At 48.6% G+C, this 59471-nt stretch overlaps 1 protein-coding gene across 4 annotated transcripts; it reads right to left on the reverse strand.

The window, feature by feature from the left end:
- Positions 1–294: 294 nt before the first annotated feature.
- Positions 295–42524, reverse strand: LOC308065908 (galactosylgalactosylxylosylprotein 3-beta-glucuronosyltransferase 1-like). 4 transcript variants are annotated; one of them, XM_080392553.1, is made up of 7 exons: positions 27036–42523; positions 25018–25140; positions 7084–7232; positions 6212–6750; positions 4675–4971; positions 4064–4171; positions 295–428 (listed from the first exon to the last, which is right to left on the reverse strand). In XM_080392553.1, exons 3-6 carry the CDS (start codon positions 7193–7195, stop codon positions 4085–4087), a joined length of 1035 nt encoding a protein of 344 aa, XP_080248679.1. In that variant the 5' UTR covers positions 7196–7232; positions 25018–25140; positions 27036–42523; the 3' UTR covers positions 295–428; positions 4064–4084. The 4 variants fall into 4 exon arrangements, with proteins under 4 accessions (XP_080248679.1, XP_080248681.1, XP_080248680.1 ...); XM_080392555.1 differs by lacking the exon at positions 25018–25140 and having other exon boundaries at positions 6212–6747; positions 27036–42524; XM_080392554.1 differs by lacking the exon at positions 25018–25140 and having other exon boundaries at positions 7084–7228.
- Positions 42525–59471: the final 16947 nt, after the last annotated feature.

The raw sequence follows: 59471 nt of genomic DNA on the forward strand, positions 1-59471 counted from the left end.
AGCTCGCAGCTGCTGTACTGAAGCTCAGGTTTTACAGTATGCCAGGAGAGACCTTCAGAGGCACCCGCACCCATCCTGGATTTCAGCCTGTATGCTGACACAGCCGAGAACGGAGGTCGCGTCTAATAAATTTTAACGAATGGTTAAAAACACAGAGCCTGCAGGGGAAGGGAAGCACTCCTCTCCCAGGTGGGGAACGGGAGCCAGCGCACAAAGTCAAAGGTGAAGAGCTGTAGGATTGCAGGGCACCACATCAGCTCTGTCCCTGCTGGTTACCACCACTGGGGCAGTGGGAGCTGATCGGCGTGGTGACGTTTGGGGGTGTTTATCATCCTCCAGCAGTGGAGCAGAGCGCTGGGCAGAACAGGCAGGGTGCACAGCTGCTCTGCTTGCTGACAGACTTTGGGAACAATCACTGCCCACTGCCTCTGTCAAAAGAAACACAAGACAGGGTAAGAAGGAGATAGAGGTGTTGATACGACATCCAGTGCAACAGGGCAGGAGACGCTTTTCCAACAAGGCTGTCCCCTGGCTCAGGTAGATGCCAGGCAGGCATCAGTAAACAGGTTCCTCAACCACACTATGCACAGCTTTGGGCTGGGACGTGGCTGAAGAGCTGCTTGTTCTATCCGCACTACAAAGTCCTAGCTGGGAGATTTTATTTATAAATTAGAAAAAGGTTTTGAAGGATTATTTTCCCCCTCCCCATAAAAATCATTATTTTAACCTTTCTGATAATTTTGTAGAGAAAGAATAGGAGGATGAGGTCTGAGGATTCTTGTTCAGTCTGTTTGGAAGCTCTGAAATGCAGATGAACTTCTTTCCCCCTTTCCAAATATCAGAAGGCAGGAGGAATTCTATGCTAACCTAAGCAAACTCTTCTCTCAGTTGCCTGTAAATAGATGTTAGCAATAAGAATGGGAGGGTTTTATAACATCAGTCTTAAAGTGATAGTTTTCAGGGCTTTAAAAAAGTAAAATATGAAGAGAAATTAATGTCTGTCTCCTGCTCTCAGAAGACAAACCTGTGTTTCGAGGGGGTTTCAATACAGTCAGCAGGGACGTGTCTGTCACAGCTTTCGGTTGCTCTGTGGCCCCTGTTGCAATCCAGACAATCCCAAGGATTTTCCTCATCCGCCACATCCCCCTTCATACTCTACATGACCCCAGTGTTTCTCAGAGGCCAGGCTTTCGACCAGCTTCCACATCTCCACAGTGAAAGCCTTTGTCCAGCCGAAGATGGGCTCAGAGACCCCCTTTTTGTCCCTCCTGCTTCTCCACTTTGCATAAAGAGGTTGGGGAAGTAGCTGAGGCTCTCAGCCCTGATCCGCAATCCCAGCATATCTCAGATCCTGCCTGATGGTTCTCAGGGCACCAAAAAAAGCAGAATTTCTAGTGCAGAAAAGAAAAATGCTTTCCTTTTTCTAAATGTTGAGTTATTCTTTTTTTTTTCTCTTGTGAAAAACAAAACCCTGATGTGTTTTATTGCTCCCCCTGTGCAGATCTGCCCTGATCTGGCGCAAAGAGTTTTTTTCCCCCCAGACTCAGCTGGGCGGTGGGAATGTGGAGAAGGGTGGACTCCAGTTGGGACAAAATATCTGCTATTTATTCAGCACCTGTTGGAGCCCGATCTTCACATAATCAGCAGGTCCCTTGACACTGTGTCTGTGGCAACCCACCAACTAGGCACACGTGCCAAGCAGCCATGCAAGCGGTCAAAGCAGAGGTTAACAGAGCACCAGACAGTGTCTGCCTGGCTCATATCTGCAGGTGTGAAAGGGGAAGGAGGCCTCTGGGAGGTCTGGGACTCATCTGATCCTCCACGAGGACTAACTGCCATGAGGGAAAGACAGAAATAGTCTCCCTATTCTGTCTAAGAACAAAATATCCTCAGGGGAGCAATTTTACCTCTTTTTTTTTTTTTTTTTTTTTTTTTTTTCCCTCAGGGATGGCTTATCTAGATCATGTCTGTCAGGGTTCCGAAGCTCAGTGGCCTTGATAGTAAGGACCCGGTCAAGCAATTTACCTTGCAGGTGTCTCCTGAAGTGGTGTCACCTGCCCACTCAGGTCAGAGCAGCTGCCCCACATAGCAGACCATGGTGTGGAAGGGACTGTGGTCGAATTTGCTGTTAACGCATGTGAAAGCTCCTTCAAAAGCTACAGAGCTGGCCCAGCCAGCACTCTGGCCTGAATGCACCGGGGGGGGCGGCGCTAGGTAAGGGTGCTGGTGCATGAGTGGCAGTGGCTTGATCTCTCAGACTGATTGCTCCCCTTTCCCACAACAAATGACATATGAGGAACCATTCCTATGAAAATCCATAGTGGGTGTGTGGCATTGCTCATAGAGGATGGCAGAGTGTTTGGCCAGGGAGAGAGGGTGAGGATGAAAGCACCGATACATACACGGCACATTTATGAAAACGTCACATCCACACTCTGCCTCTGTAGGGGTGCAGTCAGCCCCTCCTCTGACAAGTAGGCAAGGCAGGTCTAATCTGTCTGAGGTTTTATAAGCCTGCTCATCCTTTACAAATTAAGTGGTACCTCCAGATCAGTTAACTGGATTCTAAGTCATTATGAGCTGAGTTTAGGCAGTCATAGCTTTAGCTACTGCAAACCCAGCGTGGATGGGTATGTGAAACGAGCCTGGTACTGCTAGTGGATTTCACAGAAGCACAGGTTAAAAGAAGGGCTGCTGCCTAAGCCTAGGTGTCTAGCATCATCTACGGGTTGCGAGGATATCTGATGTATTAATGAAAAGCTGGCAGAGGCAGTAAAGAGTCTCTGCCCCACAGGAGGGCCAGGTAGGCCACCCCAGGGTCCCTGCGGCAGCACCACGTGCCTGGTTTCGGCAGCTGACTCCTGTCCCGCCTGTCTGCTGCTGGGTGTGCAGGCGCTGGGATTGCTTTGCACTCTTTGTACAGCTGCCATTCAGAGATGATGAGATGACGTGGAAATGCTGTATGCAGCTACTAGTAATGCACACAGCAGGTCAGTGCAGAAGTTAAAATACTCATGACTGCCTATACAAAAGCTATCAGTTTTATTTCCACTGGTAGAGCTGAGATGAGATGTACGTTGGGGTCAGGACTGAAAGCAGCCCTGGAATATCTTCCAAAGTAGGAGTAAATCATTCAGCGTCCTGTAGTCTGCCACAGATTCCGGGAAGAGCTGGGCACTCCTAAACTGGATACCTTTATTCTTTTGGGACATTTGGGCTAGGAATCTGCCAAGGGCAAATATTGGGATCAGATGGCACGGCAGCTGGCAGAGGAGGTCACAGCTCCTCTGAAGCCTGTTCTTCATCAGTCTCTAAGAACATATCATCATTATGTTCTAAGAACATATCACTGATCACCTCTAATATGTTCTTGCCCTCAGCTATGGTGGTTGCCATAGTTCCCCATCCTGCCACTAAACCTGGCTCTGTGGACTACAGAGGCACTCCTAGTGCCTTCATTATTTCTCCTCAACAACAGATGTATTCCTGGCTGTGGTAATGTTGGTAGCAAGCCCCTCAAACTCTGAAAGTCTGTATAGGTTGTGCTTTGCTGGTTCCTGTTTTGAAGTGGTGTAAGTGTCCCATCAGCCTTTCCCTGCTGCGCTCCCACCACGGCTGTTCATGCAGGATGAAAACTGAAGGTGGATGCCACCTACAGAGGTGGTAGGGCTGCTGGGGGAAAAGCTCGTCTGCAGGAGTGTGATGTCTTGCCACACGCTGTAGGACAACTCCCACACTAAAGGGAGTTTGGACCTGGCAGAAATAGGAGAGCAAGGAATTTGGCTTGTCATTATTAGTCAGTGAAACCATGGGATTCTGCCACTTTTCTCTCTGTCTGTATGCAGGCAAAGCTTCCATGTGGACTGCAGGGAGGCTTGAATGAGTATGAAATGCAGACCACAAGTAGGTAAAGATGAGGATCTACTTCTTATGCAAAGGGTGGCATGGTAAGGGAGTTACTGGGACAATTATATATGGAGCCTTTAAGGAAATAATAGCATAAATAAGGAAACCGCTACAGATCATTTGCCTTGCCAAAACCAATAAGGACAACAGTACTCACACCCTGGAGCTGGCTCTCTGCTTACACCTCTACTCTGGGGTCTGTAAATCCACGCTTGCCTTCGTTAACCAGAGTGGGCCTCTCAGTTCTTGTGTGCCAGACCAACACCTAGAAGGAATCATGGAGAGTTCAGGGGCTCTGGATGCCATGGAAATGCTGAGAGCAGCACACATCCCTCGGGTGGGATCCTCAGCAACCTGGGGCTCACAGCTGTTTGAAGCATGCGATGATTCAACCGGATTGAGCCTGGGAGAGACTTTACATGCGCATGAAACAGTGTCAAGGAGGAGGGGTTGTTCTGGAGCAAAAACCCAGACTCAACCTTCTGCCAACCCTGCTCTTCAAATAAAGTAGCCTGGGCACGAATTTTATGCCTGAGGCTCTTTATTAACACAGAGTGCATAGCACTGACTGTTCCTCAGCACTCCCCGAGCTCCACATCTGTGAAGAATTTGGCAGGCTCTGCCCATCTGTCCCAGCACCATTTGGCACTGGCACGTGCCAGCACAGGGCAGGCATAGTGGAAGGTGGAGGAGCACGGCAGGAGGCTGTAAAAGCAGCCAGGACACGGCAAGGAGAATGTATCTTTCAAAGTCCCTTGTCCTACTCACCTTCGTGCAGTTGGCTGCTTTGGGCTCCAGCCCATCCATAGTCACTAGATCCTTCAGCAAACTAGTTTCCTGGTAGCCTCCTTTAACACCCTCCAGCTTGAAACTGGCCTGAGGCTTCTCCAGGATCAGCTTGATGCTGATAGCAAATCCAGCCATGTCAATAGCAAAGGGTCGGTTAGGATCAAAGACGGTTTTCCAGCCCACCACCTTCCCTGCTGGGCTCACTTTTGGGGATTCGTACCGCAGCCCCCCAACGAAAGCCACCGGCCAGACGGACACCCGCCTCGTGTAGCGCATCTGTGTGCCAGAAAGAAACAGTGCTGTGAGAATTCAGCCCCGCATTGTCTGTCCCAACCCATTCGTGTACCATCTTCTGCACCTGTCCTCCCCCGCTGAGCTCCCACACAATCACACAGCTCCAGGCAGCACAAGCTCCTGTTCGCCTGTGCTACTGCCTGAAGCTACAGCTTGCAGAGACACGAGGCTGTTACAGCACGGACTTCTCTGACCACCAAACTCACTGCTTTTCTGTGCTCGCGTTCAGTCCCTCAGAAGAAGGAAAACCTTTGGTTTTCTGCTCTCATCTGAACTTCTATCATCTTTTTAAAATGTTATCATTTTGGTAAATGCCAAACACAACTTCTACCAAGCCTCTAGCTCTGTATTATCAACTCCACTCACACCAGCTTCACCCTCATGCAAGTAATCTCCCTCCCTGACTGATGCTTCTTTGTCCTCATTTATTGCGAATTCCCTCCACCCTTGTTCTTCCATCCATGGCTACTACCTAAAAGAGTGGGGGTTTACTGAAATGATCAGAAAGGATCAGGAAAGAAGTAAGAAAAGATGAGCGTAACAGAGATTTCAAAAATTCTGAAAACTGGAAACGTATTCTGATGCATAACTCTGTATTTCAAGTGGCATAGTACAGTTTGGCTTAAATTGGCAACGAGGGACTTTACTGGATTTTTGCAAGCCAGGTTTCCAGCAGAAGTCTGGGCAAGGTTCTGTGATTCCAGGGGCACAGCCCTGTTGTGGTGGCTGGAACTCACAGTACAGAAGGGCAGCCAGGGAGAACAGGTGGATTAAAAAGTCAGTCAACATTTCTAACATCTCCTACCCATCGCACCCCTTCAACAGTGCAGATTTGTGCTTTGCCAGGAGTTTGTCTTTGATGCTTATTTAAATCAGGTCAGTGCTCCCTGAGGAGAGGTATAAATTCTGGAGTATATATCCTCTGGTCCCTGGCAAAAGGGGCTCTGGCTAGTGCAGTGCTGTGTGAGCCACATCTGCAGCCTATACCATGGCAGATGTGCTCTTTGCTCTTTCAGCCCTTGGCAGCACGGCTGCTGGGTTTGCATAACTATAGGTTTGCAGGTGAGGAAGGCTCTAGGCAGCATGCCAGAGCCCTTGCCTCCCGGCTGATGCTGAGTCCGATGGTAGCCCTTTCTTAAAGGTCTTTGCAAGTGCGCCTGGCCTTAAGAGGCTTTGTAGCTGTGTGCTGCTTTTCTGTCCCAAGTAATTTTACAGTTCTTACCTCTTCAAAGAGCTCCAGGCTGTAGGTGTTATCATCATCAGCAAAATACACTACCCCTTCTGGAGGCGCTGTGTTGCTGAAGCTGTCCCTCAGCCAGTGCAGCCCCAGGTTCCTCTGTAGTGTCCCCCTTGGGGTGTGGGATGGGATCCAGGACAGCCCCAGCTTCAGACTCTTGGGTGTTTCCACATTGAGGTGGGTGAAGTTGAGCCCTGCCTTCTCCAGCAGGTTGGATACCAGGTTGGTCCTCCGGGGCGAGTCCTCCACCACCACCCAGTGGAGGTTCTGTACGTGTAGGAAGGTGTTGGCCAGACGGGTCAGCTCAGCTTTTTGCACTGGCCGGGTGTAGGTAGGGGTGATAACGAAGATGGTTGGCAGGGTGTCTGACCATGGTGGAGGCCTGGAGTACACATAATTCTGGATGACTTTAGGCGTTGCCCTTATGCTTTGCTGCTGCCGAATGCATGACGGGAGGCCTTCTTCTCTCAGTGCAGATGTACCATTGAGGAGAGCTTTAGAGGTCACGTTCTCATCTGTTTCTTCTGGGGCAGAAGGAAGGAAGGAAGGAAGAAGAAGAAAGATGTTAGAGAACTAATTGCTGCTGGGCTGCCTCCTCTCCAGGGAGTGCTGGGGACACATCTGCTTGGAGCCAGTGCTCAGCACATCAGCATCCTCTCCCCAAAGCCAGCCTAAGGTGCATGTTTAACGCACTCTTAAAAACAGTTTGTGTGCCTGCTATAGGCAAACCCTGAGGGGGCCTGCAGGCAAGTTTGTCTTTGTTTAACCCATCCCTCAAGAGAGCATCTCCTGTAGAGGGTTCGCACCAGCAATCATCACAACCACCAGCACACTGACAGCAGAACTCTTGCACTTACTTCTCAGCAGGCTGAGGTAGTGGGTGGTTGGGTACTGGTGCCACAAGGTTAGGAGAAGAGCCCATGGCAAGGCAATCAGGAGCGTGGTAAGAAGGTTACGTCTCCTCAGCATGCTGCAGAGAGCTTCCAATGCCCAGGCATCTCTCTAACTTTCAGAGCAGAAAAAAAAGTGTAAGGGCCCTGAAATATCAGTCACCGCAAACATTAGGGCAGTAAGTCTAGAGGCCAAATTAATGGATTGTGTTTGACTTGCTTGGAGGGAAGGCACGATAAATGTTGGGCCCCGATCCAGCGGAGCATTTGTCTAAGTATAAGTTTACAAGGAGCCCCATTAATGTGGCAGGCCTGAACCATTATCCAGCTGCCCTGGCCAATTCCTGTGCTATTGAACAGAAGTTTTTATCTATTTATGTTGCTATAAAGAACCTCCTGCTGCCCCGTGATGAACCCACTGTCCTTGACTTAGGGTTGATCATGTTGCTGATTCTGAAGCCAGAGAGGACTGTTACTTGCCCCCTCTCTGGAGCTGGTATTCAATCCCGAGCTTTGTGATGACCACTTAATTTGCTTCCTTTGTCGAATTTTTTAAAACTGTGTGCAAGATTTGTGTTCCTGCATATGCAAGTGGACAAACCAGAAAATGTCAGGTATCTTCAAGACAGCAAGCATCTCATTGACTCCTGCAGTTTTAATTCATTCTCCTTATGCATATACATTGAGGCAATCAGGGATGTACACTATCACCTACTGAGTTTTCCACAAAATCCCTGCCTCGGTCATTCCACAGTGCTGGTGATGCCTGCTGAAAATGTAATTATTCTATGTCCCTTTCTACTCCTGGCTTGCAGTATTAGTTTAAATCACAGACTTCAGAATACTTTAATGCCTTTCTTAGCATTTCTGTAATGTACATAGTCGTGAGATCTGAGGAATCGCAATATTTGTTTTCGAAACTCTTTCTGTAAGATGAGAGGAACTAAAAGAAAATAAAGAGAAATAAAGGACAGAAGTATCAGGAACAGTCAGCTACAGGGGGTGGCTTATTTACAGATGGTCCAAGATACAGTGATCCTAATCCTGTGCTTGATTTTTCGCAATTGTTGAGCACCTTCAGCTCCCACTAGTTAATATGATTAGTTAGCGGTCCGCCTGCCTGGAGGTCAGATCCTTGGCTTCTCAAGGTAGCCATGCCTTCAACAAAATATCCAACATTAATGATCCATTTGGAAAGTACAGACTGAAGTATTAGGATGTCTACTGCAGACCACTTACTTGTTCAGGGACATAACTCAGCCCTGTGTAAAGCCATAGCGGGATGAGATCCCAGCCCTGGCTCACCTGTCTGAAAGACCCTTGTGTACAGTAAATCGTAGACGCATGAGAACCCAGAGATGACTTCTGGAAATCCAACATCAGATGGGCTTGCCTAGTGCATGTGCTGCCTTCTGTAGGCTCTGGCCATACGGTCAGGAACATTTTCTTCTAGCTTCTGCTTTAGTCCCTCTCAGGGTATAAAATCTCCCAGTGCTGTTATTACACACCAGCAACAAAAGCAGTGCTCCAGAAAGAGGGATCCGCTTCTGCTGCTGCACAACAGCAGCCTGTGGAAAACATAGAAGGATGCAGAGCAGAGTGACTTGTTACCACCTGAGGCCTTTCTGCTATCACTCCAAGCAGGCTGCCTGACGTTTGATAGTCGGGTTTTATTCCCCCCTCTCTCCTTCCCCTCTCTTTCCTGGTAACGTCTGTAATCTGTTTCTTCTGGGATTACCTTTCTGATGCCAAATACTTCTCCTGGTGGACTTCCTCACTACCACAGTGATGCTCACTAGGAGGCAAAGGGAGCATAAAACTTTCATTAGCCTCCTGCAGAGAGATTTCTGTTGGGAAACTACAGTCACATGCCCTGGGAACTGGAGAGCTGCTGAACAGCACAGCCCCACCGAGCCCTCTTGCTCTCCTAGGCTGAAGGCAGTTTGAGGGAAGACAGCGACAGCATCACACTGGTACAAAGGATGGAAAGGAGGTTCAAACCAGTTGGCTCTAAATTCCTGCTCTGACAGGGGTTTCCTACGTGTACAGAAGGCCAGGCATCTAAAACCAGGGTCCTCAAAGGGATGTGGGCACATTTTGTGCAAAGGAAACTCCTTGCTGGGATCGGGGCTCAGCAGCTCCTCATCTGTCCGAAGGGGAAGGGTTGCCTTGCTTCAGCCTCAGAGAACCGTGTGAGACTGGTCCAACAGGGCTCTGCTTTGCAGTGACAGCAGCCACATGGCGCACCTGGAAGATGTCAGGGGATGCTATTCTAAATTAATCCTCTGGGACCTTCTTAGGGCCTGTCTTTGTTTTTTTCCCTGACATTTTACATTGGTATCCTAAAAACCAAAGGATTATGCAATTGCAGGGCTCATCAGTGCCCAACTCCCAGTAACCATCAAACCCATTTCAGCCAAATCTGACAGAAGACTAGCATGTCTCAGCAAGTCTTCTGGTGGGCAAGTAGATATTCACTAGCCCTCTCAAGGAAATTGCTGTAACATGAGCTTGTTCCTTGTCAGACACCAACGGTACAACGTTGGAACAAACCCTCAAGGAAACCTGTCTTCACTGTTACCCAAACCAACTGTTTGTGGTGATAATCTCTAATGCTTCTTACTCCTCACTCAGGAAACACCTTGGTGCCCATTCCTCTACTGTCAAGTGATGGAAAACTGATGAAGAAGTGGGCCAAGGAACCTGTGTGGCCAGGGGCACATAGGAGTGCTTTGGTGATGCCAGCAGCAGCCTTGTGCAGCAAACATGCTGGCTCGCATAACTCCATTGCTTTCTGGCAGCTGGGTCCAGGGCAAGTACAAATGTCTCCTTCAAGCTTTAGTGCCAAAGGTGTACGTGTTTGGTAAGGTAGAGATCTAGGCTGGATGCGGGGGGTGGGGGTGGTGTTACCCACACCAGGGGTTGCCTTCCTTCCAGGAAATCCCTTCCCTTACCAGTGTACCAGTACAGAGCAAAGCTTCCCATCACTCAGGGCCATGAGAACAGACAAAGCCACCAAAGAAATACAAGGAGGGTTCTGCACTGCCTCGTAACGGCAGCAGACACCTAGGTCCACCCTGGGCCCTGGCTTGGGGTCATTGTAGCTCTTTGCTTCCTCTAGTATGCTTACAATTACAAATGTCCCTGCACTAAAGTTAGGCAGCCAGGGTTTTTTCCCTTTGATAAAATGCCTTGATAATACAGGCACAGTTTCTATGCAGCAGGCCTGCCACTGCTGCAAACTCAGGTCGCTTCTGGAGTGAGGAGAGGAGGAGGTGGTGGTGGCAGCTGTGTTACCAAGAGAGCAGAGAGGAGAGTGGATCAGAGTTAGAAGAGCTTTAACAAATTCCCTTTCTAGTTCTTTCTCCTCCTCACAGCCAGCCCTGTTCATGCTTCCCAGACACTGCAAACAAGTGGAGATGCTGTCTGTGTGTGCAAGTCCCCTGGTGCTCCTGGCTCATTTATTTCTACATGCATCTTCTCTCTATTGCTTTTCCAAAGCATGCAATGCTGAACAAGTTAAACCCCACACAAAGCACCAGGTTGCTTGCGAACCTCACAGAGGAGCTGACTTTAACCCCATTTTCAGACAATCTGTCTTGGAATATTTTATTTTCTCGTTAAAACATTACATTCTCTCTCCCACTGCCATCCCCTGCATCCATCATGCTTGTGCTCTTTTTGGTTCCTTTACATCTTTCACCTGCTTTTTCTCAGTCGCTGAGAGTGTCTCTTTCCCCCTGTTTCCAGGACTAGAGGAATCCCCTGGCCTACTAATAATTTTAGCCTTTGTCTTTTCTCCTTCCTTCCCCACACAAAGACCCTTTGCATTTTCTTCATGTCCATCCCACATGGAATATTTCCCACTAAGTGGTCCATTAAAGCATCAGCCCATCCTTTTGTAAACACAGCATCAAAACCCAGTCACACATCAATGCCTCTGGGTAGCCTGCTGATGGCCCCAGTGGGGCTTGCAGAGGTTTACAGCACGTATTTTTACCTACTTTTTATAATTAAAACCCAAGTCTCCTAAGTGGCTCAGATGAATTGCGTGCCTGGCTGGCAGGCATTGCTGTGTGTATTCTTGGCACAACCAGCTACCTCCCCTCTGCCTTTAAACCCATTCAGAGCAGGTCCTATTAAATGAGATTCAAGATCCGAAGAAAATTTTGTGGTGATCTAGGCCCACCTCCAGCGATCATCCCGTAATTCCTGGGTTTAAACTGTAGAGGGCAGGGACTGTCTCTTAATGTGCTTGTACGGTCCCGCACTGATCCCAACAGGAGCCTTTGGATGCGTTTGCAATACAAATATTATTGATTGCACTCTCTTGCTGGCTCTTTTCCTCCCTTGCTGTTTCCCCTGTCCTGCCTATTCCCCTTTCTCTTCCCTTCCGTTTTCTTTTCTTTTTTTCCCCCTAGTGTCTCCTGCAGCCCTTGTTTGTGTTACACACACCCTTAACAACATTAGCTGGATGTTTGATGGATGCCTTCAATATGCTGCCTGTAGCCTTCTTGAGCTGTTTTCCAATTACACATCCCTCTTCTTAATTTCATCCATCAATCTTCCGTTCTCCATTAAAAAATAAACAAACACACATTCACAGAGTACAAAGCTGAGTATGATAGGGACAAAATGTTTCTCGTACTACTCTCGCTTCACACTGCTTTGACAGCCTTCTCAATTCCCAGGACACAACACCAACCAGTCTCTTTTTAAGCTCATGTGCTGATGCAGGGGGCATTAAGCTGAAAGGATTCAGGAGAAGAGAATGAAAGAAGCACGTGCAGGGGAGAAAAGCCCAGTCCCAGCCTGGATGCCCCAGATTGGTGCTGAAGAGAAGCAAGATCTGGCTGAGGTTCAGAGCATCGCATGTGACTGATCTCTTCAACTGCTGTTGACTAATTACCAACAGGGTACAATTTGTTACAGGCAGGGCAGCTCAGATGTTGGGAGAGGGATAAGGATTCCCAGGCTGGAGAACAACCCAGGCAGCTTCACTGTTCAGATACAACTTTAAGAGTTCACATATGTGACTTTTTCCCTGAGTTGCAGAGTAGTTTGGAAGGACGTGTTGGGTGAATGGTAGAGAAAGGTGGAAGTCAGGGAGAGGCCCCGCTAACCGGGAATTGTAAAGCTGACATGGGAGTTCAGGTTCCTGCGATTCTCCCAGAACCCTGCCAAAAAGCTGCTCTTTTTACATCCTCTTTGATAACTCAGAAATGGTGAGGATCGTACGGCCTTTGGTAGTTCTGCTCTGAGGTTTCAGTTCTGCCCTCCACCTGCCTGATCCGCATGAGAGCCATACCTTTCAAAAAGTTTGCTCTGCAAGAAAGGTGCTTTTGCAGCCTCTGGTTCAGGGCAGCCAGCCTGTCTGAGCTGGGCTTAGAAGACCCTGAGCACTGGACCGACCCCAGCCCCAGGGCTGTCTGTCTGTAGCCTGAGATGCAGATTCTAAAGATCATTATCTTCCCAGAGGGACAAATTTCACAGTTCAAACTGTCCCCCGGGAACACCCTGCCATCCAGTGTAGAGATTTTCTAGGCAATCACCCAAAACAAACTAGTCTCAGCTAATGGAGCCAAAAGCTTCCAGAAACACCCCGTAATCTTGGTTTGTACCATGTCTGCAAAGCTACTGTTCTGTGTGTACCCTGGGAGGAGAGATGTGCGGGGAGGGGAGAGGGGCAGGAGGGGCAGAACTGGAGCAGAGCTGCTGGCAGGTGCAGATGACTCAATTTCACCCACTGAAACTGTCAGCAGGGTTTTGGGTTTGTTTTGCCTGCGTTGTGCTGCCTCTCCCCACAGCCACCTTGAGGAAGTCCATGCAGATTTCATGAGTTCCCTAACTCCCGGTGTGGGAGATGCGATGTTGAAGGCAGAGCAGGGAGCTTTCAATTATTGATGAGAGCGACCTCTCTTTAAACAAGGAATGCATAATTCATGGCGGTGCCGGTATTTGTGGTGATCAGCAACGGCTCCGTCTCTGCTTTGCTGAGATCCACAGGAAGCTGCTGTCCCTTCTCCCCCCATTCCCTCGGGCCCGTCAGAGCCTTCAGCCGAAACTTCAATACTGTTTAAAATTGAGACACGCCAAGATGCTGCAGCGCTTCCCCTCGCCGGGCAGCCTCCTGCCTGTTCGAGATGTGCACAATCAAGTGGGAGGACGGATTCAAGGAACCACAGAAGTGGGTGGAACGGGTTATTGCTCTGGGATAAGCAGGGGTAATTACTGTGCAAACACAGCCGCAACAGGACATTTCTCAGCAGCAGGACTCCTCTGACCCTCAGACAGGTCCGCGGGAACGACAGCGATGTAGGACAGAAAGGGCAGGCTAGACCTAAAGGACAGAGCCTGAGGGTTCAAGTCCAGCTGTACTTCTCGTGGGGGTAGGAAGCAGAAAGGGGAAAGGAAGATTAGGTTTTCTGCTCAAGAAGCAGGAATTTCTCCCTTAAACTCTGCTGGAACCGGGGGGTGGAAAAGCGGAGGGGGAAAAAAAGAAGGAAAAGTATTTTTTTCTAAGAAAGGAAATGTTAATGATGGAATAGGGAAGGGAAAGGCTCCTTGCTAAACCCGCCACTGGGATCTTATCCTCCCAGTAGCACAGACAATGAGGACCACTGTGGTCCTGGTGGAAGGTAGAAGGGTGCTCTTCTGCTGGGGGTTTTAATCGCCCCTCTGCTGCCGACCTTGGGAATGGCTCGGGGCGAGCAATGCTGCCATCTGAACGGGGTGAGCACCTCCTTACCGCTTGTGGGGACAGAGGGCAAGGCAAAATTAACTGAGCCCCCTGGAAAGACAAACCCCAGAGAACTTCAAATAATAAAACAATACGGGGAAGGATGGCCAGGTCCTTCCCCAGGGCAGGAAGAGCAGAACTACCAGCAGCTGTGGGGTTTCAAGGCTCAGCCCCATCTACACTCTGTCACTCAGTGCACAGGCTCCTGCAGGGACAACTTCCCGGGGATGTGAGTCACTCCCAGCCGAACAGCCGCCCTTCCCAAGCCCCCGCGCTTCTTCCTCAGATGCAAAGAAAAGCTTCATCCTCTCCCTGCCAGCTCCAATCTCTTCGCCATATGGGAGTGCGGTTACTTCAGCCCAGAAACCAGGCTTGTCCTTGGGGAATGTGCCATGCACCCCCCATCCCGCCACCACCTGTGCAAGCCCAAGTCAAGCATCTTCCTCCAAGCTTGGTCCATAAACAGCTCAGCACGGCACCTTTCCCAAGAGCATCCTTATCCCAGACGTGTGGCTAGTGCCTGAGCAGCACGGAGTGGGGGAGGGTGATGCTTTTTACAGGGCTTTGTTCTGAAGTTGTTTTTTTTTTTTAAAAAAAAAAAAAGGCAAAAAAAACACCCAACAGAAAACAAAAAAGAAATGTTGAGGAAGCTAATTAAATCTGCTGGCTAGGTCCCGCGGGAGCCAATACTTTCGAGACAGCACGTGGCTCAGCCTGCTATCCCCAGGTAGATCAAGGGTATCCAGGTCCTATCTGGGCTATCAGCAGGGACAGAGATAACCCATTTCAGATACAGGCTAGACCTTGAACTTGGCTGCAAAGCCCAGCTATGCAGGGAGCCTTCCAGAGCCTGCAAAGGAGGTCTAAACCAGGCTATTTTTAATTAGCCCAGACCCAAACGTCCTTCATGATTGACCCATGTGCCCTGCCATTGCCTTCCTGTCCCCCTGAGCTTTTGTGAGGGTGGGCTGTGACTCAGAGGGACGCAGCCCTCTGCCCTGTCCCAATTTCCCTGTGCTGCAAAGTCATAATCCAGCGATGCCAGAAATACCTGGGAAATGATTGGCAGCTCCGGCCCAAACAGAAGCAGGAGGTACCAGATGTCTCCTGAGAAAGCCAGCTCTCTCCTGACAGAGCTCTCTGCCTGCAGTTATCCTCTCCTGACAGGGAAGTTTGGGGCTTATTCAAACATCGGCTTCTCTCTCCTGCTGCCGAGCTCTGGCAGAACTGAGATCCTTTTTAGACACTGATGACTATTACAGAATAATCATTCCAAATGTATCAGCATGAATCAGCCCAATAGCTGCATTATCAGAAAAAAAAAAAGGAGGGGGAAAAAAAAAAAGGGGGCTTGCTTTTTTCTGAGAAAGCAAAATAATTCTAAGGAAGCAAAAACAATACTGGATTGTTCCGAAGTATCTGTACATTTTATCCAGAGCTTTCCCTACTGAGTTAACAGCTGATGCCTGTTCAGCAGGAGTGGGAGCTGTCATTTTACAGGTTTCTTACAAAAGCAGAAAGGAAAAACCCATAGTATTTGCTTCCAGAACATTTTCAAAGACGGAGAGGAATTACTTTTTCCAAGAAAAAAGGTATTATTTGATGGATAATTACATTTCACAGGTGCTCGTTTGAGGGAAAAAAATAAAATATCACGTTGATCACAAGCTCTTTGTAAAGATATGGGGCCCAAAGGCCAGTGCTGTTCCTCTGGTAGCAGCCAGGATGCAGAGATGGGCTTTGATCTTAGCTATGTGTCAATATGACATCAAATGCAGACCTCCAGAGGAACACACTATCACTAATGCACACTCTTGATTGATTTAGACAGCTTGTTTTCCTCCTGCTTTCAAAGGCAATGTTAAAATGCTCTTCCCTGCTGGACTTCCCGGTTACTCCTAGGGAGGGCAAAAGAAACTGAAGGAGAAGCTGCTGTGGCTGAAATCACACTGCAAATGAGCGGAACAGTAATTATGTCATTTAAAACACAGATGTACCTAAAGATGTCTACCGTCTTCCCGAAACCTGTGGAAATACTGACATTTTAAAGCGTACACATGTGTGCTCGCACCCTGAAGAATCAGGGTCCAGACCCCTTATTTCACGGAAACAGCTGTGGGCAGAGGATGCGTGCAGGGTATGGGCAACAATCCCCCGGAGTTTTTATTTAGGAATGCTGACTGAATTAAGTGATCAATAAAAGCATCACGCAAAGAGCAAATTTGGGAGAATGTTTTCGTGGGTGGATGCTCCATAGATTAGCAGAGAGCAGACACTGGCCATCACCAATGTGTTGCCACCGCATCACGCAGGCGCTGGTTAAGTGAGAAGTGGAAAGAGGAGAAACACCACTTTGGTCTCCTTGATGGACATTTTTGCTGTTGCAGCTCTCTGAGCTGTGTGAAATACGCTCGCTTTGTAACTAGCTGAGATGGTCCAAAATGCTAATTTTTATTTCTTTCTCTGAATAAATCATCAGCACTCATTAGATTTGCCATTTGCTGTGTGGCATCCAAGTGTCGTGCAGACACTTTTAAAAACGAACATAGAACGGAGAAATAAAGTGTCACCTAGAGAATTGTCTTTTGCAATAGATATATGTTATGGTCCGCTGCTTGATTTGTACCTTAAATGCCACAGCTGATCAGTATAGCTTGAGCTCGATTAAAAGAAACACCAGAATGAAAATGAGAGAGTCAGAAGATGACAATGTTTATTCTCCTGCCCTCTGTGTGTGAAATGAAGAGGGAGGAAGGGAGCACAGGAAAAAAGGGGCAGGAAGGCGACAGCTAGTGTCCTGCCGGGGCTGTCCTGCTGTCCTCCCCTGTCCTAACAGGGAAGCTGTTCCCTCTGGACCACAGGCAGGCCACAGCCAAATTAGATGCCAGGGCATCTGAGATCAAGAGACCCGTACTCAATTCCCACCTTCTGGGAATGCCAGGAGAGCAGTCAGTGCAATAGTAGAAATATCTAACTTAGGCACCAGCAGCGGCTGCCAGAAGATAAGCCTACCTCATGAACATTGAGTTTTTCTTTGTAGAAAAAGTACACAGTGGATGCATTTGGGCAAAGAAAGATAGAGCTGAGAAGCAGCAAGCGCTAAATGCCCCTTTCTGAGAGCAATCCAGCCCTACCAGAAAGAAAAGGTGTAGGTTTTGGTTTCTGGTTTTCCATGTCTTGCACTGTTAAAATGGAAGAGTCTGTTGGGAAGGCAAGGAAAGCTGCGAGGGAACTGAGGGCAGACACGCTCACAGCATGAGAACCAGCCTCTGCTTTCTCTCTTAGAGCGCACAGGGCTTGCTTGTGTGGGGCTTGCTCTCTGCTGTGCTCCATAACTGCACGTGGGCTGAAAGTGGTCTTTGCAGGTGGTGTGTACAAACCTGCCCTCGGGAGGGAGGCTGTCCTACGCTGTACTGTACTTGTGGGCTTACCTGTGAATTTGTGTGCTTCGGGGCAGCTTGAGATCTGGACGCAAGGAGGGGTTGGATGCTACCCTCCAAGCTGGTAAGTTGTCTGGTCCATCTGTCCCTTGAGCTTGGAGTGTTGTCTTTGCACAAATAAGAGCAAGAAAATAGCTCCTCTGCCCAACTCTGCACTCGGGTCTGCTGGGGAGTGCTGTCCTCCTTGCCTCCCTTCCACACGCCCGGGCTGCCAGTTAGCCTTGGACAGAGCAACTGAGAAGCAGATACAACTGCTTGGAGGGTAAAGATGGACTGGGCTTTGCTTTTTGAACCCTTCTCGGCACTTTAAGAGCCCTTTGAGCTCACTTCAAAGGCAGATCAGGTTGGCCTGAAACATCAAGGCAGACAAAAAGCAGGCTCTCGTTGAAACAAGAGATGGGCTGCTGCTGTAAATCTTAGAGGTGGATATGATTCTCCTGATTCTAGGGGTGAATCTGGCTCTTCCCTTGTGCTGGGGGGAGGAAAGCACCCTTCAATTATTTAAAAGTTTTCTGAGCACTGGGGTAGTCTCCCCACTGATAGTGAAGCTGGTAAAAGTGGCAGCTGCAGAACTAGAAACTGGATCTCTGGAAACTCAGGAACACCTTAAAACAGAGGTCCGATTTGTCCTTGCTGGACAACGAACCCCTGCCCCGGAGCACACTTCTGGTTGCTTCTCACAGCCTTTGTCTTTAACCAGATTCTGTACATTATGCGACTGGTGAACAGTCTTTTCTCTCTGCAGCAAAGTCTCCCTCAACTTACTAACTGTCTCCCAGCAGAGGGATGCTGGCTATGACCCAAACGGGACTGGCCTCAGGGTGATGTTACTAAGGTTGCTCCCATCCACTTCCCCCCAAAAACCCCTGCAAGCGTGCACACACCCTCCATCTCTGGCTGGTGCCTGGCGTGCCAGTCTTCTGTCAACAGTTGTCTTGTAAGTGTGTTCTCAGCATGACAGACACCTCGGTGTTTCTGAGCTACAGCAGGATGAGGCCAAAAGCAGTTCTCTAAGAGGACATTTGTGGAAGTCAACAAGCCAGATGAGGCATTCCCAGCTTCCCACATGCATGTGTGAACTACTTCTATTCCTCACCAGCTCTGCAAAAAATACCCCTGAAGGGCCAGCAACAGTTCCTAGGCAGAGGAAACATCCCAAAACCTCTTGAGGAAGAAGAAGGAAGAAACTAGCTTCGTGGTCCTGCTGTTGTAACTAATTTCTAGGCTATTTGTTCTGATGCTCAGGGCAGGACCCATGTTGGGGTTAGGAGAGAAACACTTAGTATCAGATTTTATCTGTCTGATAAGTGCGATGCAGAAGGGAGCACGGAATTCATACCTAGTGACTGTTTTGCACCAGTGTTAACAGCTACAGGACTTGGTTTGACTTCCAGGGAGCTACAGTCCAAGCATGGCTTGTCTTGAGGCACTATGAACAGAGCTTGCTGATGGCAGCTTATCTGCCGATGAATGGGAGCAAGCGTTGACAGAAGAGCAACGAGCATCCCTTGCAGCACCTCTGGAAAAGCCTGCTAGGTGGGATGAAGTGTGCAGAGTTTGTCTAGTGGGCTAATGTTACTGGGAGTGCAAGCAAGGAGTCTGCTCATGATACATGAACAGTACTGGGTTTGTTCTCAAGAGGGTGACAAGAGAAGGGAGCACCATGCACGAAGGCTCTTGGAGGTGGCAAGAGGAATTTTTATTTATCCTTTCCCAAAGATTCTTTTGGGGTAAACTACATTCACCCTCAAAAGTCTTTGGTGCATAGTGGTCAGCAATGATGACTGGATCTTAGCAAAGTGCTTAGCAGTGTCCTGTGCCTTCCCTTGTAACGGAGCTGCTGATGCATATCAAGTCATAAGAGATTTGTTGTGTTTTCCTTAATGCTCCAAGAGTCCTGTTCTAACACAGAAGTTAGAAACATCACTTCTGCTGTAAAGAAAGCTCCTTTTATAATTTGATAATGTGCTGCCAAGCGCTGTAGGTTTGAGGGAAACAGCAAACAACACAAAGAGCTGCTAACCAGAATGGGAAACACGCTGGGGTTTACTGGAGGAGCTATGGAGAAGCCTATGGGCTGCTACAGTGCAAAAGGAGCCAATACCCCAAGGTGGAGGGGGGATGTGTGAGTGAAAGCCGAGCAGGGGGCTGGATTGGAAAGAACACCTGAAATATCTAGTTGTTGACAAAACAGAGACTGCAAGGGGTTGATGGGAATAGGATGGAGGAGGTGGTTCCAAGGGGGAGGAAAAAACCAACGGGGTGGGGGAGGAACGCTGGCCAGGTTGAAATCTACCACTTGATAGTGCTTGCCAAAATGCAAATAATTTGTCCTTTCTAAAGATATGCCAAAGGATATTTCAGCTGCCTGGAGCCCTTACTGCCTTTCCTATTGCCCCACAGGCACAAGGAGCTGGCACGCATGTCTGAGGGAGGGAAGAAACTTGGTGTGGACCTTGGAGCAGTAGGATTTGCCAGCTTGCCTCCGAGTACCCAGCCCAGCCCTGAGAGAGAGCTCCGCCAGGCTCGTGTTGGACTTTAGCAGATGCTGCCTGTGGGCTTTGTAGAGGTGCACAGGGATAATCAGGATTTGGTTTCTGTTTGCTTGCTAATTTGAGCCCCTGCTGTGAGATTTGGATGTTTCTGAGGATTCTATATTAGCTTTAATGATTAAAAAATTATTTCAGTGCTTAGTGAAGAAGATGCGTGATCTATCATTGAAGCCGCTTAGCAACAGGACTCATTAAGACACATATTAGTACAGAAAGATACCCTTGCCCCAGCATCCTCTCGGAATGACTATCCACTCATCTAAACAAGATAAAGGTCTTTGCTGGCCTCCTCTGAGGCCAGAGGATAAAGCACTCAACTGTGAAACAAGATTTCTTGGTTCTTTTTCTGGCTTCAACTATGCGTAAGCATGTGGATCTGGGCAAATCATTTCACCTGCTTCAGTGCCTCAGTTCCCCCACAGGTAAGATAAGCACAACAATGTATAAGCACTCTGGGGAAATGACTTTCAAGTGCCTAAGCTCATTAGAGAAAAAACAACCCTTGCAGTGAATAAAAATGCCTCAGCCCCTTGAGAGTAGCTTATACGAACCACGCGGTCCGCATTGCCCTCTTGAAGCCTGATGTACAGTTTGCTAATTATAGGGAGGGGAAAAAAGGTCTTCCCCTAACCCCTTACCACCTGGTGGTAGCCAAGTAGAGATGGTAAAAACCTGTTATCTGGCTCAAAAGAATTAATTTTAGGCAAAGCATGGCGAAGTATTTCTGGTTACCCTTCGAGGAGAAAGAGGGCCTGCCAGTTCTGGGGCAGGACCTAATTTTGCTCACAGGCACGTGCCCGAGAGAAGAGTAACGCTTCATGTGCTTTATTCCCAGAGTCATTCACTGACTCTCTCAGGCAGCACCATTCTCCTTGTGAGGAGAAACTGAGGCAGGGTGGAGGAAGGAGGTATAAAAGGAGGCATTTCGGTCCACAGTGTCAAAGCTGCCGTGCTCCTGGCTCCTGGGCTCGTGTGCAGGACATTGAACATCCTACCTGAATGCACAAGCCTCGGGTAGGTTGTGTGGGGTGGGGGTGAGGGAAGCGTAGGTGAAAGGAAGGTGGCGGAAGAAGAATAGGTGTAGGTGAGATACTGAGGTGTGACTTGGAAGTGGTTCCTGAGGGAAGGAGAGGGAACAGGAAAAGAGATGAGGTTAATGGGAATGAGAGAGTGGGGGAAAGTAGGAGGAGGAATGAACAAGGGTGAGGGAGCAGGAGACCAAGTGGGACAGCAAGCAGGAGGCACAGTCAAAGCATCTGAGCTCTCCCTGAAGAGATTGCCTATTTTACTTCTGCCTTTTTTTGTGTGTGATCTTGCCTTAAAATTGCAGGAATGTGGCAGCACAGCACTGGCGCTCTGATTTATTAATTCCATCCCGTCCCACCAGCCCATAAAACAAAAGCATCTGTGTTTGCTCAAGAGGAGCACATGAAGGGCCTCATTCACATCAGAGGTGGAGAGAGAAGCTGGCAGATACAGGGAAGTCATCTGCGCCTCCTTCCTTTTCACCTTTGTGCGGATCTGGGCTGGGGGAAGGGCTGCGGGAGGGAAGGATCCAGGGGATGGGGGGACAGGAGGGAGAAAGCTAAGATGGCCCTGGCATCTGTGCAGGAGAAAGTGGAGGGAGGACCCAAGGAGCACAGCAGGCTGGACCACCTCCAGTGAGGAAGGCACCCCAGCACTGCAGGGACGACAAGACCCCTTGCTGCCACCCAGGCTGTCCCAGCGTGGCCTCCGAGGTGGCGCTTTGTGCCGTTTTGCCTCGGTGAACGCCAGTCCTATTGCTGTGGTCACAGCCAGGGCTTTCACGGAGCCCAGCACAGTTGCCTGACCTGTGGCTATGGACATAGCCGTAATGATAAATTAAACCTGCCACTCGTAGGAGAAGTATCCCCTTACAGCTGTTTTTTAGCATGCTCTCAGAATGAGGAAGGCTGAGGGAGAGATGATTATTAATTATCCTGCCTTAATGACTGGGGCATGAAAGGGGAGAGGAGCCAGCAACCCCTGCTCCTGCCAGGCAAGGATCAACCATGCTGTTTCTAGCAAGAGGTACCGGGAGATTTTTGTCGGACACAGAGGACCTTGCTAAAACCACATCTCTACCCCTGCCCTTACAGAAGTGTCTTTAGGAGCCAGGCTGCCTTGTAATGCCACACAGAGCGTCACCTCAGGGTCTGCAAGCTACTGCTGCCTGCCTGGTCCTTGGCTTTTCCTCCAAGTTCTCCCACACAGGGACTGCTGAGGAGCAATCCTGCTTTCCTAGCAAAACGCAGTTCCCATGTGCCCTGTACTCCCACACACAAACCCACCGCGAACTTACAGAATGAGACAATATTGCCGCTCTAAAATGTTTTATCCAGAGCTGAGATTGTCTGACTGCTAACCCTGTTCAGCTTCGGGTAATCCCAGCACTTTGCTTGGCCAGAGGCTGGCCGTACCGGGAATAAATGTCCTTGCTCTCATTGCCAGGGGTAACATCCAAAGAATAGGACCATACCATTCTCTTTTATAATGCAGCATATTCATAAACCAGCACCACACAAAGTTGCCAGGATGCTGGCAGTCTGTTAAAATCAACAGCACAGGCAGGGGAAGCAGCAGCATAAGCAACACTGGATCAGCGCAAATCTCATCAGAACTTAACCTGAACCCGCTCCAGCTGACAAGAACCAAACTGATGAGAGCTAAGTGTCAGCACACAGGCTGGAGAACACATATTTTTTGCTTCTGTGTGGAAATGAAAATATGCCCCAGTGATCTCCACTCAAACATGTCTGCCTCCTTTTGTCCTTTGTCTCTTACATTGATCAATGTTGTGCGTTTTGGAAAGTACAAGAAATCCTATGCTAGACAATTGTGGGAGGTTGAAGCCTGAAGATTTAGATCTGTTTCAAATGGACTGTCCTGTCCAGTGATGAATATCTGCTATCCATCAAAATGTCTCCTCTTTTCCCGAATCCTACACTCAGCACCAGCAGCATCTTGTAGCAGCGAGTTCCGTATGTCACTATGCACAGCATGGGAAAATACTTACTTTTATCATCAAATTGCTACCTTTCACATTTTCCTGAATGCAATCCAGATCCTCTACTCAGAAGAGCCGTGTAGAGACGAATTCATTCTCCCTCTTCTATGCTGTTGATGGCTTTGTTTCTCACCCGAATGACCCTCCTCATTTGTCTCCCTGAGCTAACTAGCCCCATCTTAACGAATCTCTCTATGTGCATCAGGCATTAGTGCGATTACCTGCTCGGAGGAGGGATGAACGGCAAACAAAATCTAAAGGTCCCTGTGCCAGAGCTGTGTATGCCAGCTCTGTGTCACAGCCCTGGGAAGTCGTGTTTCCTGAGGAAACTTAGCTCACATTTTATAAATCTGAGGCATTTGCAAAGGGCAATGTTTTTGTCTCAGGGAGAAGGATCTCAGACATCTCCCTGCACCGCGCGGTGGAGGAAGCCAACAAGGCAGTTGATTGAACACTTGGGAACATTGGCAAAGTAGATAAATTTGAGCTCTTAAGGAAAGTCCTTCGAGAGCACTAATGTCACATGAGAGTGAGCTAGAAGAGACTTCAAGCTCTTAATTATGAGCCTGCACAGCTTAAAAGAGCACGGAAGGATAACGGACCAAGATATTATAAGTGTGCTGACCACAGCTCAGGGTGCAGTTTGGAGATACTCCCCAACCTGGAGGAATCAGTGGGGTCTGACCAGTGTCTCCTCCGAAGAACAGGCTTCAGGCAGTCACGCCTGCACCCAAGAGGAGGGTGCCGACAGCCACGGCTCTCATCTGCACGCTGTATTCACTAGTCTCCGATGGTACTGGTAGGTTTTAAATTGCAGTCTGGTTTGGCTGAGCTGCTTCCCAGCAAGTGCTTCTCAGAGACACAGGGGCCTTGCCTGGGAGACAGACGATCTGGGGCTGTCTCAGCTCTGACGCTGTCAGCTGCAGTGTCTCCCTTGTAAAGTGGGGGTAGTCATCCTGACAAACAGCTCTGTATGTGGGCAGGGAATACTCTTAATCACATATGCGGAGTACTTTGAGATCTCGGGATGGGAAGCAGTGCAGACAAGCATAATGCTTATTATTAGACAAAAAGGCCAGGAGCAAAAAGAGCACAGCGATTCTGGACTTCTCCAGACTCCTGCAGGTGTGTGGGACCTGGCTTCCAGTCTGGTTTATTACCACCTTCTTAAGCTTCTTCTTTTATTAGGAACAATTAAACGCAAGGAGGAAGGGGACAGATATCATCTTTCCTGTGTACATCCTGCAGAATAATTGCAGAGCTTTCCAGAGCAATTTTGCATGCTTAGTAAAGGGCATCTTCGGAGCCTATCAAATATCTCATCCCTCGTAGGCATAACATGAAGGCTTGCAGCATAATTCAGGAGATCTCTTTATTGCTCCCAAATATTGGGAATAAGAAAGACAACTGAGAGTGCTGGAAAGGAGGAAGAAGAGCCCTTGGAAGAAGCTCTGGGAGGTGATGGGATCGTGGGGTGGCTCCTCACGGCTGGGACAGCAACATTGCCTACTGGGGCATCGGTGAGAAGCTGGATGTGACTGTGCCTGCAGCACCAGCACCCCGAGGCAGGGGGGCAGGGGGGGCTAGAGCCATGGAGACACTGACAAACAGGGGGGGTGCAGGGCAGTGCCGCTGGCAGGTGAAGAGGGGAGGAAGGCCATCCAGGGGTATGGCTGGAGCGAAGCCACTCCAGGCTCCTGCCGGCAAGCTGCCTGCTAGGTACCACTTTGCTCTCAAACACGGACATCTCCTGGTCTGTCGCTGAAGCAGAGGGAAGTTCCCTGCCAGAAAGCACCTCTACAGATGCCTCACAGGCAAGAGGAAAGGATGCTGGGTACGCGGGAGACACAGCCTTGAGCTGTCCAGTACCACCTCAGACACTCTGCAGGGAAGATGCCATTAGAGGACACAAGCACTTGTCACAAAGATGTTCCCAAACCATGGAAAGAATGTGAATTTAAGGGCTGTACTCTGGAAGTTTATTCTCTCTTGCATACATTTAGCTGCTCTATAGCTCTGTACAGCTCCCTAGGCAACAGTCTTCCTTCCCAAATGACACCAGAACAAAGCTCAAAGGTGCAGGAGCCTCGCTCATTAGAAATCTTTGCCATGGGAGCAAGTGTCCTCAGCCCAACTGCTTACCTTCTATCTGGTGGCTGCTAAACATCTTGCAAGTCAGGCTGAGGCCCTTGCACTGTAAAGGTGGCTGCATCTCAGCTGTGCTCCGTATCAGCTTGTTGAATTGCTTTGGGATTGCAAGGCTGCCTAAATGGTTTATCAATTATTGTAATTATTATTACTACACTGAAAATGTCAAAGAAGCCAAGAGCTTTAATTTGATCTCATCCGATTCCCGAAATACCCGATGATACTACGTGTTATCTGCTCAGTGCATCTACCTCCGTGTATTAACTGCCCTCTGGAGCCTTAATTCAGCAGACTGAAGTGCCCTGAAAGCGATACTGAAGTAGCTCCCGGGAGGGAGGGAGGGGAGGAATCACAGCCCCCGGGCTCCTGGCCTCGTGCAGGGCCAGCACACCGTGTGCTCGGCCGCCGGCACTCACGTATGGTCTGTGTCCCAGGCGTGCCCGCTAACGGATAGCTTCTAGGAAATCATGGAGCAGGCACCGACCGAAAGCGATCCCAGCCCCTACATCCTGCTCCAAGGCACAGAGAGAAGGGTATTAATGGCATGCGCAGCTGCAAACAGATGTGACACAGGCTGTCATACGCAGCTCTGCTGGTGGCCCCCTCCGGCCCTGTAACCCTCTCTGTGACATGAGTCTGATCTCCCCATGATCTCCTACCAAGGTATCTCATTTTGGAGCAACAACAGGCTCCTTTCCGCGAGGGTTCCATCCTGCCGTCTCCGTGCACCCATCTCCCAACTAGCTATCGGGCCCCTGTTCCCAGCCCTGCCTGAGGCCGTTTGGTGGTCCAGGGATGCTAGGCACGAACCTCACCATCCATTTTTGCCTTTTTGCACCAGACAAGGTTTAAGTCTGAGCAAAGGTGGGTGATCACACTTGTGTGTAAAGCCACTGTACCCTGCTATACATTCCACATACGCGTGCTTTGCACAAAGAGGCCTCCTCTGGGTCCAGGGAAAGAGCTGACAGCACCTGCAGAGGCTGCATCGTTCATGTTCTCCCACTCCCTCGTGGAGCTGTGCAGACTACAACTTGCCAGATGGATATTTATCACTTATCGTTACTGCTCTGCTACGGTGCTGCCCTGCTGATCCCAACACCCCTTCTCCCAAGTGCACACAGGAATTGCCCCTTGGCAGGTTTCCCTAAGGAGTTCCTGAGGAACCAGCTGCTTCTCTCCAGATTTGCAGCACCTGGGGGGTTTCTCCCTCTCATTCACTAGCTGCTGAGCCTACCACTCCTCTCCCCTGACCGCAGGCTGGCTGGGTGAGTGGCAGGAGGGTGAAAAAAAAAAAAGCCACCACCAGAAGTACTTTTCAACTCATCTAGGAATAGCCACCCCCAAACTCTGCTCCAGAAAACCAGCAAGCACATCCCTGGGCAGACACTCGTATGCCAGGCAAGGATGAGAAGGGCCAGGACCTTCCTCAGCCCTCCGGCTTTTCCCCTCTCCCAGTCCCCCCCTCTAGGGCTCCTGGTGGGGATGGACGCCCACTCGGGGTCGGCTCCCACGGGGGCTGCACATAACCCCCGTCACCCCCCTGTACTTCCACGGTGTTTGTCACAAAGAAGCATAATAAAACCTGGGGGGGGAGGCGGGGGGCGGGAAGTGGGGTGGCCGGGACCCGCGCTGAGGTGACCCGGTGGGGGACCCTGGCGGCATCGGCTCACCGGCTGCTGCAGCCACGCGTGGACAGACACCAGGACCGGGGGCATCACCCCACAGCTGGAAAATTCCAGTCTGGGAGTGGGATGTTGCTCCTCTGGAAGGTGCCCGGGCCGGGGAGGGGGGAGTGATGGTGCAAGGACAGGGGGTCCTCGTAAAAAGCGGCGCCGGTTTGGGCACCGAGCACGGATGAAGTTTGGGGACCCGGCTGCTGGTGACGGGGCAGGGTACCCCTCCCGGTGCCAAGCACTGAGCGCCCGGGGGGACCGCAAGGTCACCCCTGCATCCCGAGCGCTCGCCACCCCCAAACCCCCAGCGCCCGAACGCGGGGGGCTCCCGCTTACCTGGCGAGATGCTCCGGGTCACGGCGGAGATGCCGGGGCGCCGAGCGCGGGGCGGCACCGAGCCGGGGGCTGCCGGGGGCGCATCGCCCGCCGCCGGGCGGAGGTGCGTCCTCCGGGACCGGGACCGGGACCGGCCCGTCGGCGCTGCCGGTGGATGGCGGCGAACGCCTTCAGACGGCGCCGGCGATGCGGCTACGCGCGGCGCGGAGCCGATTTAAGGCCACCCTGTGCCGGGGGTGGGGGAGCGCCGAGGGCCGCCCGCAGCCGGCTCCTGCGCGCCGCGCATCCCGCGGGGCCACCTTAAGCGGGGAAGGGGCGAGAGCGGCGACCCGAGGGGGGGCGGGGGGGGCGAGCGGGGCCGGGCACCACCGCAGCGCTGCCCCCGCAGCCCGGCCCTGCCCTTCCCCTCCCCGCGGCGGGGGCGGGCTCCCCCCCGGGCCGGGCCGTGCTCTCCGCGGGAAGGACGAGCGGGTGCGATGGTTTTTATCCGTCCCGGGGGGCTTGTTCTGCTGCTGACCGGGCGCTGGGTTGAATTCTCGCTCCCCACCGAGGCTCCGGCTGCTCCAAGGGGGAGCCACCGGCCACGGCTAACTGAGCGGGAGGGATGGCTAACGATAAGGCAACCAACTGGGCACAGCCCGAACCCGGGGCCACAATGCTGCTGCACTGTGGTCACCCCCACTCGCTGCCTGGTGGCTGACATCGCTGCTGCGTGCCTCAGTTTCCCTTCTAGCTCTGAGGTGGGCAAGGAAGGTTAGTGCAACGTGTCAGTGCAACCACTTCCCGCTGCGGTGGCCGTGGAGTGGTTTCTTGTTTTGGCCACACGAGCAGCTGCAGCCCAGGTTTGTCCGGCAGGTTCTGTGGGAGCAGAAGATGGGCCCGCTTCGGTTGTGCCCTGCCAGCCTTGCTTAGAGCTGCGTCTCCCAGCCGTGAAGTCACCGTGCTGCTTGAAGGGGTGCGTGAAGCGACTCTTCAGCTTCTCAGCTGGGGCCGAATGCAGAAGGCAGGAGAAGTGAGGGTTGTCACAGCCCAGCCCAGGTCAGAGACTTCTCTCCATCCAGCCTTCTCGCCTAGGGCTGGGCAGCACACATCTGTCCCCTGCTTACTCTCCTGAGGGCTGTGACTGCCACATCCCAGGAGTTTCTCCTGAAGAGGTTGCCGCAGCTTTCACCAAAGCAGGAGGCACAGAAGGTAGCCCAGTCCCAGGCTCAGGCGGGGACTTGTTGATCAAATTTGGCTTCAGGTAACAAAGCTCCTGCTGGGGGGTGCACTAAGCAGCTAAGCAGGGCAAAATGTTTTGAGATCCTTGGCTGGAAAGTGCTCTTGGAGAAGAACAAGAGAAGTCTGTCTGCCTAGGTTAGCTGGCAGGTCTCCGCCACGTTTCTGGAGCAGATGTTGCTGCAAACACCTCAGAAGGAAAGATATCAAGTGACATTTTACAGCCCAAATGACATTTACAAAGTGCAACACAGAGGCGAACCCAACACGGGCAGAGCAGCAGGCGCGTGTGTGCCGGTGCCTTCGCTCACCCACTTCTCCCCTTGCCAGAGAGATGCTCTGAGGACCTCCTGCCCCGCTCCCTGCTGCCGTGCCCCTGCCCCTGCCTGTGCCCACCCGCTGCCTGTATCCTCATGCACCGCTCCCTCGAAGCAGGCAGGAATCGCCGCTCTCCTTCACCGAGGGCGCTGAGGGCTGGCACTATCCTGCCCTGGCATCCCAGACTGCTGCCCCCGGGAGCAAGCTAGCCACCCCGCCAGCCACCCAGCTGCCCTCAGCGCGGGAGGCAGAGCCCCCAGGTTTGTACATTGGGCCCAGAAGAGTCCTGTGCGCCCAGGGCTGAGAGCCAGCATGTGGGTGTCAGGAAATGGCGAGACGCTTCCCCACAGATGGCTCAGCAGAAGCCTGAATTACTCCTGCACTACTGGCAGAAGCATTACCCTGCTCCAGGAATTAGCTAGCTGGGGTGCTCCAGCTCCGCAGCGCCTTGCTTTTAGGCAAACCTGCACCGATTGATTGCCCACCCCCTCTGCAAGGTGCTGAGTCTCTCAGCATCCCCCGGTACAGGACAGAGACTTCATCCTCCTGTGGCTGGGGAAGGGACTGGTGGAGATAAATGACTGATTGTTAGCCACAGACATCTTGCGTGGTCATCGAGTTGGAGACAATCCTTGGGTGAACATGCTAACCCTGGGGCCTCGCCAGGAGAGGCTGGTTAAGAAGGACTTTGACTCCCGATGTAACTTTGGAGTGCAACGGCAGGAGGAAGAGATCAGATCCAAGGCTTCTGGCAACTCTGGAAGCTCAAACGACTCAGGCTTTGTTTACTCATGATCCAGGCTCTCCATTTTTATGTCCATAAACTTTGACATGACTGTTTCACCGCTACACACAGAGACATAGTTTAGGCAGTGCCCCCCATGGTTGCGCTGGAGAGGCTGAGGGTCAGCTCTGCAGGAATATGCTTTCCCCACCTGGTCAGAGCTGGCTCCTGGCAAAAGCTGCACATGTCTGAACTGAGACTCAGCTCTGGGGAAGGTGGGTCTGTACAGAGCCATTTCTCTCGGCTAAAGAAGCCAGAGTGGATTTACTGGAGAGGACAGTGGGGTATCCAGTGTGCCATATCCTTCCTTATCCATCCTGAAAGCACCGCCTGGGGCAGCCTGTGCTCCCAGCCACATGGCAGTGGAGTTGCTGCACTGGTAAGGCCTTCCTCCTTCCACCACGACTGTGTCCAGCCCAGACAAATGCAGCAATCCCCATTCCAGTGCTCTGGGTGGCAGCTTTCACCTGGCATTCTGTGCCTTCCTAGGCCACCCGCCACTCTATCTGCCCAGACATCCCCGACTGAAAGTACAACGTGAGGTGAAAAGCTCCATGAAATCTCCATCCTGAGGTCACCACAAAGCTGAACTCCTTCCCAAATGGTAAGTGCTTCAAGATCCTGGAAGAGATGCTGCTGAAGAAGGTAGCTTACTGTTGCCATCTGTGTACAATTTATTCCTGCAACCTGCTTTTCTTGCTTTTTCACTGCCATACCCTAAGGGGCCTGATGCTGTGCCAGCCTCGAGGCAGACCCAGAGACCACATCCCTAAGCCTTGCAGCAGCATAGGAGAGGAAACACTGTGGAAAACGTCCCCTGACTCGTGCTGCAAAGGAGTAAGCTGTACCTCGGTGCTGCGAGCCTCCTGAGGTCTTACACCATCTGGGCTGAGTGGCTGCAGCTGCTCCCTGCTCAGGCAGCTCACCCCTCCTGCCGCTGCTCCTACGAGCAGTGCATGGCATCGTGAGTGTCTGAGGCACCTTATAGGACTGAGGGAGTGGATCTTCATGCTTCCCACTGTCTCTTTTGGGAACGAATTTGGCTACAGGGCATGAGGGACCTTGGTGGCGTCCTCTGCTGCAGGCAGGTGTGTGATGCTGGGCTGTGGGTACCACACGGGTTAACAGCTGTACTGAGAACTTGCCTCTTTATTGCACTCAAAGTAGGGGAAAAGCAAGCAGAGCTGTTGCTGGTTCCCAGCTGGCGTAGTGTATTGCACAAACAAAAGGTGAGCGACAGCCACCAGCAGCCCTGGAGGGGGGCAGAGAGGGGATGGGGGGGCGGGAGGGAAACCTACTGTCAAAGTCAGCTGAGCATCATGCCCACAGCTGACATGGCCTGTAAAGCATTGCTAGGGACTGGCATCACACTGTCTCTATAAATACAAATCTCAGAACACCACATGTACTAAAGTGAGTGAAACCTTCCCTGTGAGCTGAGGGGGTGGCACCTCCCTTTCTGCTGAGGATGAGCCCTGGAGAAGGCAAGTGGTTCCCTCAAAGTTACCCCTGAAACCTGTATCTGAGGGATATGATAAGATGCCCACAGTCTTGCCTGCCGAGCCCCTGGTCAGGCTATAGCCTTATCATATTTTCAGAGAGCTTGCTGAGCTATCTTCTGCCTAGCCACTCCTCTGTCCCCAAGGCAGACCCCCTTCCCGACTCCTTCTCTTCCCAGCCTTGGTGAAGGGGTGATGGCAGGAGGTGGTGGTGGTGGGGGGGGTGTCAGGTGCATCTCTCCCAAGGTCCAAAGCTGCAGCAGTGCCCCTCTCCTGGTTGTAAATCTGCCTTAGAAGATGTGTGACAGAACGAGCAGTCCTTGATCTAAAACCTGCCATCCTTTGAAGAGCCTGTGCTTCAACGAACCAGCCGGCAGTTGCTGCCTGAAGAAAGCTGAAAAGCCGCTCTGCAAGCTCTGCAGTTTCATTTCTCTCCCCCTTGAAGCACCAGAACTGTACACTAATCAAGCTATTTCTGCTACGAACTGGGGAGGAAAGAAAGGGAGATTGTTAGTGTTAATGCTATTTTTAAATACTTTGCAGGCTCTTGAATAGGATGATGATGGGGGCCCTGTAAGGACCCAGACAGACAGATTGATGTGTGGTAAACGCGTCTGTTATGCTTCAGCTGGGGGGGCAGCTCTTTCGGCAGCGCAACTCCAAAGGTGCAGCAAGGAGCTGCTGTGAGGGCTCGGCTTGCAGCCTCCTCCAGCCCCCTCTGCCTCTTAGCCACCCGCCAGGTGCCCTGACTGCCAAGGGGCTCCGAGCTTTGCCAAAGAATCCCCTGGGAATCAGCTTACAGTTACACAGCATGTGTGAGGGTCGCTGCGTGTGTGCCAGAGCCTTTATGCACCTTCTGCGTGGGTTAAGATATTGCCTGCCTCTGCGTGTACCTTGTGCCCCAGGGATGGGGTGTCTCAGTGAACAGCGAGAGAGAGCCTGGGTGACTGCCTTTCCCCAGATCCCGCAAAATGAAATCATTCCTGCCCACCAGCTAAAGAAATGCACAACAAAAGAAAGTCTCAGGCTTTGGTCTCACCCCAGCAACAGGGAATATTCCCCCATGAGGACGGGAGCACAGGAGGGGAGAGGAGAGGTGAGAAGGAGCGTTGTACTGATGGAGAAGTTTAAGGAAACCCAAGCTCAGGAGACAAATTCAGATTGAATTTTCCCTAAGCCCCCGCAGCAGGTGAGAAACTTGAAAATACGTAGCCATCACCTGAAGGCAGCCAGCCCTTCTGGTCTCCCTGAACTGTTGAACTGTTTGGGCAGGGGCTCCATGTGCACCCACAGGATGGCACTTCAACATCCTGCCCCTCTGGAAAAGTTTTGCAGAGGGAAAATATGTATTTACCTTCCAATTGATTTATAAGCCATCACTTAATGTTGAGCAGAGTTATATCCTGTGGGTTGATTTCTATAGGATGGCTTAAAAAACAAACAGACAAACAAACAAAAAGACATTCTATATTAAAATGTCAGCTTTAAGAAAAACTTCTGTGCCATTCTGTCAGTCTCATCTCTGTTAAATTCAATAAGGCTTTTCCGTGAAGGTATGGAACTGCTTTTATAAGGAACTACTTCTTAAGTGAGCTATCTGTTGAAAGCACAGGCCAGATCCTCTGTGCCATTACATCCAGCCGATGCAGGAGCAGCTTTTGAAAGCACTGCCATAGAGACCCCGATCTCTCCAAGGAGACGCTGCCACTCAGCACACACCAACCACGGCAGATCTCCCTGCACCGCCACTCCTAACAGCCAGCATTAATCTCACGCCCAGAAGGATGCGAAGGGCCCTGCTTTCCACAACCGCTCTACTGACGGCGATGTCAAGTCCTCCTTTTTCCAAAAGCAGATCACGACACATCCTTTGTCAGTTCCCTTTGGGAGGCGGAGGGAGGCTGGGGGTGGAGAACAGAGGGCAGTTGTCACCCAGCTCCTCGGCTATATGAGAAAGTGGCTTCTGTTTCCGAGCTTCGCTCCGCTCCACGGCTTTCATCGACATCGAATTAAACAAGACTTTCTTTTGTACGAGGGGAATGAATGGTCCGCGTAAGGGTCAAATAGCATTGCCTGCACAGGCTGGAACCTGCCTCACACAGTATGGGCTTGTCCTGGAGACACACAATGGCCGTCAGTTGTGTGCCCCCCAGGCCGGCTCCCCTCCTGGCGCTGGACACATGGGGGCAGAGTCCATACATCCAGGCAGGGAAGGAGGCAAATGCCAGGGCAGTGCTGGCCTCTGCACCATCCAGTGCTGCAACTGCGCAACATCTAGCGGCGGCACAGGGCCCCCGCCACGGGCTGGGTGAGGGCTGGGGTGTGCATCTGGGTTTGGTGGAGCCGCAGCTGTAAAGTCCTGCACGAGAGACCTACGCTTGGAGGTCAGATGGGAAATGTCTCTTCATGTCCTAATCCAGGTAACGGCTCTAGTCGTGATTTTTGGTCTTTCAATGAGGGGTGGCCATGAATCCCTATGGATTCGGAGTCAGCCACGTGCCTCCCTCCTCCAACACAAGCACGTGAAGAGATCTCACAAATGCAACAGAAGCTTTTGATCATCCTCTGCTAGAACAGGATCTGCCTCCTGCTGTCAGTTATGGACACACTGAAAGGTGCATGCTGGTCTTTGCTGGTATGCACTCAGATGTTTGTTCCTCCAGTCTTCTGGTGTGTATGGGGTCCCTCTGACTCTATCACCCACTGACACCAGCCTTCTGACGCTGGGCAGAGCCTTTCTCCATGTGAGGTCCAAATCTGTTGATGCCAGAGCAGAATTTGTCAAGGCAGAGAAGTCCATGGTGTGCAGTTTGCTTTGCAACGTGGTTTCCCCTAAGCTTGCCATCTCTCCCTCAGCATGGACAGCTTCCACCACTCCAGTGCAGTCCTGCTTAGGTTTCTGCTTGGAAAGATACTTTGGATATTACTGATTTACTGCATTTAACAGTCCTCACTTGCTTACTGGAAATCTCTTGAGTTCTGTTCAGGCCAAGGTGATTACAGCTGTGCTGAGCAGCATGGCAAAATAAAAGAACTGAATGCCAGGACATGCTGTTTCCACGTCAATCAGCAGTGAAGAATTATGTGTCCATGGGCTTGAACAGGATGGCCGGCGCCAAATGTAAGGGTCTGTAGAAGAACCAAGGACTCTTGGTGACTGCTGTATTGTGCTATGCTAGCAAATGGAAAGGCCACCGTGCCAGGCTTTTTGATAAAGGCATCTCAACCTTCAAGCCACCACTTTTGCCTGCTTGTAATGCATGGCTAGGTAAGTAATTTTTGCAACATGAAGCTCTCTTTCCAGCCTGAAATACTGTGTCGCGAAGTGGTGCTGGGACGGTGTGATGTGGTAATGCCATAAGAGGACTCAGAAAGCCTTCAGAGCCCTGGATGATCCTCTGCATGGGTTATACTCATGCTGATGGGCTGCCTTTAAGAACAAGAGGCAGTCCCACCCAACCTGAAACAGGTGGAAATACTCTCTGTGCAAGGAAATGGGATGAGCTCATGAGCACTGATATGGAATTCCCTTTCTCTCCATCCTCCTCCATCTGTTGACCTCATCTCAGCGCTGAAGAGGCCACTCTGTGTGGGAGACTCGAACAGCAATTCAGACTTTGGGCTTGTTTGGCTCTCAGCACCTCGCCCACACAAATCCTGCCAATAGTCATTATTGTGATATCTTCAGAGCTACTTCCAGTGAGAAATATTGGGAGAAAAATGATGGGTGGGTGTAACGTAATATGCCGACACCACACGCACCTCATACCCCCTCCTTATTTCAACCTCATCTGTGATGAAAAGCCTTCATTTTATTTCTGTGTTTCCCATCCCAGAATCAGCCAGGGATCAAGCCAGGGACATGAAATAAACATTAATGTACAAAGGCTCCATGTATGTGGGCGCTCATGTGTGTCCATATGGGGACATACGTGCACACCAATACTGCACACCGGGGCTGCTCAATAAATAAAGTCAATGTTAACTCCTCAAACAAGTCATGGTTCATCCTTCACCTGCCTTTGCAGGTCTAATTTCGTCAAGCAAGACTAATGTTTTCAATAGGGTGTCTATATGCAACTTTGACCCAAGGAGAGCTATATACTCTCAAGAAGAAAAAGAGTACACATGTACTTTTGTATCCTTTAAGACTTGAATATACTGGGAATTTGAGTAGTGTGGCAATAGAATAACAGTTATTTCTCTAGCTATGTTATTTTAACTCCCTCACGTGCATAATCTATTCTGGAATAAGGGTAATTACTCCAAAGTAAGAAAAAGCTTTTATTCTAGAACAGCAGTTCCCTGAGGGTGAATTATACTAAGAGCAGGGAGTGAACTAGTTTTTCCTGCCTTACCAAACTTCAGGATGCAAAAATTATTTTCTGTTCTGCACCAGAATGAAATTCAGATTCTTTTGAGATTTTTCAAGGAGCGTAAATCAGAGAGGTCAGGAAGAACTCCTTAGCAGCCTGCCGATGAGCGTCCGCTATGGGTGGAGGATCCACAGTTTTCGGTCCTTTGACTGTCTGATTCATGGATGGGTATTTACTTGGGAATCCTGCTTAGAGAGAAATGTCCTGAAAACAGTTCACTGTAATAAGTGTGGGTTCTGACTCCTATTATCTTTCTTTCTTTTTTTTTCTTTTTTTTTTCTTTTTTTTTTGAGTTGAACTGTGCTTGTCCTTGAGAAAAGTTACATCTTTGATAAAATCAGTTGGTATTTTCCAATGAAACACTGGTTTGTTAAAAAATTCATGACGAGCCTTAGTAGTATTAGCATAGATTTAATGGTATAATTATCTAACTATAGTTATGCTGGTCAGTTCCCTGAGGTACCAAAGCTCTAAGCTCATTTTTTCGTGTGCGTGTGAGCTCAAATGATAATGCAACTCAAATAATCTTCTCCCCTGAACATCAGCATCTCATATCTTCCCTGAAACTACCCTTGCAAGCAGTGCTCGATAGCACCTATGTGATCCTGCCTGTGCCCCATCCCGCCCTGCAGCCCCCTGTCCTGCCCTTGCCGGGCTTCCCACACATATGCTAACATCTGCTGTAACGTGGGATGCTCCTGAGGTTTCAGAAGCACCTCGCTTTTCTAATGTACAAAATCCCCACCCGCTGCAGGGCCTTAACCCCCTTGCTCTCCCCTATTGCAGCACTGCTTGCACCCAGGACCGCTCTCAGGCTGGTGACCTTGAAGCGGCAAGCTCTGTTATCACATCACCAGCCTGCCTGCCTGCCAGCTTGCCTTCGCCTTCCCGCTGCATCCTCCCCCTCCGCAGGCACACTTTGAGCTGCTTGTAGCATCTGCTGCCCTCTCATTTGGAGTCTCACGGTGAACGCTGCTGCCCTCAGCTAACTGTCAGTATCTATCATGACATCCCATTAGCACAATCCACACTAATGACTGTGAAAGATGCATCCATTTCCATTTTCTAAAGGGCTTCCGCTGGCTGAAATCCAGCCGCAGGGTGAGGCTGGGGAGGGTAGCAGGGGGACAAATCTTCGTGCTGACAGAGCAAAGCGTACACATCATTACCGAGCGCTCTTCTGTCTAACGGCTCGGCTCGGCAGCTGTCAGGGGCGAGTGAGGGATTCCTCTCTTGGCAGCTCAGTGCTCAGTCAGGGCACCGCAAGGTGTGAGCCGGCCGGGGGAGATGGGGAAATCGCCTGCCTTCTGCCATCTGCACGGACAGGGCAGCCTTCCAGTGGACCAGGCTGCAATCACCCCAAGCTGCTGCTTCCCTCCAAAGCACGTGTTAAGAGTTAAATCTGCAGTTGCAGGTCCAGTGTGGAAGAGCCAGGAGATAGGATGCCAAAAGTTAATAGGCAGCCCCTTGGGAAGGGGGTGTATGTGGTGGGGAGAGGGGGCAGGATTGGGGAACCACGATACAGCCTCTCCCAGCCCTACAGAGCACTCAGGTCACCCCAGATGTGCAAGTCTTATCTCCTGGGGTCTATGTCTGTATGGCCCCACTTTGATTTTTCCTCCTCAGATAACTTCTGGTGAGGAAGGATTCACTTCTCCCAGATGTCCAGTACCCTTCCCCCGCTCCTTTCCAACACTTCCTTAATCCGAACCCCGTTTGTGCCCCTGAATGGGACTTTACTACAAAGGAACTGAGTGACTTGACTAACACTCTTGTCTGGAGAGAGGCAATGGGTCCACAGGAGATGCTTGTAGCTCCTGCTGTGCTGCGTCTTTCTGGGTAAAGATGAGTCTGTTCTGTTACAATGAGACTGAAAAATAAGGGTTATGAGAAATCAAGTTCGTATTCTGAGCCAAACCCCGATCCCTTGCAGCAATCCCTGGTACATGTTTTCATTCAGGTGGAAGTGGAAGAGCATATGGCAGGCAGAAACCCAGGTCAATCAGTTGATGTGGCACTGGTCCCCTCTTAGGCTCTGACACCATTTTCTCCTTGCCCCTCTTATGTCCTGACTCCAAAAACTCCCACCGGCTGCTGGCACGGGTCACTCCGTGTTACCCAGCACAGAGGCCATGGCACAAGTGAAACGAAGCAGAATGTTCTGCCCACAGGAAAGTTTTCCATGAGCAACTTCGGCCACCTAACTTTCTTGACACCAAACTGGAAATACCCTCTTTTGCTCCTGCTTATGCCAGCTTGTCACCCTGCCTCCTTAGCAGCCTTGCCCTTTGGCTATTGAGGAATATCTGTGTTCACTTTTGGTCATCTATTATCCCACAGATATAGATTTAACTTCTGTAATACTTGCTGTAAATTTGACCTTCTAACCCTCTGACTGGTCTCATAATTTTTCTCTGATCTCCAGTTTCAGAAATTGCCAGAAGTGCTACAAGTAAACAGCTGATGTAAACTCTTGCCAGAGTCAGATTTTTCCCCATCTTTGTCAGGCGCCCAAAGCAACAAGGACCATTTTCAGCACATTTTTATATTAAAACCTTCTGTTCAGTTGGTGCTTCCCCTCCCTAGGACCTATGCTGTTACCAGAAACATTTCACATATCTTCTATTTGCTGAGTATGTGCTAGTAATATTTTAGCCTTGAATTTTTAAAATGAATCCCATCTGGACGTTTATTGCTGAGGTTTCCAATCTCTCTCGCTCTGTTCCTTGTTTGCTTTGGTCTTCATTATTTCATCCCCAAGGATCCAAGAAATGGTTCTGTAGTCCTCCTTTGATGTCTATCCTTGTCTCCACTGCCTGTATGCTCTCCTTTTGCATTTTAATTCATTGAGAAGTTCCTTGCTTATCCAAACGGGCCTTATGCTGAAATACCCAGTCTTCCTGCCCAGTAAGGTTGTTTGCTCCTAAGCTCTCAATAATTTTGCTTTAAGAATCAGTCAGCCCTCCTGGGTATCTTAACTCCTCACGACAGCTTCTCAAGTGATTCTACCTAGAAAGGCTCTAAAAAAAGGCAAAGTTTGCTCTGTGAAATCCAGAGCATTAACTGCTGTTTACCTTCCCAGACATCCTCTAGATCTTGAACTCAATTATTGTACCATTACTGTGGTCTCAACTACTCTCTGTGGCCACATTCACCACCATTTCCCCCCATTTGTGAGCAGGAGGAAGAGCATCGCTTTGTCCCTGCAGCATTTTGAGCTTCCCGGGAAATTCCTGGGTTTCCTGTTGGCCTCCCAGCAGATGTCTGGATGGTTGATATCCCCCGTGAAGATCAGGGCCTGCAGTAAGGAGACTTCTGTTAGCTGTTTTTAGAAAGCCTGATTCGCTTCCTCCTCTCGGGCAGGTGGTTTGTGGTAGAACCCCAATACAACATCCTCACGTTTCTTTCTCTGCTGGCCTCGATTCACAGACTGACCAGGTCATTGTGGTTCTGTGCAGCCGATGAGCTCCTTTACATAGGGTTGAACTCCCCATCCTCTTCTCCCTGGCCTGTTCTCCCTAAACAACCTGTAACTCACCCATGACCATAGTTTCAATTGCGACATCCCACCACGTCTCTGTGATTCCACATGATCCTCCCGTGCTCACTGCCGTCTGCAAGATGGAAAGGAAGCTGGATGCAGGTTCACCCTGTTCCTCCATGTGGCTTCCCTTGGGGCAAGAAACCTCTTGCAGTCTGCATTGGCTCCTGGCCACGTTCCCTTACCTTGTGATCCTCCGTACTGTGGCACACTGGTTCCTCCCCTGCTACTGTCTGAAAAACTCTTGTTTGGTGTTACTGAGCAGAAGGAAGTGTTTTCTGAGGCATGGTGGTGAAAAAAGCCTAAAACAAACACAGAGACATAGATATTGAGATGTCCAGATTCAGAATAAGGAAAAAAAGAATAAGTAGGCCTTAGCAATGAATCATTTTACAGCTATAGCTTGATTTTCACTGCTGCCCTGTGAGATGGGTACTATACATTATATGCTGTGACAGGGTGGTCTTGCTGAAAGCAAAATGCTGTGTAATGTGAGTGAGAGATTCATGGTGCATTGGAGACTGTCTTGTCTTGCTTGTCTGGCTGAGCCTTGTGTGAAACTGATAAGCTCTGATTATCTGTGATAATATGACCTGATGGCCAGAGGGAGCTCCATTACACAGCACTACAGCAGAAAGAGCTCTGCAAGACTTGGTTAAACATTTCTGAGTAGGCTAAGAAACTCTGATGGAGTAGAGGACTAGTTCCAGGCTTTCTTCCCCCAGGAAAAGCCGTTGGATGTCTTTTGATCATCACTGGGTGAACAAATTAGTAGAGAGGATGAATCAGGCCCTAAGAAGAAACATAAGCAGGTGAATGCAGCTCAGGTGATTTTTGTCCTACATTTCGTTTGTCCAGTGGGAGGTTGCACAGGATTCAGCAGGACCTTCTCTGCTTGATGAATTGAATGGCTGACAGCCTAAAGCCTCCTGGACCTCAGTCCAAAGCTAAACCCCAAACACTTCCACCACAGTTTAGAGATAACAGAGAGAAGCTTGTAGGGGAAAATCTCAGACAAAAGCAGCAAGGCAGGCTGGCTGATAAAACTAATCAGGCTGGCAATGAGGAAGAGATTTGTTGTTACTACCTGCAGCTGAAGATAAACTACTGGCAAAAATGGCCAGAGCTGTTTGGGCTGAGCAGGGAAGGGGGATGTGATGTTTATGGGATGGAGCGGTCCGAGGAGAATCTTTGAAGTTGATTTACTATGACTCTGGCCTGAATGAAATCCCAGGAAGCTCTGAACTTTACTTCAAAGGTGGAAGAAAAATATTCCCTCCCTTCTTGCATTTTAATAGGGGGGAGCACCCAGTCGTCGTGGGAATGGGGGCGGGGGGGGGGGGGGGGTATGCAGCCAAGGGGTCAGCTAGTGGAGGAGCTCACAGCCTTAACAAGTTTGGCAAAGTGTTCATTTGTAGGCAAAGGCAGATCAATGCCGAGCAAGGCATGATATCAAAAAGACATGCTTTCCCCCCAAAACCGTCCTCCAGACCCTGGCTGAAGAAAGGAAGCAGCACAGGCAGTGGTAGTGGTGTCTGCAGCTGACAAGCACCGCCTGTGCTGTCTCTTCATAGCACTCTGCTTCCTGAGAGCTGGCTTCTGCTTTGAAACACCAGTTAGTTACCCTCTGCTTTGCCCAGGTGATCTGCTTCACCTAGGTGATCCGCTAGATCTGCAGAACAAAGCCAGGTACATCACCACACTAGACCCTTGCCGGTGGGTACGGCTGATTGCCCCGGGGTAGGGGTGCGCGGGTAAATCTGCTTTGCCATCTCTAAAAGTCTACACTGGGGCCACAGACAGCCCTCCTGCAGCTCGTGGATTTGTTGCTGCAGCTCCAAGCGGAGGATATGGCAGCCTAGTTAGAGGACATGTTCTCTTACAGATCTGATTGAAGCAGTGTTCAACCCCAGAGAAATTAGCTCAAAACCTAAATAGTCAAAGTGGGGATGCCTATCAGCTGCCCCCTTCGTTACCTTCCCTGCTAAACATACACTGGCTGGTTCAGAGTGCTGATACTTGAAGTATCTGATGGGCACTGGAAAAATCAAACCCAAGTAGTTTCTAAAGTGGGAGTTGTAGGGGAAGTGCTGAATTCCTAGCTTCAAAATGCAAGACAATTTTAGGGGTAGAAGGTTATTACCAGAGATCTATTTTTGGATTTTTGCTTATTACCATGTCCCTCTGACCAGTTTGCTGAAAAAAAGCCAAAAAGAAGAGAAGTAAATTAGATGGAAGAATGTCAATGCACCTTTGATGCAATAAAAGAAGCCCCAAGCCCAGAGCCAATGTTGATAAGCTGTGATTTTAGGAGACCATTTATAGCACAAATGTATATGACAAAATAGGACTGGGAGCAGTAGCCAAGAGAAGGACATGAAGAACAGTGTATTTTATATCAGGAAGAAAATGTGCCCTTGGGAGCCACGGTGCAGGACTGTAGAGAGGCTGTCTGGCAGTAACACGGTTCTGCAGAGCCTCCAGGTCTGTGCTTGTTGTAGGGAGAGGCCAGCACCCTCCAGCTTGCTTAAATACACAGAGAGGCAAGGACGTGCCTATAACAGGGTGCCGCTTGGTTTTGCAGTCCCGAGGTGAAAAAACCAACAAGAACCCAGGGAAAATAATGGTTAATCATGGGGAGGATGTAATTCATGCCTATGGGGAGCAACCGTGTGTGTGCACTGCGCGGAGCGAGGGAGGCAGTGCTGTCTGGCCATGGTGGCAGTGGTTTTTTTGCTCCTCCAAAAGTGTAATGGTTCCGCTGGGGAACTGGTAGGTTAACAGCGCTGGCAGGCAGCCTGATAAAAGCAAGCTAATTGCCCACCAGCTCCTGTGTAGCCGGCCGGCAGTGAGTGAATGAGAGAGAGCAGGAAGCGCTAGCTCTGGGGTGGGAAAATATTTGTGTTGCTTCCATGAGGATATTAGAACTGGAAAGTTATTTGGATTTATTCTTCTGATAAAGCTGATGGCTATTCCTCAGGATAAAAAACCCCAACCACCACCAACAAACCGATTGTATGAAGCCAGATCTAGCACTGAACTCTGCTAAATGCTACACGCAAGCACACGCCTAATTGCTCAGCATCGACAGTGATTTTTTGCTTCCCGTAGTATGTTTAGACCCCCCCGTGTTGTGCTGAGCTCTGTCACTGCCATCAGCCCTAACTCACAGGCAGGAAAACAAGCTCAGCAAAGGGAGGTGGTTTGCCTGCAAGGGTCGTGCAGTGAGTCAGCCTCAGAGTTGAACAAGAGAATGTGTGACTTCTCCGATTCGTGCCCAGACCTCTGGCTATTCCTCCCCCCCAAACCTGCCCCAGGCCCTGGCTGGGATTTCTCTGCTCAGCCCAGGCAATGTGCTGTGTATTAGCAGAGAGGGGCCACAGCCAGTCAGTCATTTTATTGACAGGACACCGCTTCACCTGAAAGACACCAGGATTTCCCCTTCCCTGCATTGATCTTCCCCTAAATGACTCGGGAAAGAAATGGCCATGCAGGAAATGTCGACTACCAGGCTGGCAGCCTTGATGCAAATGTCCAAAGCAGCCAGGTCTGGATGACATTAATCCTTTCAATGAAAGACTGCGGCAATAAATCGGCATAAGGGGCGGCAAGGTCTGATGTATGAAGACAGTTTAAAACAACTAAATATGTGTACTGTAGCTTGCCTGAACGATTCACACCTGCCAAGTGACACCCACACATTTCGTTGTGCCTGTCAGTCTGCCCAAGCCCAGAAGGAGGGAAAAAAAAAAAAAAAAAAGTGGTGTTTTTTTTTCCTTACTACTCCTGATACTGCCCTTCTGGGTTTTTGTGAGGCAGGTAACGTCCTTTCTCCTGCTGCCCCATTTGCTGAGGTGGCTTTCATGCTGAGCTACTGCATCCCGAAGAAAGGAACGCAGTCAGGTATGGAATCCTTGGGAAGTGCCTAGATGAAGGGTAGCAGCCACATCGTGAGGAGCCGTTGTGCTAGGGCTTCTCTGGGATAGAGCAGATGGGAACGGTAGCTTCAAGAAGTGGTACTCCATGACCATAGATTCTTATAGCTCTGACCTCCTCAGATCAAAACTCCAGGGAGAAATAATTTCCTCCCAAGTCTCACGGTTCCTGTCTGACTACAAGCCCTGCAGCACCGATGGCTGGCTGAACGCAAGCCACGCTTGTGGCACAAAGGACTGATCTTCCCCAATCTCGCCTGTCTCCTGGGCTGAAAAGCGATGAGGGCTCCAGCGAGAGGCAGCTTCTGCCTCTGCCCCCTGTTCCTTACTCTCTCCCATCCCATTGCCTTCTCTCAGGAAGGAAGGAGATACTTTTCAGGGTTGGGCTTGGGAAGGTGAAGCGGTTATGGCTAGTGCTGCCTCGAGATGGAGGGTTTCAGGTGGGGAAGAAAGAGCTCAGCCAGGAGCTGCAGGAGCACATCTGGAAGAACAAGGTTGCTGTGGAGCTGAGGGTCTCCATCTGCAGGAAAGGCCAGGGTGCACATACAAGTTTTGGGGGGTGACATGAGGGAAGGTACAAGCATTAATTTCATGAACCTTCGAGGGAAAAGCTGGGAACTCTTCATCTTCAACAGGGGCCAAATCATTTGGTTTTATGTATTTTGAGACAGCGAGCGATAGTGTTTTTTTCATTCCCCCTGCCACATATATGTGGATGCAGAGAGGGGGCAGAGTCCCTCTGCATATTTATGTGTGTGTGAGAGAGAAAGAGAGAGTAAAAAACGCACAATCATCTTCTTTGCTTGATCTAAGGTATGTGGGAAGGGATCTGACTCAGCATTTGGGGTTAGGCACTGCACCAGAGAAAGAAATAACTCCAGACAAAAGCTGGAGGACAACATAGTTGCAGGGAATTTTAACCTAAGCAATATAGGGTCTTCAAAAATACTCTTCCCCTGGTTCTCAGATTGACAGGAGGCTGTGCTCTGTCTAAAACCAAGGCGTCTCAGAGAGGTCTTTCTGGAAGACAAGAGGGGGTGGTCCAGCAGCCTGGCTTAGCACTATATCATTTAAATAGAATTCTGCCTTCAACTCTTCCCATGAGATTTCATGCACCTGATTTAGCATCCTAAATAAGATATCAAATATTAATACAAAATATTGCCTCCACCTCAGGGACTCACAAGCTGTTCTTGCCATATACTCAGGGCTTTCATTAAACAGGCTGGGGCTGCAGCTGTATTATCCTTACAGGAACAGATCACTTTTTCTGTGTCGGAGCACTGCTGTTGTACAGCTATGAGAGAGGCAATATGAGAGAAAACAGTATGGAGCAAAAGAGATGATGGAAGAGAGGGAGATATAGGGAGCAGAAACTGGAAAACAGTAGCCTGGAAAAGAAGGATCAGAGAAAGGAATGAAGGTGTATGATGATGGGAAGGGGAAAAGAGGCAAAAGAAAGGAAAAAGATGTGGCAAAAGGGAGAGAAAGGAGAAAAGCTTGTTTCTGATTCATAAGACTAAGGCATAGTCCTCAGGGGATAAAGGAACTACTCTGGAAAAGCTGGGAAACTGCAGATGACTAATAATTAGCTACAAGATAAAGCTGAGGTTTTTTTCCTTTTGGCTTTTTCCTTTTTTTCCCTTTGCTCAGATTGCAGGGAGAGGTTACCCAGTGGCACCCACTGGCAGGCAAACAGCACACACGCGTTCGTGCCTCACACGGGAAGTGAGGTGCAGTGTCCTCTGGCTGGTGGACACCAGTACATGGTCTGTCAGTGGTGGAGATCCCCCACAAATCGAGGCAATTCTTCCCCTCCTCTGGTCTGTGCTGTGCAGCCAGTCTGACTCAATGACTAAACCAGCCCCGAACTGTTTTGGAAGTATTATCTTGGACTGCAATGCTGTTTTGTCCTGGGAATTAAAGCTCTTCTGTGGCTCTGTGGCTGCCTGTAGCTGGTCCTGCGTTGTACAAATTCTTTCCCTGCTGCACTAGAGCACAACACGTTACTGAGTAATACCAAAGGGGTTTGGTTAAAGACAGCCCTCCAGGTGGGAGACATGAGATCAACACTCTCCACAATGCTGCGACACAGAGGCTTTTGTGCTCACGTTTTGCTGATGTTTAGGGATTGCTACTCAAACCTCTAAAGGCCACGAAAAGGAAGACAGATGAAGGAGCGTGTTAGTTTTGATTCTCCAAGCTCCCCGTCCGCTTCCACGGTGGATGGTCGGTAGAGGGGAATAACAGGTTCACAGGCGGCAGGAGCAGACCCTCTCTTTATTTCTCAGATTTTTACAACATGGCTCATTTGGCCAAGTGAACGCAAATGCAATTCCTGGGTCTGCCGAGTTTCAGGCTAAAAGGAATCACAGTTTGATCAAGCAGTCTGACCTTTTGTGCACTGCTGGTCTTGCGTATTCTTATTCCATTGCCATCTTAATGACAGGAAGAACTTGCATTTGATGAAAGCATCTTTTTTTCAGGTGAGTATTTAGTCTTGATTTAAGAACAGCAGGGGATGGGATGTCAGTATCTTATGCCAGTGGCTGTTTCCTGGTTAACCACCCCCCCGTTGAACTTCACGCTTCATCTTCAGCACAAATTTCTTCAGCTTCCAGTCAGTGACTCCTGCTCTGTTTTTTTTCTGCTAGATTAGAGATCCCTTTAGCGGCTGGCATTTTCTCCCCATGGAGGTACTTGTATGTTGCAATCAAGTCACTTCTTAGCCTTCTTTTTGATAAGCTAAACAAACTAGATGCTGAGATTCCCATTGTAAGGTACTTTCACCAGCCCTCTGAACGTTTTAGTGGCTATTTTTTTTTTCTCTTTGATTTTTCAGCATCCTTTAAGGGATGAACGCCAGGACCAAATGTATTATTCTAGACTTGGTCTCACGAATAGTTATACAAACATAAAATAATCTCTCTACATCAGAGAAGAAACATTTTTGCCCTCTGCACTGAAGACTCTTATTAGCCCCCTTTATCTCCTGATGGTACAAGATGATCATTGCCTGTCTGGCACAGCCACTGCATCCTCTTCAGAGTCAATGTGCACCGAGGCACTCGTGGTAGGAGTAGGAATGGCTGGTACTTCTTAGCTTTGCACTGAACCACATCAAAATGCATTTTGTCTGTAAGCACCCACTTGCTATTGAACACAATTCAGGGTCCCTGACTGCCTTTTTTCTTATATTTACTACTCTGCCAAACTTTATGTCTCTATAAACTCTACTGGCCGTGATTTTTTATTTACTTCCAGATCATTAGGCATCAGGCCCAGTTCTGATTGTGGAGCTGTGTGAGACATCGTCCCCGTTCGAGGAGTTGTTCTTCCTGACAGCTCTTTTTAGGGGTCTAACAGCTGTTTATTCCTAATCCACTTTTGATGTGCTTTACGGATGCTGTAAAACCAACACAGATCTATTTTTTTACCCGAATTTCATGCACTACTAAGTGAAGAAACCTATGTGGCTATCTTCATCAGCTAATCTTTGCAAATCCAAGAAAATCACAGCAGGTTTCACATGTTCTCTTTTAGTAAGAACATGTTGATTGGCATTAATTGTATTTCTGCTCATTACTTTGTCAGCAGCTGATGTCTGGCTATCTGACCTACCATTACTTGGAACGAGCTGCTTGCATCTTTTGCTGCATTAACACAGCATTAGTGTTCTCCCAGTCTTCAGAGATTTTCCCTCCGTACCCAGGTCTGTTTACTGTAGATTACTGTCTCTAATCAATAGGTGACACAGCGAACTCTTTAGGACTCTTGGGTACAAGTTATTCAGGTCTGGAAACATTAAAATATCTAGCCTTAGCAGGTGACGGTTAATATCTTCAGACACTAATGGAATACAAAGTACTTCTTCATCCTCTTACGGAGGGGATTTTTTTAATACAGACCAGAAGAAGTACTTAAGTCAGTCTCCCTTTTCCCAACATATAATAAAATATGATCTCCATTAGTCACGAACCCATGCAATTGATAGAATTTATTTAGCTCTTAACACACTTAAACTTCTCCTTATTTTCCTTAGCTCTACCAGTCACTTGTTTTCAACTTGCTTTAGTTTCCTTTATCAATTTTCTGTATTCACAACTTCTAATTTATATTGACTGCTGTCTATTTCTTGATACAGTAAGTATAACCCATTTATCATACATTTTTTCCAGTTTCTGATTGCTGCTTTGACTTTGCAGCTGAATAAGGATGATGAGCTCTCAGCCAAAGCATGCCTTTTGTTGATTGCAAAGCCATACTTTTTTCTAACAAACTCTTCTGTAAGACCTGCCAATTTTCATTCATCTTTCATGCCTAATTTTTTCCCCATCAATTTTGCTTGTATTTTTCTTCTACTGCTGAGAAATTAGTCCTTTGCAACTGCCCTCTGTTTGCCCACATTTAATGTAATCATCTCGCAGTCATTATCATCTGTAATTTTAGAAACCTTTAAACTCTTTCAGCTCCAGCATATAACCTTACAATCAAAGCTCCTTAAAAGAGTGCTTTCATTTTTTCCTTCTGCAGTAGGTATGAAGAAGAGACAGGTGCTTAAAGAATAACTCACCTTATTTTCCTGTTTGATTTAGCAGTCTGGAACATGCCTGCACCAGCATGCCTCCAGGGTTTTATTAGGTAACACATTAATCCGTATGCATTCAACATTCTTTGGTTGTGGATTATCAATAACTCTAAATCAAGTAATGAAGTCTTTAATGCAGACTGCCACCTCCACTTCTTTTATCTGCTCACTTATTCCTAAACTGATTAAACCCGTGGATTTTAACATTCTAGTCATGCGAATTGTCCCACCAGGTTTCAGCAATGCCAATTATATCAATGAGAATCTCTAATTTCTTTTGCTTGTTACGGAGTCTCTTTGCACTGCAACATGAGCAGCTGAAACATTTCTTCCCATATATACTGCCACATCAGTGCAGTTTATCTGTGATGAGCCGAGTTCAATGCCAGTTTTTAACTCCTGCACTTTACAGCTTGTCTCTCAGGGTGTGGAGTGTGTGATCTGGTATCAGGATTGCATCAGCACCCTTGTTTTCTACCAGTGCTAGAGGCTGGTGTTGGGGATGGCTTGCTCTTTTGCCTACAAGAACGGTGAAAGCTACTGCATTAGAACTTGGCACCTGTCAAGTCCATCTGTCCTCAGTAAGCTCATGATAGGATATTTAATGCCAAATCATATTAAATAAAGGAAGGGAAAATGGTCTTTGCGTCTCCTATTTACAGCTGCAGGGAGTTCTGTGGGGAGTTTGTAGAAAAGGTACCTCTTGTACTTTGGTCCAAAGCTGATGAGATAAAGAGTCCAGGACACAGACGAATCTGGGTAACTGCTTGGGAGGGCAGGGAGTCCCTTAACTAGTGGCCATAAGGCAAGTCAGAATATATCCCTCTATGCTTCAGCTAAATGTCTTTCTTGCCCGAGTTGCTCTCCCTCCAGTTAAATATCGCAGGGTTCATTGAAACTGGGCCAGTGGTGCTGGCTGTGTCACATGCTGAGTTGTTTAGCAACAGCCCAGGAGTCAGTGACATCTCTCCATCTTCCCAAGGGATTTCAGGGGTAGCGTTTTAAGTCAGGCAGGCAGGAGCTTCCGAGGCAGATGAGCAACTATCCATCATAACAGGATGCCTCCTCGGTAGCCTCCCCGGGGCCTGGGTTACAAGGACAGTTGGCTGAGCAGGGGATAGACAGTTAGATGGGAGAAAAATATTTGCAGCAGAAATACATCAAATACCAAATAATAAATCCGAGACAGGAGATTTTGCAACACTGATAGTTGTATACTATAGATAGAGTGATAATACAGATTAAAATTTCAGTATTGTCGCTTAAAAAATTTCTTGTTCTTATAAGGAGCAAATCCCACAGATGTTGTGATCTCACACATTGGTTTTGAATCCTTGGGATCGCCAGGAAAGAGAAGTTGACTCAATTAACCAGTGGTTTCCCAACCCATAACAGTCTTGTTGGGCTCCACTGGAGCAGGCTGCAGGGAGAGAGCCAGCACTGGTTCTTCTGGGAGCAAGACAAGCATCTACCCAGGCAGTGTCCTCACCTCCTGGGTGAGGGAAAGACTCATGGGTTACACTGCTTGGTGTTCCTCCAGCAGTGGCTAATTAAGGAACAAACCAAAGCAAGAAAAAACAGATCTCCCTAGGACAAGACATACCTTTATCAGAAACTTGCTCTTGGTCCATGCTTACCGTTAGTTTAGACTCTCAGGCACAGTCTCTGACACTTTTATCACTAAGTGCAACACCAGACAGAGATCTTATTTGCTCATATGCTTCAGCTTGCTTTTGTACAGCATAAACAAACAGTAAACACCCAAGAGGCCAATGAGCGGTTTATCTGGGAAATGCAGTGTGTAAAATGGCAATTAGTCCAAAATCTCATTCCAATATATGTTCACGACACAGTCTTTATGCAAAAACATGCGGGATATTGTTTTCCAGCTTGCTGCAAGCCATAGTTTCCATTGCTATTGAATGTGGGTCAGGACAGATACCCTATTCCTTTGCCTCAGGTTGCAACCACTTTCCCTGCCTGCCTGTGATTCAGCTCTTCCCCTGTCACATTCCACGCATCGTGAGCATCAAGTCACCAAGTACCAGCACTTGTGTCACTCTGGGCTGAGGAAAAGCTCAGGTGCCTGCTCCAGTGCAAATCATTCAGGAGATGCTTGGTCACCTCTCAGCTGAGTCAAGCATTTAAGAGAGAATACACCAGAGAAAGGGGCACATCAGCTGTTTCCTCAGCCTTTCATACCGCTGCCTGCATGATAAAATAGAAGAGGAGCTCAGCTCTGTCTGAACAGTATTAATCATGGCTGGATTATCAGCAGTGCTACAGGCAAAAGGGTTTAACAGTAGTGTCACGGAAGAGAAACATATTTGTCACAAAAGCTGAGGGCTCCCCGGTGGTGGCAGAGGGTACTGGAGTGAAACCCTGGGCTGATGGGGGTTTGGTTTCAGGTGGCTCTTACCTTTCCTGGCTCTCAGACTTGTGGTGTTCTGATCTCCCAGTAAAGGCTACAGACAAAACAAAAATAATCACAGTATTGCATTGCAGCATGCCTTGGTGGGGCTTAAAGAGCGCTCTTGCAGGGAGCCACCTCGGGACACGCGCACCACAGTTCGTACTGCCTACGCTCTGAGCAAGGCATGATTTACACCCCAAGCTTCCCTGTGCAAATGTGCTTGGTGCCTTCAGGACTGAAATGTCAGGATTTATTCTACCAGACTGAGATAATATGACAAATTTGCATTTTCAACTAGCTCTCACAAATTCCACCACTTCCCCCAGCATATAGCTGTACCCCGCTCCATCACTAGCAGCTCTCTTTATTTCAGCAGGACAGCTGGGGGAATAAGATATTATTCATTGTGAATAAAATAAATAGCAGATAACACTTAAGGAAACTACAATGAGTAAACTGTCCTATGGGTCAGATGTTCAGCCTGGAGCAGTGAGAACCAGGAGTATGACCAGCAGTTTAGCTTGCAGTGGGGCAAAATGCTGCAGGCTTTCACATTGGACGCTCTTTACTAATTAGCTGGAAAATTCTTCAGCTAGATGCGCAGTTATCGAGCAACATATGAATGCAAGAGTTCTCCAAGGTGATTTAATCTAGCTCCTGCTAACAAAAGCGACTGTACCACAATACTTCTTATAAACTGACCAAGTCCCAAGTAGCTATGAAGCTTGATTCCTCTCTCCCTTGGACTCCACAACATAGAAGACCAAAGACTACGAAAGGTTTTGAAGCGTCTGGACAGAGAGAGGCAAAAACTGCCATAGCGGCAGAGAAAGTTCAGCTGCTGAACGCTGACACATTCAAAGAAAACATCTCACTAAGCCCTAAATGTTACAGGACCTAAATTAGCTGTCTCTAATGATCACGGTATTGAAAACTTATGCTTTATTGCAGTGTTAGTCAAATCCAAACAGAGGGAGGAAGGAAGAAGGTTACAGCACATCTGTACATGTTGGTAGAAATATTTATTGAACCTTCTGTTTGTGATCGCAGAATTTTCATTCTGTGGTGGCTTGTGCTGACCAGAGTGGTTACAACTGTCTGCAGCACGGCGGGTCTGAACGCTGAGTGGGTGCTTCTTGTCTTCAAGTCTGTCTGTAAAGCACACAATTTTAAATGATGCTGTGTTAAACAGTAGTTATTATAATAATATAGAATAAATCACTTGCAAAAATCATCTAGGCTAGGAATTTTTACAGCGTTTGTCTTAATGGAAAGAGTTCCAAGAAATGCTAACTCTGCTCTTTATGTTCCATTTACTGTTACGTATTCCCTTAACCTAACTATTCTTATTTGTCTCTTCTTAAAACTAAAGGATTGCATCCTTCTCAATCTTTCTTTAACAGCAGCCTCGCAAGCAGATAATCATTCATGCCACCCGTCTCTGAACTTCTTTCATTTCTACTGCAGCCACTTGATGGCTGGTGACTAGGACTGAACACAATATTCCAAGTGAAAGCACACTATTGATTTATTGAATGGCTTTATATTTTCTGTAATCTCTTTCACGCACACTTTCTTGCTACTGATGCTAGAAGAGTAAATGGATAAAAAATGTCCCTTAAATGCACTAAAATGGAAAATCTTGAGTAGAATCTCTTCCTTCCCCCTGGAAAAGTAACACATCTGACACCCTGTGTGTTGCAGAATGTGCACATCCATCTTGGCTTTTCAGAGAGGCGAACTTTTGACTTTCAGTGTGACTTTCAAGAAAGTTGATATTTATTGTGTTACTGCACATTTTCAAAGTACCTGTCTCTTATTTACAGAGGTGGGATTCAGTTAGCTGAAAATGTGAATATCTTTTATTAGGCTGAGTTACGTTAAAGAAGGGGATGCTAAAGGACTTTCCTTTGCCAGTAACCATTTCTGTAGGTGAATTTTAGCATTAGGCATCTGTAACTGTTTTAACAAAGGATTCTTTTTTCATATAAAATATCTGGGTCATCCATAACACAACGTCTTATAATATGGTGGCATGAGAATATATAACAGAGTTGAATTCCTGAAATCAGGCCCCGAATAAGTACAGAGACACTCAGGTTAGGCATTAGAAACCTCTTTTTCTTTAAAGCCTTTGTTTTGAAATTTCTGTCTGTGTAGGAATCACCCCTATGAATATATCAGCCCTTGGAACCACACAAGCACAGAACGATTTGGGTTGAAGGGGACCTTTCAAGATTATCTAGTCCCCCTTTCCCCGCCCCCCCCCCCCCCCCCCCCCCCCCACATGGGCAGGAACATCTTTCACTAGATCAGGCTCCTTAAAGCACTCACCAATCTGACCTTGAACACTTCCAGCCATGGGGCATCCACAGCTTCTCAGGGCAACCTGGTCCCGTGTCTCACCACCCTTATTGTAGAGAATTTCTTCCTTATGTCAAATCTAAGTCTACCCTCTTGCAGTTTAAGACCATTGTGCCTTGTCCTGTCACCGCAGGCCTTGGTAAAAAGCCTCTCTCCATCTTTCTTATAAGCCCCTTTTAAGTATTGAAAGGTTGCAATACGAAACACATTAGCAGTCTGAAAGTTTGTTATACCCTAAAAATAAAAAAAAAAGAACCATTTTAAGGGAGGGAGACCCCCCCCCCCCCCGCCTCTATATCCTGTGGAAAATAAAAATCAAGAACTTTTAGGAAGTTGAGAGTCACTGATTCCTTCTGGCCACCTCTTGGCACGCTCTTCACCATCTCCTGGACCCCTGGAAGGTGCAGTTGGACTTTAAGAGGAGGGGGAGCAGGCTCCTCGTGCCCCTAAAGCAGCAGTGCAGGCACACTGGCAGGCAGCTTCGGACTGAGCGCTGGCAGCCTTCCTGCTGACTCTGAGATTTTTCTGCTCCTGTAAGGACTTAAGGATGAAGCTTCTAGACATACAGGCACTTAGACTCTATCTATCTTGGCATATGCCAGCGTAGATAAAAGAGTATATGTCTATGTGCTGAAGCTGTCTGCTAGAGCCAATTGACAAGAAATAAATGAAAAATTTAACGGTTGTCATTATCACCGGGTGTCTTCTAGACAACATGGATCACCCTCACGGGCCAGGAGGCCAGGCTCACGAGTGCCTAATGAAACAGGCAGTAAGGTGACTTCGCATCCACCTTTCCATCTCTTGTCCTCTCCAACCTCCAGCACTAGTGTTGCTCAGCGTACAACCATACTGCATGGTCCACTAATCATTTCAGGAGTTAATCCTAATAAAAATAGGCAACTGTGTGAATAATGACACACCTAATTTTACTTTTTTTTTTGGCTATTGAAAGCCACCTGGAGTTATTGGTATTGCTGTAGAACCAATCCGGTCCTGGAGAGTAACCCCAGCCTCCGTTGTAGCCATGACTACAGAAATGAACATTAGGCATCTGCAGAACTTTATTATTCACTTGTGACTCCACGCGTGTTAGACAGGTCTCCTATACTCAGCGATGTTCCCCGGGTGCTTATAAGAAGCATTAAGCTATTATAATGGACTTGCAAGTATGAAATATGAGTCTTTGAGTGTATCTTTGGGATTAAGAACAGTTGTGCCTCTGAATTCTACAAAGCACGTATTTGTTGTCAGTGTACCTATCAGCAAGCAGCGCAGGTGATTAACAGACGTGGATCTAAAAAAATAATGTCTAAGGAGGCTAGGACTCCATGCAAATACCTGTGGATTAAACAGCATCTTAGAGAGTCTGCTAGATGTGATGCATTTAAAAGTGATATGGAGAGCTGCTCAGTCTGTTATTTGATCTTGCTCATGCTTATCACCAAAGAATCTGAATATTTAATAGCCAATGCATACAAATCCTGCAGTGAAACAGCAGGGACGTGGTGGTCAGTCAGCAGGGCAGTTATCTGCTAGAGAGTTCCTCTCTGAACAGCTCTTTTCGCATCACATTCTCCTGCTATGATCAGATACATTGCTGTGGTGGGAAGAGGAGGAGATAAACAGATGCATAAAATGGATTATATGGTTCAGGATTATATGGTTCAGATCATTAACCGTTACTCTGATGGGTCAAGTACAGTCTCCATTCTTGGACATTTTCAAGATCAGACTGGAGAAAGCCCTGAGCAACTCAGTCTGACCTCACAGCTGACCCTGCTTTGAGCAGGGGATTAGACTAGATGACCTCCTGAGGTCCCTTTCAACCTGAATTAAATTACCCTATGATCCTTTTGTGTGTGTGTGTGTGTGTGTGTGTGGACACACACACACGACACAATGACACAGTAATCTGCATTATCTAAGAACCTACAAGTCAGTAAGAGCTATCTGACAGGTCCTGTTGTGACAGTCCCAAATCAGTGCTCTGATGCCAGGACACCTCCCCAGTCTGGCATGCTTTCTTAGCTGACTGCAATCTTGCTCTTAGCTTCACTCGTTGCAGTGTACACTCTGAAAGCATTCTGCATTCCGTGAAGCCAAAGGTCTAGAAAAAGAATATCAACAGGGAGCTGTGGCTGTGAAATGCACAGCCAGAGTCTGACTAAAATTGATGAACAGTAACTATGAACTCCCATCACTTTACCCAAACACATTTATCTTTCATTAAGGGTAGAAAATTATGGTGGCTGGTTCCCACACAGGATGCCCGCGCCCCAGATATACAGCTTTCCCTTTTTTCCCAAGGTTTCACCCACTCCCAAGTTGGTTTCATTTAGGAATAAACACTAAATCATAACTTCTGTTTCATTTAATGTGGACCATCTTTCTTTGGTCATATCCAGCAATTTCATCCTATTTGACTTCTAATAGAAAAACATTTGTTTGTTTAAATACCCCTTCCCCAGCCTAAACAAACAAAAATTTGGAAAACAACCAAGTGCTTTTTTTATTCTGAAGAATTAAAATCTCCAAAAGAACAAATGTTTCTCATGAGCATCTGTTCTTCTGAGAACTCAGGTTTTTTCCAGAAAAAAAAAAAAAAAAAAAAAGAAGAAGAAAAGCAAGCCTTTGATGAACATATTAGCAGCTCACTCTAACCACAATAATTAATGAAACCCTCTAGAACCAAGAAGAGCCAAATAGCCTCTTAAAACAGATAGCTGCCTGTGATGGCTTTTTATGGACTGATGATCTTGGCACAGCAAGCTCCTACACAGCTTCTACAAGACACTCTCCTGCCTCCAGCTCAGGGCTACTGTGCCATAGAAATCCTTATACCATAGGAGGAATCTCTCTGCGAATGGCTGCAATGCATATAGGGGCTATATATAGTCTGAAATCAGGTTAATTGTCTATAATAGTGCCCTTCACTCTCTTTGTCAAGTTTATTGTTGCTGAAAGATGTCAGCCTGACAGCTGCTGAGACTGAAATCCCCCACCTTCCGCAGGAGAGTGGCATACTCTGAATGTAGGACAGGTTCCAGCAACTTGTCATCCCTTCTGATGAGACTGGGGATAAGGGGGACAACTGCAGTGACAGTTTTGTGACCTGGACAGTTCCTCAAGACCAGAAGGACAGGATCATCGACAAGAGATAGCCATTATGAGGTGGTAGTCACTCATGGTTAATTTTGAATGGAAGAGATCTGAGGTGGTCATATTATTTTAAAGCCATAGGCTTCACGTGTGTTGGTGTATATGCAGGTTTCTGTATCTTTTCAGCTCTGTGAACTCCTGGGGCAACACCGAGAGTAAATGACAACCCCTTGGAGTATGCTGTTCATGCCATAAATCAACCAGGAGGATAATGGAAGGGAGGACAAGAGGGTTGGCAAGGGTGATTGCAGCATAGGTGGTACCCTCACCGGCCAGGCACAGTCCCACAGCACCAGGCAGGGTGCTGATAGACACACAGTCCACTGACAGCCCCAGGCAAGGCAAAGTGATGAGTCAAGTCCAAGGTCCTTCCAGGGAAGAAGACAAGGCTTTCTACAAGGTGGATCCAGCATCTCTCTGGGAAAACCATTCAGTAAGCCAAGATAGAGCTGAGCATAGGTACAAAGGCAACGTAGCCCAGGAGCTTTACTTAAGCTCAGGTCTGCGGTAACGGGCAGAGGGTGGATGGATGGAGGGCCCAGGTAAGTCAGCCAGGGTAGTTATGGTCTGGTAGTGCCTTCAAGGCATGGCAGATAAAAGGTTGTAAATAAGGGGGAGCACCATTGAACAGAGAATGTGAACACAGAATCACAGCATAGCATCTTGTGAACAATTGCCTTAGGGATCAGTGTGAATTGATTATGCCAAGGGGTTTTTTTTGTGGTTTTGTTTGTTTGTTTGTTTGTAAAGGGCAGAAAGCATTTTCTTTTTGCATTGGCCTACAGGCAGTAATACCCAGGCACAAAGGAGACCTCACTCAGGAGAACAGCTGTGGATTCAACACAGAACAGCAAGGTGTATTAGAAAGAGATCAAGGGCAGGGGGAGAAGAAGAGGTTAGCCCATGGAAAAGAGTAGAATTTGCAGGGCTACCCAGCAGGTGAAAACAACCATGGCAGCCAATTGTCACGTGTCAAGGCTGAAGTGGGTCACCATCAGGAAGGCATTTCTTTACAAAATATACACAAAACCACGAGATGTGTCATCAGCTATTTTCCTAAGTCTTAGAACACATCTGTCTGGTCATTTTTCAGGAGAGGATACTGTGATAGATGATGAACAGAGCTGCTCTAGCATGAAAACTTCTGCTATTCCTCTGGCTCCTTTGGATATGCTGAGCGGCATGCCCCAGGGAGATGGGGCTGGTGGAGCCTAAAACATCAGGTGTGAAGATGAGGCAGCAATGGGCATTGCAATAATCAGAAAAAATCTTTGTTCCTGTCTGGAAACATTATTAGGACTTGTTAACTTCTGTGGGCCAGCCCCTAGAAAAACGTGGCATACCACTGCCTCCTAGTACCCCTGCTCACGCTTCGTGTGTTATTTGCACATGAGAAGGAGACTTAGACAGCAGATGCTGCAGAAAAGGGTATCAGTGAATATTTACTCAGATTCTGCACAGCTGCTCATCTCCACTCCTCCCCCACTCTCTTTTGTTTCTTATTCATGAGGACTGCTGTGAATGGGGTTCTGCCTGGCATGTAACTGTTTGGGACACAGCTGCGGCAGGGGTATTTTCTGCATGAGAAAGGAGAAATCTTGTAATTAAAAGTATTCTGACATGCAGTTCAAGAGCATCAGTGAGGGAGCCACTTACACCGCCTGAGCAGGGGAGGGGAGCAAGCTGCAGACACCTCCCACAGACTGAAATTTATTTGCATGAACCATTCATGAAATAATTACCAAGAGCAACAAAAAGCAAAGTCTGTTTGCTAATGATTCATGAGCTGGATAAAGGGTTGAATTAGTCGGATAATTTATTTGTAAAAATAATCTAGCCAGCTGTAATTAGAAGGATAGAGTGATCTAGAAAGAGAAGAGAAACATTCCCAACAGCACCCGACCTTCCAGAGGGTATTGTTGTTTTCCCAAGTGCCTGTGAATTTCCCTGGGTGCAGGGTGGATGTGGTGGAGGCCTAGGAACCAGGATGCTTTTTTTTTTTTTTTTTTAATGTAGGGATCCTTTCCTTTCTTGGCTTTGGCCTATTTGAGCAGTTGGTGCAATTCCCGGTGGCTTTTGGGTGTAGATCAAAGTGTTGCTGAAATCACTTTCAAGTCAAGCAGGGAGCGTTTGGAATTAGATCAGCAAGTAGCTTGATTTTAAAAGAGTTAGAGATTTTCTGTTGAGAAGAAAAGTTTGTTTTGAAACACAGTAGGGCATTAACTTTCCTGAAAGTCTCTCAATACAGTTCAAGTTTTCTCCCCAACTCCAGCTCTTTAACTACGGAGTTGAGACAGGGATGCCCCTGGTGTGAAGCACCATCCTCTGGGAACGGTGCATTTAGCCTGGATGAATATCTATGGGTCTGTGTGTGATCGATCCCAGCACCGCTCATTTAGCTTGCCAAAGGGTTGAGCTCAAATGATTCCTTGTCTGCCAGCTGGCCTGACCCTGACACCAGCAGTGGGGGCTGACAATCCGGCGTTGTCCTCAGCCTTGCTGCAGGGCTGTTTTCTTCTCAGCTGAGCAGGGGGCACAGAGGACAAAGAACTCGGCTCAGCAACAGGCAGAGGGATAGAGGGACATAGGCAGGTAGGAAGCTCTTGGTGGTGTCATGATAGTGTGGAGATGAGTAACCCACCTACTGCTTTGTGCAGAGCATTGCTGCGTCCTTTTCACACAGCCATCAAGCCAGCATTTGCCATGGACCTTACCCTGAGCGCTCACCTCCAGCCATGTACGCACACTAAGAGCTGTGGAAATGGTGGAGCAGTGCCTTTGGAGGTGACCTGCCTCTCCACGGCCACTGAGGGTTCCCCTCTGAGCACTGCCTCCCTGTTTCAGCCTAGCAAGCTGTGTGACTGGAGGCAGGACCCTCATCTGTCAAAGGGAAAATCCTCTGGACAGAAGACAAGCGCTGGCTGACCCAAACATCAGCAGTTGTGTCAAGCTCACCTCAGCTGGTCTGTGGTTTAATCATCCCTGCCTGTTTTTGTTGGCTTGCTCTGAAGCCCTTGGAACAACACTCCAAGGGGCCTTTCCTTGAAGCTGGAGTGAGATGTTAAAGGCACTGTTGCAGCTCTCCATTGCACCATGAAGCAACGAGAGAAGATAATACACTAACTGTGCCGCTGGTTTGCTGACAAAGGGCTCTCATGAGTGTTCTCCCTCTAAACTATGCCGAGTCCTCGCTTCCAGTGTGACAGGCAACAAAACTCTCTTTCATACTCATGGGATGCTGCCGCTCAAGCCAAGCCCTTCCTGACCTGCCCCTTGCTGGAAGGAGCTCCGTCCTGCTGCCAGGGAGGGCCAAGGCCCAGCCGGTGCCAGCCAACACAGGGTGAAAGCTTCAGACAGGGGTTAAAAGGACCTCACATGGAGAAGCCTATTTTTGAACAGCTATGCAAATCAGTGTAATCATTTTAAGGGTCTTGGAGATTGCTCTTCTAAGGTATATCCTCTAGCCATGGGGGATTTTTCATGTCTCCAGGGGGAAAGTCAGTAACATTCCATGAAAAGCAAGTCCCTCAGATGCTGAAAAGCAACTGTTTGTTGCCATCTATGTAACAGACCTGTAGAGAAGGACTTGAGAAAAGGGTGGGTGGGAAGGGTTTCCACCAGATCAAAATAAGGCTGTGAATCATCAATGTCACACTGCTGTAAAAATGTGTAAGACCATACTAAGAAGTATGGCTAGACTCCTGTTAAGACTTGGGAAGTAATCCTTCAGCACTAGTGTTGGTATGAAAAGGTTTGTGGATCAACTGGGCAAAGCCCAGGAGGAGGGTGCCAGCAGGGGTCCGAAGAGCAAGAAAACAAGATCTGTGAGAAAAGACCAAAAGTGCTGGGCTGGCTTTAATCTAGCAAAGATGACATTGCTAGAGGAAGAGGATGTGATGCAGTCTTCAACACATCAAAGGCTGCTGCAAAAAGTATGGGAATAATCCTTTTTTCATATCTGTGCTGGGGGAAGGACGCGTAATGAACTGCAGCAAAAGGAATTCAAGCTGGACATCAAAGTTCCAGGGGTAGGGCTACAGACATGCTGAAGGAGATTGTCTGGGATGGGTGAGTTTCCACCATGGCAAACTTAGATAAATACCTGCCAGGAACGGCTCAGATAGAAGTAATTCTCTTTTGGGCAGGAGATGGATAAAATTGATGTTTGAGGTCCCTTCTAATGCATATTTATTATTTTACAATCAAAACGATAAAGCCTTACACTAGCCGCACACAGG

Source organism: Falco punctatus (assembly GCF_963210335.1).
Source record: "Falco punctatus genome assembly, chromosome: 6".
NCBI classification, from domain to species: Eukaryota; Metazoa; Chordata; class Aves; order Falconiformes; family Falconidae; genus Falco; species Falco punctatus.

Coding starts and splice junctions, on each gene's coding strand:
- LOC308065908 (XM_080392554.1), bottom strand. CDS start 7,195: ATGCTGAGGAGACGTAACCTTCTTACCACGCTCCTGATTGCCTTGCCA. Junction 4,972..6,211: donor GCCTGGAGCTCTTTGAAGAG/GTAAGAACTGTA, acceptor TCTGGCACACAG/ATGCGCTACACGAGGCGGGT. Junction 4,172..4,674: donor AAGCAGCCAACTGCACGAAG/GTGAGTAGGACA, acceptor GATTCCTTCTAG/GTGTTGGTCTGGCACACAAG.